The sequence below is a fragment of the Impatiens glandulifera genome, chromosome 7 (genome assembly GCF_907164915.1).
Source record: "Impatiens glandulifera chromosome 7, dImpGla2.1, whole genome shotgun sequence".
Lineage (NCBI taxonomy): Eukaryota > Viridiplantae > Streptophyta > Magnoliopsida > Ericales > Balsaminaceae > Impatiens > Impatiens glandulifera.
This window is the reverse complement of record NC_061868.1, coordinates 12,789,185-12,856,251: the sequence shown is the minus strand read 5'-3', so window position 1 is coordinate 12,856,251 and position 67,067 is coordinate 12,789,185. Positions and strand designations below refer to the sequence as shown.

The 67,067-nt window shown below is 30.4% G+C and overlaps 1 protein-coding gene and 11 non-coding genes across 12 annotated transcripts; 6 read left to right on the top strand and 6 right to left on the bottom strand.

The window, feature by feature from the left end:
* Positions 1-12,506: 12,506 nt before the first annotated feature.
* LOC124910946 lies at positions 12,507-12,599 on the bottom strand. The gene has a single exon (XR_007096546.1). It is a non-coding gene; the product is annotated as a small nucleolar RNA SNORD96 family (small nucleolar RNA).
* Positions 12,600-29,171: 16,572 nt separating this feature from the next.
* On the bottom strand, positions 29,172-29,257 carry LOC124910879. The gene has a single exon (XR_007096496.1). It is a non-coding gene; the product is annotated as a small nucleolar RNA Z102/R77 (small nucleolar RNA).
* Positions 29,258-29,392: 135 nt separating this feature from the next.
* Positions 29,393-29,477, bottom strand: LOC124910883. Its single transcript, XR_007096499.1, has one exon. It is a non-coding gene; the product is annotated as a small nucleolar RNA Z102/R77 (small nucleolar RNA).
* A 160-nt stretch (positions 29,478-29,637) lies between these two features.
* Positions 29,638-29,722, bottom strand: LOC124910886. The gene has a single exon (XR_007096502.1). It is a non-coding gene; the product is annotated as a small nucleolar RNA Z102/R77 (small nucleolar RNA).
* Positions 29,723-29,778: 56 nt separating this feature from the next.
* On the bottom strand, positions 29,779-29,872 carry LOC124910942. The gene has a single exon (XR_007096543.1). It is a non-coding gene; the product is annotated as a small nucleolar RNA SNORD96 family (small nucleolar RNA).
* A 297-nt stretch (positions 29,873-30,169) lies between these two features.
* Positions 30,170-30,262, bottom strand: LOC124910948. The gene has a single exon (XR_007096548.1). It is a non-coding gene; the product is annotated as a small nucleolar RNA SNORD96 family (small nucleolar RNA).
* A 16,789-nt stretch (positions 30,263-47,051) lies between these two features.
* LOC124909530 lies at positions 47,052-47,516 on the top strand. Its single transcript, XM_047450200.1, has one exon. It carries the CDS (start codon positions 47,052-47,054, stop codon positions 47,514-47,516), a length of 465 nt encoding a protein of 154 aa, XP_047306156.1.
* A 4,244-nt stretch (positions 47,517-51,760) lies between these two features.
* On the top strand, positions 51,761-51,853 carry LOC124910947. The gene has a single exon (XR_007096547.1). It is a non-coding gene; the product is annotated as a small nucleolar RNA SNORD96 family (small nucleolar RNA).
* A 299-nt stretch (positions 51,854-52,152) lies between these two features.
* LOC124910941 lies at positions 52,153-52,246 on the top strand. The gene has a single exon (XR_007096542.1). It is a non-coding gene; the product is annotated as a small nucleolar RNA SNORD96 family (small nucleolar RNA).
* A 56-nt stretch (positions 52,247-52,302) lies between these two features.
* On the top strand, positions 52,303-52,387 carry LOC124910885. The gene has a single exon (XR_007096501.1). It is a non-coding gene; the product is annotated as a small nucleolar RNA Z102/R77 (small nucleolar RNA).
* Positions 52,388-52,547: 160 nt separating this feature from the next.
* LOC124910882 lies at positions 52,548-52,632 on the top strand. The gene has a single exon (XR_007096498.1). It is a non-coding gene; the product is annotated as a small nucleolar RNA Z102/R77 (small nucleolar RNA).
* A 135-nt stretch (positions 52,633-52,767) lies between these two features.
* LOC124910878 lies at positions 52,768-52,853 on the top strand. The gene has a single exon (XR_007096495.1). It is a non-coding gene; the product is annotated as a small nucleolar RNA Z102/R77 (small nucleolar RNA).
* The last annotated feature ends 14,214 nt before the right edge of the window (positions 52,854-67,067 follow it).

Here is a 67,067-nt window from a genome sequence, read left to right as displayed (position 1 = left end):
GATCAATCGGAAGTGGTAAAGATGTTCCAAACCTTAGAATATTCTGGGTTAAGGAAGTATATGGGCGGACCGTTCATCTTCTACGAAGACGAAGTTCGCGAGTTCTTCAAAACGACAGTTATGGTGGATGATTCCATCGTAGCAATCGTTAACAGAACGAAGATTTCATTCGACGAAGCAGTCTATGCGGAGTTCTTTGAACTTCCGATGGAGGGTCATATATTCGATTTGATTCTCTCTTCAGAAATCATGGAGGAGATGAAGACAACTTTCTCTGTAGACGGTTCAAAGATTCATGTGAATGGATACAAGAAGGTATTCAAACCGCAATTCATTCTTCTAAACGATGTGGTGGCAAAGGCGTTACAAGGGAAGGCTGGTTCCTTCCATCGCTATAGTCAAGACCGATTTGACTATATGTGTGCCATTTCGAAAGGGATCCAGGTAAACTGGGCTCATACCCTTTTTCAGAATCTGTGTTATTCTATCAGCTAGACGAACAAGGAGAGTATAACGTATGCGGCTCAACTGAGTCATCTATTAAAGCATTTGGGGGTTCCTATTGGTGAACCGACGTAGATCAACTCTCCAAGAGTATTTACTGCTCTTACGGTGGCTAGCACGCTGATGAGGTTGAAGAACAACCTTGAATCTGCATTTGGTGCTTCTAGTTACCAGACCGGTGGAAAGCCTTCCACTCGATCAAAGCCCTCTGCTTATGTTCTGTCAATAGGGGCAAAGAGAACCAAAACAGTGAATGAATCGGAGGCCAGTTCCTCCAGTATGAAAAGTCCAAATCAGAAGGACTCTGAATCTGTTGATTCAAGATTGAAGCAAGGTCAAGGCGTACTTGCTGCAACTCCTATGTCATCCTTATCCACTCCCCCAACCTATTTGAGGAAACCTTCGAGGTCATGTGCCTCAAAGGAAAAGAAGACAAAGGCGCCCCGCGCGTCTAAATCCGCTAAGGTAAAGTCTTCCAAATCTTTGGCTGATGTGCCAAAATTTAATGTTCCCGTAGTGGAACAAGCTGAGTCTATATTCTCTCCTTTGAGAGAATCTGCTGAAGGGCCTGCTGTTGAGTCAGCCGATCCAAATAAAGAAACTGTTGACAGGGCTGAGTCTCCTGTTATTCAATCTGATCGTGTAGTCGCCGGTGCTACAGAGTCGTCGCAACCAGAACCAGGTGTTGTTCTTACCCTTGTAGCTGGTGAACCAAATTCTCCTGCTCCTAAAGATTCCCTGGTGGTCGGGAAAATTGTTTGTAGAGAGCTTCCTGCTGAGGTCTATATGAAACCACAATCTGCCTTCAAACTGTTGCGGTCCAGAAAAGGGACAAGTGGAATTATAATTGGTGAACCAAGACCCGCTCCAAAACCCGTAGAGGTTGTTGAAAAAGGAAAATCCATTGCATTTCACGCTCCTGAGAAGGTATCTGAGGCAACAAGCATCGTTGACCTTATTATGGATCAATTTAAAGCTCTTGCTGCTGAGAAACTGGAAATTTACGAGTCCTGGTCCATGGAGAGGATGTCCTCCAAGTACAATGACTCTCTGTCTAACGCTGCCATAGCAAAAGAATGGAAGAAGAGGGTGGCAAACGAAAAGAAAGTCTTAAAATGGGCAAGAACTTCAGATGGTGGTGAAGCTCTGAAGAAAAGGGAACTAGTGGAAGCTTGCATTCTTGGAAAAGCTCTCTTTCCAATTTTTGAAGCCAGGACAACTAACTTCAACCCCGATGTAAAAGGAACTGATGTTGAAGCAAAGGTATTGAAGAAGTTGAATGATATCCTGGAAAGCTATGTCTCTGCTGCTTTTAGACACATTCATGGCGCCGATTGCTCTGGCGCAGAAACTCTCAACGAAGAAGAAGCAATGGATATTCAAGACGCTGATAATGATAATGACGAGCTAGATGCTGCTCTCCTGATCGAATTCGGGAATCTTTCTACCGAAGAGAGACGCATTCTAGATCAACCGATTCAAGAACGTCCAAATGAAGCAGAAGCAAATATGAATGTTCAAGATCCTAAACAAGCTCTTGAGATAAATGTAGAAGAAGTCATTATAGAAGACGTGACTGAGGAGGTTTTGAAAGCTCCTATTGAAGAAGAAGTGATTTTAACCCCTGTTGCGACAGAGGTTGTTCAAGAAAAATTGGTCGAGGACACTCAGCCAGAAACTACAAGAACTGAGGGGTAACCCTCAAAAGAGAAAGACAATGAAGAATATAGTTCCTCATCTGAGGAGGAACAAGAACATCAACCAACTTTCGTGAAGCCCCGTTTATTTCCCGATGGCGTTGTGGGAAGTGTTCACGAAAACCTCAACAATCTCATTCATTACACTGGAAATCTGTAGGAAAGATTTGAGAGGGAAGAAAGAGAAATTGAAGAAGAAGAACCAGAAAAAGCTGCTAAGAATGCTGAAATGAACCAGCCGGAGCAATCCTTGCAGGTTCATACAAACTTTGAGCCTATTCAAAGCATGGCAGTAGAATCTGAAGAAGTCTCGTCCCATGAGGAATCATCTGCCGGAGGAAACAAAGTACTAAGATCTATGAGGTCTATGATTTCTTCTATTCAGAAAACCACGTGTCAGACAATGAATTCAAGGGAAGAAGAAAGGGAGAACTTTCACAATATTTTCAAAGTCCTCACTGAACTGGATAAAACTTTGAAGAAGAACACATATGAGACCCATATCGCGAATGTAAACTTTTCAAAGTTTGAAAAGGATCTCTTCAACCGTCAAAGTGAATTGTTTGATATTGAAAGGCAAATCCACGATGAACGCCACAAGGAAACCTTTGAAGAATTTAGTATGGTGAAGAATCAGATGGTGGAAATCCAGGGTTGTATGAGAAGGAATGATAATGAACGACAGGAATTTACTGACTCCATTGCTAGGAAGTTTCAAGCAAAGGAGGATGCAATAGCCAGTGTTGAAGGTGCTCAACCTCGACTAGTTCAAGGTGAGTCAAGCAGAAGGAATGATGGTGTGTCAACCGGGACAAGATCTAGGCGAGCCCCATCCTCTGATGACAATCCTAGGCCAACCAAAAGAGGTGGTGGTCGAAGCGGTGCTGAGCGTGGAGGTCGAAGTGGTGGTGGCCGGAGTAGGCTATCCAATGTCGATCAAGGTGGACGTGCCAGTGGTGGTGAACGTGGTGAAAGATCAAATGCAGGCGGTCGTGGTGGTCGCGGCTATTCTTCTTTCTTCAACATGCTTCCAAGGCAAGAGATGAGTCCAACCGATCCTCGAGTTAAAAGGGAAGAACAATGATTTCACTTTTACTCTATTTAACTTTATTGAACATGGTTTCTTGATGGTTTTTCGAATTTTGGTTTTTGGATGAATGATGTAAGTGAACAAGGTTTTTGTCTATTTGTATGATGAATGCATATTTTGATATATGTGTGCAGGTCTGCAATTTCTTCATCAAAAGGGAGAAATTGTTAGGTCAAATTATTTTGACTAAGGGTTGAAATAATTTAACCACTGATATTTTGATGATGAAATAACTTATGAGTTTTGATACAGGAGTATTGAGACAACATGTTATGAGAATTGGATCTAATGGGGTCATTAGACCGATTTTGACTTTCATTGCATAGAATTAGAGGTAAGTCTAATAGAATTAGACGTACAGTCTAACTCATCGGAGTTAGACGTGTAGTCTAATAGACGTGTAAAGAATTAGACGGATGGTCTAATGAATACACGGAATTAGACGCAAGTCTAATAGAATTAAACGTACAGTATAACTCATCGGAGTTAGACGTGTAAAGAATTAGACGGATGGTCTAATGAATACACGGAATTAGACGCAAGTCTAATAGAATTAGACGTACAGTCTAACTCATCGGAGTTAGACGTGTAGTCTAATAGACGTGTAAAGAATTAGACAGATGGTCTAATGAATACACGGAATTAGACGTAAGTCTAATAGAATTAGACGTACAGTCTAACTCATCGGAGTTAGACGTGTAGTCTAATATATGAATAATTAGACGTGTGGTCTAATTAATGAAAGTTAGACGTGCGTCTAACTCCTTCAGACAAGTTTGAGGTAGAACCGGAATTAGACGCGTAGTCTAACTCAGTGGAGTTAGACGTACCATCTAATAGTTATTGTAATTAGACGCGAGTCTAATTCTATTAGACCAGGCGGTCTAATAGACGTTTTTCTATTAGAAGGAGATGACCTATTTCATTAGACTGATTTTCACAATCCGTCTAACTGAAATACGTCTAATGCTCAGTTTAAGTAGTACGCTTGAATCTAGCATTTCTCCTACCCACGTGCTATAGTTGCACCCTACTTCTGCTCCACTTTCAAGTGAAGATTAGTATAGCAGCTATATGCATCCAATCAAGGAATGCCACGTAAGAGAATTTCCCTCAAATTACTTGTTTTGCAGGTATATCCCTGATGGAATATTCGGCGCACTACCAGTTCTATACTACCACGATCCTTGTGCTCAGAACCTGTTGTGTACAATGGAGGCTTTCCAATGGAAGAGTGTCACGTATCATCCTTGAAGATTCGACCGTTAGCTCCTACTCTGTATTTAACCAATCATAAGGACAACGGACAAAGCATCGGTTTTCAAGCCTTAACAAGTCTAACGAACAAGCAATCTGATTTTCAAAGAGAGAAACCCTTCAATCATCTTGCTTACTGAATTCAAACTGTGAAGCTTCTTTCCGATTGTACTGTGTGTGAATCGAGAGAGAGAGCTAGAATCAAAGCACATTTAGCTGAGTGATATTCTTCATCTTGTAATTGAACAGAAAGTGTTTTGTTCAATAGTGAGCTAAGTGTGTGTGAACTGTATTTGATTCTAATCATCTTATAGTGAATCCTTCTGGTGGTTGGAAGAAGGGGTGACGTAGGAGAGTTTCTCCGAACATCCATAAACAAACTGCTGTGTTCTTCTTTTCTGTCATCTTTTCATATTTCATCTTGTGCTTCAAACCCAAGTAAACAATTCCGCCTTGAATCCGTTTCAAGTGTTTACACAAGTTTGCGTAGAATAGAAAGCGAATTAAATCCCTAACAGGATTTCTTTCAAACTGTTTTTCATAAGCCTTCATCCTTAGCCAGACCCCCGTATCTATCGATAAAGCCGATCCTATCAGAGCATCTCGGTCGAGGCTCGGGATCTTCGGTTTGGATGCCGAAGTACCTCGGTCTAGGTGCTAAAGACTCTCAGTCCTTGCCTAAGATTATCGGTCTAGGTGTATAAACCTATCGGTCCTAGGTTAGCCATGTGCTTTGTTTCTTGGTCAAGGTGTATAAACCTCTCAATCCTAGGTTAGCTCTAGGCTAAGTCCAATGGTCTCAAATTTAGAAACTCTCGGTCCCAAGTTTAGGATGCTTAGTCCCAAAGTTAGATGTCGGTCCTAGGTCAAACTTCTCGGTCCTAGATGAGAATCCTCGGTCGGATCTCTCGGTCCTATCTAAAGAACATTGATCGGACCTCTTGATCCTAGCACAATAACATCGGTCCTAGGTTAAGAATATCAGTCCTAGGTGTCGGTCCTAGGTACGAATTTCTCGGTAGGTTTCAGTCCGGACCGAGGATCCCCGGCCCTAGGCTAACAAGCCTCAGTCTTCAAGATCACAAATGTTCAGTTTTATAAATTCATTTTGTTTAGCTTGGATTTTTTTATCCAAAGATTTCGGTAGATTCACAAACTCTCAAGAACATGTTGAACATCATCTCAAGGTATGAATGAACCTGAATGATTATCATTTTGTTCAAAACAGTTTGTGATCAAAAATTGGGTTTTTGATTTTAAAGTTGTTTTCAAGTTTAAAGAACAATCCAATAGCTTCCTTATACTACATGCACTTGATTGGTACCAAAACAAGAACACCGGCTCATTGTTTGGGCCAATTCAATAAATCAAAATTTTAGTCTATTTTGAAATTTTTTATTTTGATCAAACATGATTGGGATGGATCAAACATGATCCAAACAATTTCTCAACATCATTACAATCATTTTGGGATGCTTTCTAGGCTGTAATTCAACATAATTAGCCCAAAAATAAAAAACACGATTTTTGAATTTTAAAAATTCAAATTTAGGTTTTTGTTATTTAGATCGATTGATTGGTTCTATCTTATCCAAATAGTTTTTAAATGATCCTATAATCGATTTTTGTTCATAAAACACCGTAAACAACAAGAATACAAGCTAATGCAATTTGAAATATAAAAATTTAAAATTCAAACTATGAATATGAATTAGAAGGTGATTTGAACCTTACCAGGGATTGAAGAACAATCCTTGATCCTTAGGGATGCTTTTGGGATGCTCAGATCCAAACTTTAAGGCCTTAAATAGAAAATTCGAAAAATCCGAAAGCTTCAAGCTTTAATGACGAATTGTTGATTTTCTTTAATTTGAAGGAGGATAGTTGATTCCTTTTTTGGAATGACTCATGGGGTCTATTTATAGCTGCCCTAAGTCGATGGAGGCTTCAAGTAGCCTAAATTAGCCAAAAGACATTAATGACGTTTTGGTTGTTCTTGAGTCAACTTGTCGAATATGGATGAATCATCCCTATTTTGATAGGGAGAAATGATCAATGTGGTAGGGTGATCATTTCAAGTTTTAAATCAGCCCAAATGGTTGACTATGAAGGAAGTTTCAAAAAGGAGAAATCAAATACGAGTCTTTGATGCTTATTCCTCTAGTGATACGTTGGAGACAAAGGTGACACATGAAACGATGTTATTTCTTGCGCTTTAGCGCATTCAGTTGGCGTTACATCAAGCGTCATTACGTTTGGGCGGTCCGTTAGCGTCTTGGCTAACGGGGTGTTACCCGATCCGGTGCGATGCACGCGCGCTTCTCCTCGACTACAACGGGCTACGCGGAGCACTATTATGCTTTGGATACAATTCCAGCGTCTATCCAATGGACACGGTTCTTGTAGCAGACAATTTTCTCATTTTCGGCCACACTAGATTGGATTTGTTTAATTTTAAAACCTAAAGGGTTTGTTTGAAATTAATTTTTCTTTCAGCCTATTGGCTTTATTTTTAATCTTTTTAAATATACACAATATTAAAATAAATATGACAAATATTTTACCAATTTATTTTATTTATTTTTGTTTATTTTTAGGGTTAAATAAATAATTTTAGGGATGAAATGACTACCTCATTTTATCATAAATTATATTTTTTAATTCTTGATTTCTTTCTAAAATGAGTTTAAGATAAGCGAGTACAACATTTATCTCAAATAAATTATTTTTATTATTTTGACCATGTTTCTTAATTAATTAGGCTCTAATTATCACAATGATTAGTTTAATTAACTGATTTTTGGTCATGAGTTAATTATTTTTATTTTATTTAATCAAAAATAAATCAAAATAATTATTTTAATTTTATAAATTGGTGTGTAGATTTTTAGTGCTTATAACCTTCTTACAACTTGGTGTGTGAAATTGACATTCTTCCATATTATATTTTAATTAATTTAAAAATAATAATAGACCAGATGAAATAAGATGCATACTTTATTTAGCTTACATATATTAAGCATCATTATATATATATATATATATATAATGATGCTTAATTTTTAAAGTGTCTGAATTGTCTGGTCGAGAGTTGTGGTTAATTTGAATATATATGTGAGAGTAAATGGATACTTGTGTCAGATTGTAGGTTCATCCGCCCATAAACTTAAAACGGTTAAAAATAAAATAAAAAATGGTATATGTATGTTTCTAACTTGCAACCAAACAAAACAAGTACAACCCTTAACCAACTAGGCTAATAACACTTTATATTTTAAATTCAAAACCAAATTTGATGAACGCGGGACATTTTAACAATATAAGTTAAACTTTTTAACTAACTAATCTATATATATATATATATACTGATGCTTAATTTTTAAAGTGTTCGGATTGTCGGGTCGAGAGTTGTGGTTAATTTGGATATATATGTGAGAATAAATGGATACTTGGGTCAGATTGTGGACTGACCTGCCCATAAACTTAAAATGGTAAAAAATAAAATAAAAAATGTTATAGGTATATAAAAAAATGTTATAGGTATATATAAGTACAACCCTTTTAACCAAGTTTGATTAAGATGTGGTTTGTCGAGGGATAATAGGTCGGTATCAATTGAAAGTGGTTAAAAAATATGAATCAAATGTTTGATTGACCAAAGTGAAAGTATAAGGTAACGAGATGAGAGGTTAATTCGGAAACAATATGTGATGAGATATGTGAGAAGATAAATTATTTTACCGAAGTGAATAAAATGTGTAATGAGAGTGTTTATTTTTTATTTTAATATATTGTTCGTGATTTATTAAGAATTTTAAACATTGAATACATATTATTTTTATTTTTAATTTTATTTTTATCGGTATGTATCGCACGTAAATCTTTCTAATTAATAATAATAATAATAATAATAATAGTAATAATCAAGGTTTTAAAATACGCGGTCCGACCGGCGGTCCAACCGGTCCGACCGCGAAACAGTTTGGTGAGCGGTCCGGGTTTTACCTTCAAAACGGTCACCTTTTGAACCGGTCAAAATCCGGTCCGACCGGCCGGCTTAACCTGAAAAACAAACCGGTTTTTTCCGGTTGGAAAGGTAAATTATATAAATTTTATATAATTATTATTATAATATTATTATAATAATATTTAATTTTTTTTTTTTGTCTGTACTCAGTACTTCACTAGCTGTGAGCTCTGTGAGCCTATATTTATTAATTATTATTACTTTTTTCTTTTGTTTTTGTTTTTGCTTTTAACTTATTTTTGCTTTAACTTATCAGTTATCACGGTAAACACTAAACAGAGAGAAAGAAAGAAATGACGAAAGAGAAAGGTTGAAGACAAAGGTTGAAGACGAAGGAGAAATGTTGAAGACGAAGGAGAAAGACAATTATCTACTTTAGATCTTCGGTTGTTCTTCAGATCTACCTTTGTTTGTCAAATTTTCGGTTGTTCTTCAGATCTACAGTAAGTATGAATTCTTGTAGTATTTCCGATAATATGTTGGTTTATCATTGATGAGCAGCAAACAATGAATATGCAATTAGGATTCATTGTTTAATTAGGGTTTAGAAGAGAATGAGCAGCAAATAATGAATATGCAATTAGGATTCATTCTTCAATTAGGGCTTTTTAATTTAGGTATTGTAATTAGGGTTCTTCAATGTGATATGTGGGTTTATTATTGGTATTGAATTTGTTGACTGATTGTTGGATGTGGGTAAACTGGTTTTAATTTAGGTATTGTTGATTGATTGTTGGATGTGGGTACACTGGTTTTAATTTAGGTATTGTTGATTGATTGTTGGATGTGGGTAAACTGGTTTTAATTTAGGTATTGTTGATTGATTATTGGAATTATGGTTATTTTATTTGTTAATTGTATTGTAGAGAATTATTGGATATTTGGTATAATATAAATTTAATTGACAATTATTAAGTTCAATTAGTATTTATTTGATTATTTTTATATGTCTAACTAATTTATATATATAATTTATGTATTAATATATTTAAATTTATTTTTTAAAAAAAAGGAAAAAAAAATCTGGTTCAACCAGTGGTTTAACCGGTTGAACCGGTCGAACCGAAGTACAGCACAAAAACCGGGTTGATGAACGAAACGGTTTTCAAAACCTTGGTAATAATAATAAAAATAAAAATAATAATAGTAATAAATTTCAGTATCTACATTGAGGCCATTAAATAAAACAAATAAATTCATTTTACATTCTATTCATTTAATAAGAATTTGTATTGAAAAGATGTTAATACATATTTGATTAAACTGATTAGATTTAATTTTGTGCATAAAAATTAATTAATAATATATTTTTGAATGAAAAAAAAATCACTTTTGACACTATTTTTAAAAAAGATTGTTACAAGTTACAACAACGTTGATTTTTTTAAAAATTTCCCACATAGTTAGAATAGAATAATAACTTTTATTATAAATGTCCTAAAATAAAGAGCCTTAATATATTCAGAAATTTTAAACATATTAAATAATCAATATAATAATAATAATGCTTAATTTGAATTTGCTTGATTTGTCGGGTTGTGGTTAATTTAGATATATATGTGAGATTAAATGGATATTTGTGTCGTATCATGGGTTGACCTGCCCATAAACTTGAAACGGTTAAAAGTAAAATTAAAAATGCTATATGTATGTTTGAAACTTTCAACATAAGAAAACAAATACAACTCTTTAATCAAGTGTGATTGGAAAGTGGTTTATAGGGATAAGTTGCCAGTAACAAATGATAGTCGTTAAAAAAATATAAATCAAATATTTGATTGACCAAAGTGTGAGGTTACATGGTTAAATATCGGTTGAGATTGGTGGTTTGTTTTCTTAGAGATAAGAGACATGTGAAAGTGTGATTGAGATGTTGTTTGTCGAGGAATAAGAGGTTGATAAAAAGTATTGTGAGGTTACGAGATTAGAGGTTGATTGAGATTGGTGATTGGTTTGTTGAGAGATAAGAGGCGTGTGAAAGTGTGATCGTTATTGGTGGTTGGTTTGTAGAGAGATAAGAGGTGTGTGAAAATTTGATTGGGATTGGTGGTTAGTTTATCGATGTATAAAAGGTTATGTAAAAATGTGATTAAGATTGATGGTTGGTTTTCCGAGAAATAAAAGACTTGTAACATTGGTTTGTAGAGAAATAAGAGACTTATGAAAGTGGGATTGGGATGTGGTTTGTTTGTCGAGGGATTAGAGGTCGATTGAAATTGGTGGTTGGTCTATAACAAAAATCGTAAAATCACGAGATTAGAGGTCGATTGGGATTGGTGGTTAGTTTGCCGAGGGATTAGAGACATGTAAGTGTGAAAATGCGAGATTACGAGATGAGAGGTCGATTGAGATGGGTAAAATGTTTACCGATGAATAAGAGGTCGATAATATTAGAATTGGTGGTTAGTTTATCGAGTAATAAAATGTCGATTCAGGTTATTGGTTGGTTTATCGGAAGATAAGAGAGACGTGTGAAAGTGTGATTGAGATTGGTGGTTGCTTTGCCAAGGGATAAGAGGTGTGTGAAAGTGTGATGTCGCTAAATGGAGATGTTCATTGGGAATGGTGGTTAGTTTGGCGATGGATAAGAGATCGGTAACAAAGGATCATAAGGTCATCAGATTAGAGGTCAATTGTCATTGATAGTTGGTTATTGAAGGATTAAAAGCATGTGAAAGTATGAGGTCACAAGATTAGAGGGTCAATTGGATTAGTGACTGGTTTTCCAATGGATAAGAGGCCAATAAGATTGAGAATTATACTTAGTTTACTGAGGGATAAGAGGCCGATAAGAAAGGATTGTAAGACACGAGATTAGAGGTTTATTGTGATTGATGGTTAAAAATATATGTGAATGAAATGTTGATTGACCGAAGTGAGGTTATGATATTATTAATCGATTGTTATTGGTGATTGATTTGTCGATGAATAATAGACGTCAAAAAATGTGAGGTCACGAGATGGAGAAGTCAATTGGGATTTTGGTGGTTAATTTGGCAAGGGATAAGAGATGTGTGAAAGTGTGTGATGTTACAATATTAGTAAAGAAGTTGTCCATTAGGAAAAAGAATATTGGTGGTCAAATGTGTGACTAAGATAATTGATTGACCGATGTATGAAAGTGATGTCACGATATTATAAATCAATTGATTGATGGTTGGTTTTAATGAAGTCGCGATAATGAAATGAGATGATTGAGATAAAAAATAATAGAAATGAGGTAACGAGATTAGTAAAAAATAATAGAAATTACAAAATGAATAACGAGGATTCTTGATGGAGGAAAAATCGAGTCTTCAGCTGTTCAACATTTTGATGGTTTGATGGAGGAAGAAAGTCTTCAAATGTTCAATATTTGATGGAGAAATTCATGGACGATGGAGGAGGAAGAATCGGTCTTCAGCTGTTCAGCATTTGATGGAGAAATTGATGGAGGAAGAATGGATGATGGAGAAAGAATATGAAGAATAGGTGGTCTTCGTATGGAGGAAGAATCAGATGAATAGAAATAGAAGAGAGAGAAAAAGATGGTGAATTGTGAATTGTGAATATGTATATTTGGTTCATTCAATTCTTGGTTGGAAAGAGAAATTGAGAGAAGAAAAAAGGAGAAGGAATATGTGTGATAATTTCAAGATTAAAAAAAAAAATGTGTATAGAAAGAATTTTTTGTTTTCAGTCTAAGCGAGTTAGACTTGTGTCCATCAGCTCATTCTCTTTCATATTCCATTTTCCAAAACAACCGGGCCCTATCATTTCTAATATTTTTAATATACCAAAATATCTATAATTTCAAACCCATCATATACAACACATAGATGATAAGACATCATGATCACCTCATTATAATCTAAAAAAATCCATTGCCCCAATGTTCATCTTCATGTTCTTTGGAATCTATTCATTGTCTAATTTGAACAAGGGAAACATATAGCCTCAGAATTGCAGAATTTATAACATCAAAGCCAAAAGGCCATTCAGTCCCGAAAGATGGTGTTATTTTAACTGATATCCTCATAGGCAAAAATAAGTTATTCAGAATAAGAATGTAATTCTCATGGAAAATCCCAAAAGGTAATGGCAAAACATGCTACTCAAGGCAATAGGATATGAGATCGCGCTCCTTACGAAGAACAGGAAACTCCATCTCCTAAGAGAGAGAATCTCAACCATTCATAAATCGAAAGGAGGTTCAATCTGCGACGAATATGAATGGAATTTACGAACACTAAAGAAATCCGCTCCAATTAAAGCATAGTCGTCAGGATTAAACAACATTTATAAACAACAATTGATATTTTAAAGAAGAAGAGAGAAACCTTGATGCGATTGCAGCAAGAAGTAAGCAGACGCCATTGAAATGCTAAAACCTAAAACCCTAGAGAGATAAATTATATGAATGATTTAAAATGGGGTTCAAATCTGCTATTTTATAGGCTTGCTTGGAAAAAATAATCATCCAAAATCAAATTTAGAAATTGTAACGGAAATAATTTTCACAAATTTAATAAATGCGATAATATTAGTAAACCATCTAATCGTATATATATAAGGTCAATTATGTAATATATATATAATATTTTTGAATATTCTGTTAGGTTTTCATCATCATTTTGATAAAAAAAAATTATGTCTATTAATTCTAGTATAGAATTGATGACTATGAGTGTTTCATTATTTAGTCTGAATCTAATATCCTACTGAATTTGAATTTATCGAATTTGAATTCATCGAATTCGAATAAACCGAATTAGAATTTCATTTTTGGTTTTTAAATCAAATTCTAAACCGAGTCGAATTCAAATACGGTTTTTAGTTTTGTTTTCGAGTTTTGTTTCAACTCGAAAACCAAAATGAAAACCAAATTCAATATTTATTATTTATTTATTTTTTGGAATTAAATGAGAACTAGCATGACACCCCATAATCACGGTCCCCGCTTAAACTCAACTTCTAGATTGAATCAAATTCCGATTATTTATTATATAATTTATTACATATTATTAGATATTAAGTTACTATGGGTCTTCTACTATATCCTAATATTCTTATCTAGCCCAATAAAATTATAATTCCTCATTCCATTTCCTCTCTCTTTAGTCGTCCACATTCCTGGTCTTTCTAGTCGCTCACGTCATCTATAACTCAAAGTTATCTAAAATTCTTCACATATCTAGTTATCTCAATAGTAATATCTTGTTAGTCGTCAACATTATTTTACTCCATTCTTTTAACCGTTGAACATTAAAGATCAGTGGTAAGTCACTAAAAATAGTTTGAGTGGTTTTTTATATAGTTTTAGACTTTTAGTAGATAAGATCTCTAATTCGAATTTGAATTTGGATTGAATTCAAATAATTTGAATTCAAAATTCATTTGGCGTTTTAATTTTAAAAAAATCGAATTTGTTTCGAATTAGAATTCGGTTCAGTTTAAATAGAATTTATTCGAATTCAATTTAGTTTTTAAATTGGTTAAAAAAATTAATTCTAAAAACCCAAATCGAGGAACTCAAACAGCCCAAAAGCTAAACTAATTAACACCCCTAGTGATGACATCAACAACGGTCATCTCCGAGCCCACTTGGTATGCCAATTTTAGTGCATTAGATCATATTACTATTGATCTAGAAAATCTTAAAACTCATTCCCTTATCAATGTAATGCAAAATATAATTATTGGTAATGGTGAGTCTTTATATATCAATTTATAATATTGACAATTCTATGATTAATTTAATTCCAAAACTACTAAATCTACGAAATATTTTGTATTTACCTGATTATTAGAAATAGAAAAATCTTTTGAGCATTGCTCGTTATTACGGCTGATAATAACGTATTCTTTTGAATCTTATTCATCTTATTGTTCGGTAAAGGACAACACTACGAAGATAGAGGTACTTCAGGACAAACTTAAATATAAACTATAATATCTTTCTCAACAATCTACAAATAAACAAACTCATATCTACACCCGATCATTAACAACAATATGATATCATCGTTTGAGATATTCATCAGCTTCTATCATATCATCTCTTATTTCATGTTTTATGTTACCTAAAGATGGAAATAAAAATGTTCAATTTTTGAAGCCTATCAATTATGGAAAGCGCACAAACTCCTTTTTAATGTCTTTACGTTATAAATTCATGCTCCATTTGATTTAATTCACTCTTGTGTATGGGATCCATCTCTGGTTTTCAAACATTAGTTGTCATTACTGTGTACATTTTGTTGATGACTTTAGCCGCTTCATATGGGTTTATCTAATCCAAAAGAAATCTAATGTCTTACTTACCTTTAATTAATTCAAAGTCTTGGTAGAAAATCAATTTAACAAAAAATTAAAATTCTTCAAACTAACTAGGGTAGTAAATACCGCAATTTTAGATCCTTAATCGAGCTCAATGTAATTCAGCATCATCTTTCTTGTCCATAAATAAGAGAACAAAACGATGTTGCGAACATAAAATTCGTTATCTAATTGAGACATGTCAAGTATTAAAAGCTCAATCTTCTATGCCATCTGAATATTGTGATGTTGTTTATCTCATCAACCGACTTCTCACACCCGTTTTGGGTAATTAATCTCCATATCAATGTTTGTATAAATGAACACTTGATAATGAATCTATGAAGGTTTTCAAATGTGCATGGAATCATCTAATGAGAGCATATCATCAACACAAAATTAACGTTAAATTTATTCGGTGCACGTTCATTTGATACATTCCTCATCACAAAGGATATCGATGTCTACATATTTCTACTCATTGTATCTACATTTTACGACATATTACTTTCGATGAAAAAACATTCATTTTTTCAACTCTATCCAACCAAATCACTCCTCTCTGCCACCAATATCATTCATAAATATATCAATCCCCACATACCAAACAACCATGCTATCATCTCTATTTTTTTGTGGGGGTGGGAAAAATAACTTAGTGTCATTTCATTAAAAAACCCAAAAGTGGTAGAATAATTTGAGAGTTAAGATCAAACCTAGACAAGCTTTAGTTTTGATAAAGAAATAAACAACAAAGTGGAATTACAAACAACAAACAAAATTACAACAAACAAAAAATGCCTAAAGCATTTTTAATTTAATTTTGTTGGTGACTATTCCATATGAGATATTCCATCTTTGGATTAAGCTTCAATTTTCTTCATTCTTCTTAATTCCTCTCCAAGTATAAATTAGTGCATTACCGTCTGCAACTACATTTTCCCAGATTTTCTCCATTGATTTGTGCATTGTACTATAAAATCTTGCATTTATTTCTCTCCATGCATTGTAGATCAGTGCTCTATAGAAGCATTTCAGCAAATTTGTATAGAAGTTGTCTCTCTTCCCTTTCATCATTATCATTTCTTTGATGTTATTTCATGTTTTTGGGAAGTTAGAGATGTTCATATTCCTTGAAAAATTAGACCAAAGTATATATATGAATGAGCATTTACCAAAGAAATGGTTTATGCTTTCCTCGGTCCCTACATAGACTAGACAATTAGCATCATGTATATTCATGTATTTTTGAATTCTATCTCCCGTCGTCAGTCTCTTCTTGTAAATCAGCCAAAGGATGAATTGGTATCGAGGGATTATCTTTGTAAACCAGACCACTTTATGTCAGTCGACCACTTAATCCTTTGTTCTAATGCTTTCTCATGCCAAACTAGCAACACATTTTCGATTTCTTTCAATTTCTTAAGATAGATTGTCACTTCTTTCATTGAACTTCAATTACTAATCAAATTCAGAATTTCGTCTCCTTTTAGAATTTGCCTCAGAATTGATTCACATTTTCCTTCATAAACTTCTCAAACTAAGAATCTTAGATAACTTCTTCTGATTCTGCATCCTTGAAATTCATCTTTGAGTATTATGGGATTATTTTCTAGCCAAGGATCATGCTAGAATATTATTCTCTTTCATTTATTATGGTGCACTGCATCATTTTGTAAGCATCATTCCTTGATCTTATAATTTTACTTCAGTGACCATGCAATTTGATCCTTGATTGCACATGTCTAGATACTTGATTCTCCTTTCATAAATCTCGTATCCCCATGAGCCTCTAAAAATAAATTATTACCGAAACGTATATGAGTTATAGCTTCATCCTTCAATACGGGTGAAATTTAAAAGTATGACTTCTCAAGATCTTTTTAAAGATGTAATCAAGAATTTTCATGATCATGAGAAATAGGTAAGGAGATAGAGGATCTTCTTGCCTAACTCCCCTCTCACCCTTAAAGAAGCCTCCATGAATGTCGTTCACGCTTACCACGTAGTGAGGGGTAGAAACATATTGTATAATTCATTCAATGAAAATGATTGGAAACCCTACTTCTAAAATAAATTCATGGATGGAGTCCCATTTGATTGAGTCAAAATATTTTTTAATATTGATTTTGAAAACCACACGCAGAATAAATTCTGTATAAGTAGGATGTTATGAAAAATAGAACGTTTATGAATAAATGTTGATTGCCTTAATCCTACAAGTTTATCAATGACTAATTTAAAACTTTATGAAAGAATTTTGTAAATTAATTTGTATATAACGTTGCAGCATGAAATAGGACAAAAGTCCTATTTTTTTCTCTAGAATTGAAATCTTGGGAATCAAATTCAACACTGTCACATTCCACTACTTCAACATTTTCCGATTATGGTAGAACTCCAAAACAACATCACAAACATCTTTTCCAACAATGTCCTAGTTTTATTTGAAGGAGTTCACATTGAAACCATCAGGTCTAGGACTTTCGTCTCCTTTCATTGAAAATAACACCATTTTCACTTCTTCAGAACTCACTTTTGAGAAGAATCGGAGGAGTGATGTGATAGTTGTAGGATACCAAGTGTTCGACGAAATGACAAAGAGAGGTTCTTACTTTCTCATCTCTTTTAATAAATAAAACTTTTATATAATTTTCAAATGAGAGTGCACCTTCCACCATTTTCTCAACTTTTGATTCTAAAAGCTGTCTAAATAAATTTTATTCTTCCTAATTGCTTAAAGTTTGAGCCAATTTTAAAGTTTTTTATAATTGAATCTAGGGTTAATTATGAGATTATATAAAAATTCACCACTTTACTTCCAACTCTAGGCATTGTTTAATTCGATTATGACATAACAATGGTTGTCACAGATTTGCCTGGTTTACTCGAGGGCGCTCACCAAGGTTTTGGTTTAATCCATGAATTTCTTAGTCACACAGAAAGATGTTTTGTTTTGGTAAAATGAAACTATATATTTATTAATGTCATCATACTGTGCTACTACTTATTTATAACCATTATGAAAACCAGGTACAAGTTATTGATGGTTCATCTGAACAGCCAGAATACGAATATGATTCAGTTCAGCTTGAAATATAATTGTTTATTCCAGAGTTTTCTGAAAAACCATGTTGGGTAGATTATAAATAAATTGATCTTCCAAAAGCATATGAGAAATGGGCATCATTCAAGGAAAATATTAAAGGACGTGACATTATATGTTTTTTGTATTAGTGCTACCATATTGGCTCAAAGAGAAGACAATGTAAATAAAGTTCTTACCCTTTATTTAAAAGAAATCTTAATATCTCTATAATATTTAAAATCTTATATTAATGTTTAGATACAAAATTGTTTCCAAGTATTGTTCTCTTTTAGAGTGGGATGTCTCAATTTTTATTGTATCTCAACTAGGGACATCTTTTTGTATCTATAAATTTATTAGCAGTTTTTCAGAAGTATATTGTACACCCGTTTATGAATGAACCTATAAACATATTTTTGTTTATGATGATGATACAAAGCATAAACTCTTTATTTTTTATGTTAAATTCTCTTTTCATTACTAAACATGAATTGATAATTATATAACTGACAACTTTTCATTTCAGTTACATAAATTCAGAAACATGTTTGGTAGTTTATAACAAAATGGATCATCCAGAAGCACATGAAAAATGGGTATCATTCAAGGAAATTTTGAAGGATGTGGTATTAAATGTTTTTGTATGAGTGTTGTCACGGGAAATGTTACCTTAGAAGTGATATATGCAGCTTATAAACTCATATTGGCTCAAAGAGAAACAATATAAATCAAGGTCTTACCTTTTTTTAAAAGAAATCTTAATGTCTCTAGAATATTTGAAGTATCATATTAATGTTTAGATACAAATTTGTTTTCAAATATTACTCTCTTTTAGAGTGGGAGATTTCTATTTTCATTGTATCTCAGCCAAATACGTATTTTTGTATCCATAAATTTATTAACGTTTTTTTAGAAGTATAATGAAAAAGTGTTTATGAATGAACCTATAAACATATTTTTAGTTGTGATGATGATACAAAACATAAACCCTTTATTTTTTTATGTTGGATTCTCTTTTCATTACTAAACTTGAATTGATAATTGTATAACTGACCACTTTTCATTACAGTTGCATAGATTCAGAAAGAAGATTTTGATATAAGAGAGAAAGGTATTAGGGTTAAATATAGTAACGGGAATAAAGTGACAGTTATAATGTAGTTAATTTTGAAGAGTGTGTAATGAAATGATAATAGTTGTATCAAATTTCAGCACGTATTGGAAGTATGTGGAGTATATAAGTCTCTGTCTAAATTTTGGTGTAAAGGAGGTGACACTGTTTTTGTTGGCGAGGTTAAATTCAGGTTTTTCTTCTTCCAATAATTTTGTATCTTCTTAATGATTGAGTTATGAAAACACATTTTGCAGATGGAGATGACATGGAATGACTCTAATGGACCAGATGGCCTAAATGGAATTAAAATCTTAACTTTCATCTACACAACATGTAAACATAACTGATCACTTTTCATTACAATTATATAGATTTAAGAAGAAGATTTCAGCACATCTTAGAAGCAGGTGGGTATAGAAGTCTTTGTCTAAACTTGGTGTAAACGAGGGTGACACCGTTTTTGTTGAAGATGTTAAATTTAGCTTATTCTAACGATTTAGTATCTCTTAATGATTGTTATGAACACATTTTACAGAACACCACTAAATTTACATTAAAAAAATTCATTCTTTAACATTAAAAAGAACAAAACTTATAAAATTAATAAAGAAATTAAAATAGTGTAAGTTCATGTTTATATTTATATAAGAATATTTATTTCATATAAGTTCGTTTATAAAAAATTTAAATATTGTAAGTTCATATATGTATATATATTTTCTTTTAATATAAATATATATTATTTTATTATTAATTTTATATAAATATTTTCTTTCATTATATATAAACATATTGAATTAAATATCATATAAAAACTTCATTTATATTTTTTCTCGTACAATGTAGGGTATTTTACTAGTTACCTTAATAAGTCTTTCATTCAACAAGCACTTTAGCTTCTTCTAGAGACCTTAGAGCATCCAGTAGGTCTATAATGTACTCACAATTACTTGGAAAATCAATTATAATATCTAAAGAAAAATCTCCATGAGCAAAATTTCCTTTCAATGTTCCAAACGAAACTAACATTTAATATCATTATAATTAAAGGTATATTTAATTCTTCATATTTAATATGAGTGAAGTACTCATTCCCGAACCCGATTTCTATTTTATTACTCGACCCCGAACCCGATGGGTATCACTATTTTTATCCCCATCCTGATTCGTCAGGTACCCGATTCCCAGCGAATATCCCATTATCCGATTAAAAACTTAAAGGATTGTAGAGGTTAAAGAAAAAGAAACATAATTGTAATACATAATAAAATTAGTAATATCGAAAGAATATAAAACAACAAAAACATTACTTACTTGTATATACTTATGTTGTAGATCTTGAAAAAGATAACAAAAAAAATTGTTGAAATAACAATTTAAAAATTGAATATGAAGAGTTTAAAAAGAGAAATATATTTTTGTTATTAAACAAAACTTGAAAATGATGTGGGAAATAATTATTTTGAGAGTATAAACAAAATAATGTTGGAGTGGAGTGAGGATAAGAACATAATATTTATGATGATGTATTTGAAACGTCACATTAAATTTTAATTAAAAAACATCTTTTTTAATATACAGTCGGGTATCAGGTTTGAGTTTCGCATACTCCCCATCCCCGATCGGGTACCTTTTCCCATACCCCATGCCCGATCCCGACCTTATACCCGATTTAAAATACTCGAACCGACTATAGGATACCCACATGTATCGGGCATATGAGTACCCATTGCCATCTCTAGCGGTAAGGGTAAAAATCATTAAATGAGATGTGTAATTGTGGGGATAAGAGACCAATAATAAAGTAGATATTGATGGTTAAAAAAAATATGAATAAAATTTTGATTAACCAAAATGTGAAAATGTGTGAGCTCACGATACTAGCGGTCGATAGAGATTGGTGGTTGGTTTGTCGAGTGTGATAAGAGTAATGTGAAAAATGTGAGGTTATAATATGTGATGTCAATTGAATATGTTGATTGATTTGAAGAGAGATAATAAGTGTGTAAAAGTGTGCGAGGTCACGATATGAGATTTGGATTTTGTGATTGGTGGTTGGTTTATCGAAATAGTGGTAAAAAAGGTCGTGGTAATGGATAAGAGGTCGTTAATTGTGTAAAGCACGTATAACATTTCTTTAGATAAGAGCAAAATGTATGACACAACTTTTAGTAAAATCTCTGAATCGGTAACTAACTAGATAAATGATATTGACTTGATTTTTACTTTAAAAAAATCTACATTTTTTTAAATGTTTTTCAAATTTATAATTTTCTTTAAACTTTAGATATTTAATTAATTTAAAATATATGTTAACACTAAATTTTATATCAAATTTAATTTTACAAACTGAAATTAATTTTAAATTAATTGAATTTAAATAATTTTTTTTTATAAATTATTTATAGATAAATAATATTTTTGTTTATATTCTTGACGTGAAAATAAATAATGCACGAGATCATTAGTATTTTTAAAAATATTAAATAAATAATGATAGGAGAATGAAAAAATTGGAATTCATTAGTATTTTTAAGAACATTAAATAAATTAAATAAGTAATTATAGGAGAAAGAAAGAGTTAGAAAGCACTATAAAACTATAAAATAATAATATTATTAAGTTATTTGATATTTTATCTTTTTTTCAAGAAACAATAAAACAAGTGTACTACTATTTTCTCAATTTTTTATTATTAAATAATTTGATTTCTATATTAAAAAAATTATCACCTTTTATTTTATTATTATTATTAAACAATAAATTGAATTATGTATTTTTTTGAAACTTATAATTAATAATCATTTTAAATATATATTTATATATATATATACAAAATTTGTACACTAATATTTGTTTTGAAAAAGTAAGGATAGAAGAAAGGAAAGTTAGGTAACTATACAATTTTAAAATAGCGGTATTATTATATTATTTGATATTTTATCTTTTATCACACAATAAAATAATTGTACATTTTTTTTAATTTTTTATTATTAAATAATTTGAAATTCTATATTAAAAAAATAATCATATTTATTTTTCACTTTTTATTTTAAAATATTTAATTATGTATTTTAAAAAATTATAGATTATTAATTATTTTAAATATATATTTATAATTATTTACAAAATTTGTACGCTAATATGTTTAAAAATATTAAATAAGTAATAGAAGATGAAAAAGTTAGGTAACATATCCAACTTTATAATGATGTATTATTAAATTATTTTATATTTTATATTTTTACGTGTCAATAAAATAAGGTATTTTCTTTTTAGTTTTTTATTATTAAATAATTAGATTTTCTGTATTAATAATATAATTATTTTTTTTATATAGATAATGATTGGAAGAAGTTATGTTGGAATAAAAACTATAAAATAATAATTATTAGATTATTTGATATTTTTTTATTTTAGAGCGCAATAAAATAAATGTACTTTTATCAATTTCTTATTATTAAATAATTTAATGTTTTATATTTAAAAAAATCATCACTTTTTTTATTAATTTTTTATTATTAAATAATAAATTTAATTATGTATTTTTTAAAATAATAAATTATTAATCATTTTAGATATATATTTATAATTCTTGACAAAAATTTATACACTATTATTTGTTAGAAATAGCTTCTCCCTCCTTTGACGCCATCACCCAACCTCACTCCCACTCATCCTAAAATTACTCATTTATCTCTACCACATTTATATATTCATTTTTTTTTTTTTTTTTACTTTACCTATTTAAAAATTTAAATTAACTTTACTTATTTAATTTCATTAATTTAATTATTATATTTTTCTTATTCATTAAATTTAATTTATTAATTATTTTCTAATATATTTTTTTAAATAAGTAAGTTAATTTAAATAAAAAAAATAAGTAAAGTAAATCAAAATAAAATAAATAAATATATAAAGGTGTTAGGGGTAAATGAGTAATTTTGAGGGTGGGGCCGAGGTATGGGTGTCAGAGGGGGTGGGAAAAGCATCTCCCTATTTGTAAACTAGTATGTAAATCGTATTTGCACGAGTAATGATGTAAAAATCAAAAAAAAAATTACATTAAAAATGTGACTTTATAATTTAATTCAATATTTTTTTATCTAATTATTAAAAAATTATGACAAAACTTACACTTATTCACTAATTTTATTTAAAATAGTTTTGTTATTTTTTTAAACCTATCTAAAATCATATAAATTGAAAACATTTATTACATGAAAATAAAAGTAGTTTCGATAAAAACAAATCTTCAAACATTGAATTTTAGATCAAATTACAAATATAAAGTCCTGGGTCTAATATTACTTATTATTATATACTTATTTAAAAAAAAATAAGAATATTAAAACAATCATGTAACCTTTAGGCATAAACTCTTAGGTTTTTATCACCAAGGTTTGTGTTACTCAAGCCGACATTCCTTCCATGGACGAAACTTTAGGTTTTCTCACCAATGTTTGTGTTACTGAAACCAAAATTATCATTTCCGCTTCATCTACTAATATTTGTGTACTCACATATAATAATTATTTATTTTAGAGGAATTCGAATCTTGGTCTTTAGTATTAAATGTTAACACTTTAACCGCTAGACCATTTATGATTTTGAAATAATTTTACAATTTTGTGTATATATATATATATATATTGTTTGTTAGATGTTGAATAATTGTATAAATTATCTATTGGGGATAATATTACTTATTATTATATATTTATTTGAAAAAAATAAAAATATTAAAAAAATCAACTAATCAATTCATTTAATTTTTATATTTATAATGCTTTTAATTATTTAATAACCAAATTCGAGCATTCTTAAACATGATCTTAAACCCTAAATCACCCTCCTAGACAAACCCTTAGGCTTTCTCTCCAATGTTTATTTCTCTAAGTCGGCATTCCCTCCATGGACGAACCCTTAGGTTTTTATCACCAATATTTGCATTACTCAAGTCAACATTTCCTCTATAAACGAACCTTAGATTTTTTTCACCAATGTTTGCATTACTAAAGCCAACATTCTCACTTCCATTTCATCTACCAAGGTTTGCGCACTCACATATAATAATTACTTCTTTTGTAGGGATTTGAACCATATTACCAATATGAAATGTTAACACTTTAACCGCTAGACCACTTATGATTGTTTAAAAAATTTTATAATTTTGTGTATGTATATATATATTTTGTAAGTTATATTTTGAATAATTATATAAATTATCTACTGGGGTCTAATATTACTTATTACTAGAAGTTTAATGTGATATGCACACGGATAAAAATCTAAATAAAATAAATTTAATAAAATAATAATAATAATAATATGTATTCAATGTTTAATTTTTTTTAATAAATCACTAATAATATATTAAAATAAAAAATATAACACTCTAATTCCATATTTTATTCACTTCGGTAAAACAACTTATCTTCTCACATATTTTTTTCCAAATGAACATTCATCTCGTGACTCTACACTTTCACTTTGGTCAATCAAATATTTGATTCATATTTTTTAATATTTAACACCGTGACCTCACACTAGTCAATCAAATATTTGATTCATATTTTTTTAACCATTTTCAATTGATATTGGTCTATTATCCATCGACAAATCAAATTTCAATCACACTTGGTTAAAGTGTTTCACTTGTTTTGTTAGGTTGTAAGTTCGAAACATACATATAACATTTTTAATTTTATTTTTAACATTTTTAAGTTTATGGGTGGGTCAACCCACAATCCGACCCAAATATTTATTTACTCTCATATATATATCAAAATTAACCACAACTCTTAACCTGACAATCCGGACACTTTAAAAAATAAGTTTCATTATATATATATAAATTATTTAGTGAAAAAGTTGAACTTTTATAAGTTAGATTTTGAATAATTATATAAATTATCCACTGGCGGTAATATTACTTATTATTATATACTTATTTGAAAAAAATAAAAATATTTAAAATTCATCTAACAGATTCATTTAAATTTTTTTATATCTATAATGATTTTGGTTATTTAATAATCAAATTCCATGGTGTGTTCTTAATCATTCTTGGGCATGATCCTAGGCCCTAAATCACCCTCCGTGGATAAACTCTAAGACTTTCTCTCCAATGTTTGCTTTACTCTAAACTGACATTTCCTCTATGGACGGACCTTTAGATTTTATCACCAATGATTGCATTACTCAAGCCAACATTTCCTCCATAAACGAACCCTTAGATTTTTTTCACCAATGTTTGCGTTACTCAAGTCAATATTCTCATTTCTGTTTCAAACTACCATGGTTCGCATACTCACATATAGTAGTTACTTCTTTTGTAAGGATTCAAACCATAGTCTCCAATATAAAATGTTAACATTTTAACCGTTAGACCACTTGTGATTGTTGAAATAATTTTATAATTTTGTGTATGTATATATATTTTGTAAGTTAGATTTTGAATAATTATATAAATTATTTACTAGGGTCTAATATTATTTATTATTGGGAAGATTCTTGTGCGATGCACACAGATAAAATATAAATATAATAATTTAATAAAAAAATAACAATAATATGTATTCAATGTTTAAAATTCTTAATAAATCATGAATAATATATTAATATAAAGAATAGAACACTCTCATTCCACATTTTATTCATTTCGGTAAAACAACTTATCTTCTCACATATTTCATTACATATTTTTTTCCGAATGAACCTCTCATCTCGTGACCTTACACTTTCACTTTGATCAATCAAATATTTGATTCATGTTTTTAAATATTTAATATCGTGACCTCAAACTTTGGTAAATAAAATATTTGATTCATATTTTTAACCACTTTCAATTGATACCGCCCTATTATCCCTCGACAAGGCACATCCCAATCACACTTGGTTAAAAAGTTGTATTTGTTTTGCTAGGTTGAAAGTTCGAAACATACATATATCATTTTTAATTTTAATTTTAACTGTTTTAAGTTTATGGGTGAGTCAACTCTCAATCCGAACCAAATATCCATTTACTCTCACATATATATATCCAAATTAATCAAAGCTCTCGACCCGACAATCTGGATACTTTGAAAATTAAGCATCATTATATATATATATAGAGAGAGAAAGAGAGATTAGTTAGTTAAAAAGTTGAACATATATTGTTAAAATGTCCCGAGTTCATCTAATTTGGTTTTGAATTTTAAATTTAAAGTGTTATTACCCTAACTTGTTAAAGGCTGTACTTGTTTTGTTAGGTTATAAGTTCGAAACCTACATATAAAATTTTTAATTTTATTTTTAACCATTTTTTGTTTATGGTTGGGTCAACTCACAATTCGACCCAAGTATCCATTTACTCTCACATATATATTCAAATTAACTACAACTATCGATCTGAAAATTTGGACACTTTGAAAATTAAGCATCATTATATATATATATATATATATATATATATATATATATATATATATTGTTAGTTAGTTAAAAAGATTATCTTATATTGTTAAAATGTCTCGCGCTTATCTAATTTGATGTTGAATTTAAAATATAAAGTGTTAATAGTCTAGTTGGTTAAAGGGTTGTATTTGTTTTTGTTAGGTTGTAAGTTCGAAATATACATATAATATTTTTAATTTTATTTTTAACCGTTTTAAATTTATGGGCGGGTCAACCCACAATCCAACAACGATATATATTTCCTCTCACATATATATCCAAATTAACCACAACTCTCGACCTAAAAATCTAAACATTTTAAAAATTAAGCATAATTATATATATAGATAGATAAGTAATAATAAAAGAGAAGGTTAAGTGGCTCTATCCAAGTATAAAATAATGGTATTATTAGATTATTTGATATTCTAAATAAAATAACATAACTTTTTTCTAAAAATAATGATATTAACTTTTGATCGCGCAATAATAAAATTATGATACTCTCTTCTCAATTTTTTATTATTAAATGATTTGATTTCTATATTAAAAAAAGATTTTTTTTTTTATTATTAAATAATAAATTGAATTATGTATTTCTTTTAAATTATAAATAATAATCTTTGTAAATATATATTTATAAATATTTATAAAATTTATACACTAATATTTTTAAATAAGTAATGACAAATGATGAAAAGTTAGTAGAGTTATAAAGTTATAAAATTATAATATAAGGGTGTTATTAGATTATATAAAACAATGTTAATCTTTTCAGTTTTTTATTATTAAATAATTTGATTTTCTTTATGAAAAAATAATTGTTTTTTTCATTAATTTTTATTATTAAATAATAAATTTATTTATGTATTTTTTAAAATAATAAATTATTAATCATTGTAAATATAAATTTATAATTATCTAACAAAATTATACACTAAAATTTTTAAATGATAAGAAAGAGAAAGTTAAGTGACTATCAAATTATAAAATAATAGTATTATTAGATTATTTGATATTCTAATTTTTATAATGTAATAAATGATTTGATATTCTATATTAAAAAGTAATTACTATTTTTTTCTTTGAATTTTTTTAATTAAACAATAAATTTAATTATGTATTTTAAACACTATAAATTATTAATCATTTTAAAAATATATTTATAAATATTTATCAAATTTGTACACTAATATGTTTAAAATATTAAATAAGTAAGGATAAAAGAAAGAGAAAGTTAGATAACACTATAAAATAATTAAATAATGGATTTTAATCACTGGAAATTCTTGACCCGTAACTTGATAATACGGGGAATCCGGGATAACTCGGGATAACTCGAGATTCAATGATTTCATTTGTATGTCAGATATCTTTTAAAATAAAACTGGCTCGAGGTTTAAATGATTTTATTTGTATGTAGAGTATCTTTTAAAATAAAATATTATTTTTAAAATATTTTGATAATACCCGGCATTTTAAAATTAATTATAAAAATAATTAATTTTATTTAAATTTAATAATATGTGGATTTACTATGATTTTTTATAAAAATTCATTTTAAATTAATTAAACATAATTAATTTAAGAAAATATTATTTATTTGAATATATATTCGCCAATTGATTTTAGAAAAATTAATAAAAATAAAAATGTGTATGTGTACAAATGTATTTGATGAAGTGAAAGTAAAGTTTTTGAGAGAATAGAGGCCGATTGTGATTTGTGAATAAATATGGAATGAGATTATTTTTGATTTGTCGAATTGAAAATATGTTAAGAGATAGAGGTCGATTAGAAAATAAATTGATATTAGTGGTTAAAATATACAAGAATATTGGTTGTTTGACCGAAATAAAAGTTAAAACACAAGATAAGATATCGATTTGAATTGGTAGATAAATGTGGAATGAGTTAGGCAGTCTAAGTATTTTAAGGTCAGGTTACAAGATAAGATGAGAGGTATTTTAAGGTCAGGTTACAAGATAAGATGAGGTCAATTGAGTATTGATAGACTAAAATAAGGATAAAAAAATTTGGTAATGTATGAGATTTTTAATTTAACCAAAGTTAAAGTTAGTGTTTGATTGGTAATGACTAAAATCTCTTCTTTTGACTGTTATTTTGATGAGCCTTCTAGATTCCTGATTATTACTTTAATAAGTCTTTCATTCACAAGCAATTTAGCTTCTTCTAGAGTTAGCTTCTTCTAGAGAAGAGACTTTAGAGGCAAGTAGTAGTCCATAATGTTCTCACAATTACTGGCAAATCAATTATAGTATCTAAAGAAAAAGCTTCTTGAGTAAAATTTCATGACATTGTTCCAAACGAAATTATTAATATCATTATAATTAAAGGTATATTTAATTCTTCATATTTAAGATGAGTAAAATATAAGTCCACAATCAGAGTATCTTCTCTCTATCACAAAAAAGAGAGGATTTAAAGATAACAGTGGACTACATACAAACAATTTAGCACAAATATTGAGCTCCAGTCTTAAAATTGAATACAGAAAGAAGCCTTCGATATGTGCATCTAGCTACTACTACATTTGACAGATTACAAATTAAATTCGTGAAACGTTTCACACAAAGAAAAATTATGAAACAGTGATAGTATTAAATGAAGATACCAATAATATGGATGAAAGAGAATGATCAGATAGAGCTAATACAATAGACACCATCATCCCGGTGATCAAACCAATAGGGAAATTAACCAAATCATCACATCATCCCCTTAACTCCATATTTCATAAAAGAATATCAAGTATCTACCAAGTAAATGAAAGCAAGATTATAGAAAAAATGTGTTCTTTTGTATGAGATCTTAAAACATTATCAGATTTCTTGAGAAGAAGATATTGAATGGAGAACGATCAGATAGAGCTAATACGTGATTTGCCATCATGTCGGCAATCAAACCAATAGGGAAACCTATTAATCATCAATTCATTCTCACTTATCCAATTCACAGGGAAACAAATATCATGGAAAATCTGAATGAATAAATTCTACCATCTCTCTGAGAACACAAGATTAGGAATTTCACAGTAAACATAAACCCTAACATTACGTTCGGAAAAACAATTCAATGTAGATGAAGACAATGACTAAAGAATGATCAGATAGAGCTAATACGTGATTTGCCATCATACCGACAATCAAACCAATAGGGAAACCTATTAATCATCACCTCATTCTCAATTAACAACATCACATAGAGAGAAAGAGTATGGAAATTCTGAATCAATAGATTTAGTCTCAGAATTGCAGAATTTATAACATCAAGGCCAGAAGGCCAATCAGTCCCGAAAGATGGTGTTATTTTTAACTGATATCCTCATAGACTCAGATCCAATAGTTTGAAATGAATTCAATACTCAAAATGAAATGTTATTCTCATGGCAAATCCCAAAAGGTAATGGCAGAATCTGCTACTCAAGGCAATAGGATATGAGATCGCACTCCGACTGAAGAACGGGAAATTCTCTCTCGTAAAAGAAAGACTCTCGACCATCCATACATCAGATCAGAGGCTCAATCTACGACGATTATATTTGGAATATACGAACACTATCAAATCCGCTCCAAATATATATAATCGTCGATACAAAACAAATGAATTCAATCAATGATCGATTGTAAATAAGCCTCAGAATTGCAGAATTAATAACATCAAGGCCAAAAGGCCATTCAGTCCCGAAAGATGGTGTTATTTTAACTGATATCCTCATAGGCAAAAATCAAGTTATTCAGAATAAGAATGTAATTCTCATGGCAAATCCCAAAAGGTAATAGCAGAACCTGCTACTCAAGGCAATAGGATATGAGATCGCGCTCCTTACGAAGAACAGGAAACTCCATCTCCTAAGAGAGAGAATCTCAACCATTCATGAATCGAAAGGAGGCTCAATCTGCGACGATTATGTATGGAATTTACGAACACCAAAGAAATCCGCTCCAATTAAATCATAGTCGTCAGAATTAAACAACACTCATGAGCAACAAATTGATAGTTTAAAGAAGAAGAAGTGAAACCGTGATGCCGATTGCAGGAAGTAGTAAGCGGCCTCCATTGAAACGTTAAAACCCTAGAGAGAGAGAAACAATATGAATGATTTGAAATGAGGCCTTGGCAATACTTCTTATAGGCTTGCTAATCACTTTACATCCCGTTGATGCAAACAGCGAGGTTGTATCACTTTGCTATTTAGGTTATTCATGTTAACGAAACTAGTAAGTATATAATTTTAACGTAAGAAATAATTATCCAAAATCAAAATTTGAAGATGGTAACGGAAATAATCGTCTTGAATTCAATACATATACCTTTTGTCGTCGATGATAAAATTTGTATGTTACATACCTAGGCATGGCAAATTTCCTATTTTCTAGAGACCCGAACTAAACCAGACAAAAAGTTGCCCCGAAAAATCGGTCCATATTTAACCCGAACTTGACCAATTCCGATGATAGGTACCGAACCAAACCCGATTTTTAGATTAATCTATCTAGTTTTTCTTATTCAATTAATAATTTAATATTGATTTTTACCTTTTATAATATTCATTTTACCCCTTTTTAAAATAAGATAAATAAAAATTAATTTTAAACAATTTTATACACAAATTTAAAGAAAACTAATAAATGTTACATCTATCTCTATTGGTTCTAGTCAACTAGAATTCATAATTTAGTACATAATACATAAACTAGTTACTTAACATTTATAAAATCTATTTTTTTATATAATGTTTTTAGAAAAGTCCAGCAATAACATAAAAGATATATATGTTTCTACTATTTTGGCACAAAATTACATACCTATCTAATATAGTAATATAGCATACAATTTAAGTCCCTTTTTTTTCACACTAATAGATCCAAAATCAATTTTAGCGAACAAAATACTAGATCTAACCCAAACAAAATACTATATCAAATTCAAAATACTATATCTAACCCAAACAAAATAATAGATCTCCAAAATTTATCAAATTCAAAATACTAGATTTAACCCAAGCAAAATAGTATATCAAATTCAAAATATATTTTTCCAAAAATATATCCAATTCTTGAAATCTTCATTCTACAATACTCTCCTCAACGTCATCTATATCTGTAAAAATTCAAAAATAATTAGCTAAAAACATTTACAAATTATGATTGCAAATGATAAAACTATACTTAAATCTTTATCGCAATCTAAGTCCAAATCTATATATATGTGTCCATGAACGATATTTCATTTGGAGGTTCACATACACGTTATTAACAAAAAAAAATAATAATAAGAAAAGAGAATAAGAACTTTATTGTTTTTTAAAAATATTATTAACAATACCTGATAACCAACCTTTTGCAACATAAGAGCCTCCACCATCTCCACATTAAGCCTACTCCAATGAGGACCAACAATTCTACCATTTGTACTAAACGCATACTCTAAAGCAAGTATTGACACTGGAATCGCCAACAAATCTCTTGTAATTGCTCGTAACGTGGGATATTTAAAGTTACCATTCCAATAAGCGAGAACATCCATATCCATGGTTGTTGGGAGCAATTTTTCCTCCAAATACATATCTAGCTCAGATTTTATTTGTGTGCTCATATATTCGTTGCTCTCACAAAAGCTAGTAAAGTCTGCAGGATAGATATTACTCATTAACCGGAGAATATTTGTGTCACTCGTGGTTAGTGGGGCATTGGAAATATCATTTGTGTATTCCTTCAACAAATGATAAAACTTTTGACGCACTTCATCTAACTTTGTTTTCCATTCACTTGGGTAGAAACGTGTAAAATAATATTGAACCAACTTCAATTTACTCATCGGATCCAGAATACAAGCAACAACCATCAAGATATGTGTATCTAACCAATATTTATCAAACTTTGACATCATTAAAATTGTCATATCTTGAATCTTTTCAATGGGAGACTTTATCAAAGTAGCGAAAGTTAGTTTAATCTCACATATTTTAACAAAACATATATTCGATGTAGGATATTTTGTTGAAGAAAACAGCTCAGTTGCATTGAAAAACAGTTTAAGTCTTTTACATACTTCTTGGGAAAGATCTCATTCATTATCGTTTGGCTCGTGTTTGTATTGTCTATCCAGAAGAGAGCATCGACAAAAAACCAACTTATATTGCAAAGCAGTTCTTAGCATGAAAAAATTTGAATTCCATCGAGTTGGACAATCAAAAGACAATTTATTACCACATTATAAATATATTTGACATATATAATTTATTAAAATATTATTGTTTTATATTTTATGGAGTTAATTTAACTTATAAAACAACTTCAATATTGGGTTATATCGCTCATAAGTTAAATAAGAATAAACCAGGTTATAGATTTGATATTGGTTGAAGAGTATGAAATTGATGTTGATAGCAATTCTAAGAAAGTATTTTCAAGTGAAATATATCGTTTCAAACATTATTTAACTTGTACACACAAAGATGTTGAGCCTTGTATTAGTGCTCTTGATTATGTGAAATTAAAGATTATAAATATTTTATCGAAAAAGAATGAGGCAAAACAAAGAAAAAGATAAAAAGATATTTATGAGAATGAAAATGATGAAGGAGATGATATGAAAATTGTTTCAAAACAATTTGACAAATGTGCGAGACAACCTTTTATAAAGAGATCAAGCGTATAAAAAACTAGTGAGTCAAATGATCTCTCGTTTTCTCTATACTAGTTCCATTCTTTTCAATGTTTTGAAAAAATCATTATTTTGAAAAAGCACTTGAAATGGTTGCTAGACATGGTCCATGATTTAAACCACCTAATTATCATGAAATACAAGTGAAATATCTAAATAAAGAGGTGGAACTAACACATGAGTTTCTAAGAGATTTTAAGATAAAATGGAGAAAAATAGGTTGCTCAATTATGTCAGATAGTTGGATTGATAAGAAAAGACGTTTCATATGCATTTTTTTGGTTAACAGTCCTAAAGGAACGAACTTTTTAACTTTCATTGACATTTCCGACATTTCTAAGACAGCGAATAAGATATTTCAAATGTTAGATGCAATTGTAGAAAAAGTTGGAGAAGAAAATGTTGTTCAAATAGTTAGTGACAATGTTGCTAATTACAAATTAGTTGGTGAATTGTTAATGAAAAAAAGAAAATGGTTATATTGGACTCATTGTGTTGCTCATTGTATTGATCTCATGTTAGAAGATTTTGAGAGAAAAAAATACATGTCCATACCTTGACAATTGAGAGTGCTAAAAGCATAACAAGGTGTTAGGATCTAGGTCGCCGCTGGTGGACCGGGGGTTGGACCGGTTAGCGGTTTTTACTCGTAGGGTGGTGGTTAATCCGGTTAGAGATTAACACCGGGGTTTCAATACTTCACAACCTGTCACAAACCCTTGAACTAGGTTCAAGCGCGGAAGAGGTTTGCTTTCAAGTTGAAGCGGTACACGTGTATGATAGGCGGAGTCGGTTTCGGATGATGGAGATTTGAAGAATGGTGGGTCGGTTTCGGTTATCTGGATATTCGGTATGGTCAGTATGGAGTTGGTTTGGAGCGGTATGGTTAAGTTAGTCGGTTATGTAATGAAGCCAACAGAAAGTAAATAACACAACAGATTTTATGGATGTTCGGAGATAAAACTCCTACGTCACCCCTTCCTCTCGAAGCCGCGAGAAGGATATTCACTAAGGAATACAAATACAATCCGATCGAGACTTATTTCCTGCTCGATAACACTCTTAAAATTCACACCGAAATTGTAACACACACTTAGAATTTAGCACTTAGGCTTTCTTAGAATACCACACTGTTATCACTTGTAGTAAATGCTTTCAACGCTTCACTTGTCTCACTGAATGTCTCTTGATATCACACATTTACTCTTCTGCAACTGCCTCCTTTTATAGGTGAAATATGCCAACGGTCATATTTCGAAGCCTTGAATCTGATTGGCTGATCAGAGATGCAGTGATTCAGTGTCTCAGATCTGCGGTCTTCTCCTCAGACCTGACGATCAATCTCAGACCTGGCATCCTGTTTCAGACCTGCCGGTCTGTAAAGCGAACCTGCTGGATTTGTCTTTTACTCAATGTAGGCACTGTCTGCTTGGACAGTTGTCTGTACTTTGAAGATTTCCTTTCTGGCTTATCCCGAAGTAGAAGGATCCGGTAGTACTGTTTTCTGCAGCCTACAGTCTTTCCTCAGACTTGCATGGATATGGAAGTATTCAGTCTGTTCCTTTGGTATCATTCTCAACAGATACCCAAAGTGTCTTCTTGTACTAGTCGGCCTCTTGACTTGGCCTAGGTTGGCCACTTGACTTGGCCGAATGTCTTCTGATAGTAAAGTAACCGGACTTCTTCCGGTTATGATTGCCTTGTGGATTGATCGGCTGTATGATGATTCCGGTTTTGAGCTTTGGTCGATCCTTCCTCTGTGCGGTCACGTACCGAATACTCTTGATCGGTTTGGTAGCTTAACCGGTTCGATTTCTTCAGTTGGTTCTCTTCTGTTTATCCGGTCTGGTTCCTTGTTCCTGCATAGGAAGTTTGTTTAAGTTAGGTTTATTTGAACCGGTATGAATTTATCTAACACAAGGTATATATACTCGAGAACTCTACTTATATCTATGCTACGATATTTACTAATGGAAGAAACCTGATTAGACCAATAAGACAAGATTTTTTACTAGTGAGTCAAATTATCTCTCGTTTTCTCTATACTAGTTCCATTCTTTTCAATGTTTTGAAAAAATCATTATTTTGAAAAAGTACTTGAAATGGTTGCTAGACATGGTCCATGATTTAAACCACCTAATTATCATGAAATACAAGTGAAATATCTAAATAAAGAGGTGGAACTAACACATGAGTTTCTAAGAGATTTTAAGATAAAATGGAGAAAAATAGGTTTCTCAATTATGTCAGATAGTTGGATTGATAAGAAAAGACGTTTCATATGCAATTTTTTGGTTAACAGTCCTAAAGGAACGAACTTTTTAACTTTCATTGACATTTCCGACATTTCTAAGACAGCGAATAAGATATTTCAAATGTTAGATGCAATTGTAGAAAAAGTTGGAGAAGAAAATGTTGTTCAAATAGTTAGTGACAATATTACTAATTACAAATTAGTTGGTGAATTGTTAATGAAAAAAAGAAAATGGTTATATTGGACTCATTGTGTTGCTCATTGTATTGATCTCATGTTAGAAGATTTTGAGAGAAAAAAAATACATGTCCATACCTTGACAATTGAGAGTGCTAAAAGCATAACAAGGTATATATACTCAAGAACTCTACTTTTATCTATGCTACGATATTTACTAATGGAAGAAACCTGATTAGACCAACAAGACAAGATTTTTCACTGCATATTTCACGTTAGAGAGTTTTATTAACTTAAAACTTCCACTGATAACTATGTTTAGTTTAAGAAATTGAAGATCAAGTTCATTCACGAGTACGGTTGATGGAAAGAAAATTGAGGCAATGGTTATTGGTAGTCGATTATGGTCAAATATAATTATATGTCTTAAAGTTGCGAGACCTCTAATTAAAGTACTTAGAATGGTGGATTCATATGTTAAGCCTACCATGGATTTTATTTATGAAGAAATGGATAAAGCTAAAGAAAAGATTAGAGTCAACTTGAACAATATAAAGAGAAAATAAGTAACATTTGTAATTTTAATTATATAAAATATTCATTTATCTATGTATTCATGATATAATGTTTTTCTTCATTTTAGTCATGAACTTATTTGGAAGATCATTGATGAACGATGGACAATTCAACTCCATAAACCCTTACATGTTGTTTATTATCTAAATCCTCAATATTATTATAGTTGTGATTTTAAATCCAATTTTCATATTAAAAGGAGTTTATATAGTTGTATTGAAAGGATGATAACCGATAAAAATATGATAAGTAAATTAGATAACCAACTTAAATCATTAAAAAGATGCAAAAAGAGTATTATTTTTGTTCTAAATTTGCAAAAATTGTTGGGTTATTTGTTTAGGCTCCCAACTATGTAATAAAATCCTAACCCGTTTAAGATGTCCAGAAGCCCTGAAGTTTAGAAGCCCAGAAGTCTAGAAGCTCAAGTGTCCTTTTGTATTAAATAGGAGCATGGTTGTCTTACTGAAAAAAGACTCTTGAGTTGTCCTCGTTCTACTATAAAAGCTGGAGAAAGTTGTCTTATCAAATCACATATGAAAGTCATCTAGCATACACTTATAGAGAGATAGTGAGATCTCTTCTTTGTTTATCTTTTATCTTCATTTGTTTCGTGTTTAATATTTGATTATAGTGAAGCTTCTTTTAGACAAAAGTTCTGTAATTTTTACTCTTTGATTTGAGGAGGATTTTCACGTTAAATTATTGGTGTTCTTGTTTCATTTATATTTCTTTTTATGTTTGTTGTTTCTCGCTCCTAAAGATCCAATCAAGTGGGGAATAGTTTATTATCACGAGTGTGGTGATTATTCCGTTGTATTCCCAACATAGTGGTATTAGAGTTTGATTCTAAGCGCTTTTATTTTTTATTGTTTTATGGAGATTAATACAAATAAAATGATTTTGTTGAATGGTTCAAACTATCATATCTAGAGAGTAAAATAAAAGATCTTCTATTTGTGAAGTTTTTGCATTTACCTATTTTTGGTAGTGAGAAACTCATCCCAAATCTGATGAGGAATGGTCTTTTGAACATGAACAGGTATGTGGTTTCATTTGTCAATTTTTTAAAGAGAATGTTTATAACCACATACAACATGAGACAAATGCACCTACTTTGTGGGGGTAAGCTTCAGAATTTGTATGCTTCAAATATAGGAAGTAACAAATTAATTTTGCTCCAAAAGATTATTCATTTGAGATATAGTGATAGTGCTTCTATGGCTGATCATTTGAATGAGTTTCAGGGTGTTCTTGATCAGATATCAACAATGGGTATAAACTTCGAAGTCGATGTTCAAGGGCTTTGGTTATTGACTACTTTACCTGATTCATTGGAGACTTTTAAAGTTTATCTTTGTAACTCTGTTTCTAATAGTTTAGTAACATTGGAGATGGCCAAAAGTGGTATCTTAAATGTAGAATTGAGACGAAAATCTCAAGCCATCATAGTCAAATGTGTTTGTTGCTGAAAACAAGGGAAGAAATGATAGTAGAGGTGAGGAAGATAAGTCGAAATATAAGAGTCAGAACAAATCTAAGTCAAAAATACAAGCCAACTGAATGTTTCCATTGTGGAAAAAGTGGACACATGAAGAAGAATTGTTATAAGCTCAAAAATGAAGCGAATAGATCTAAGCAAAAGAAATATGATTGAAGATCGCATCTCAGCAACTACTTATGATTTCTTCATTGTTCACGACGAGAATACAATTAACCTTGTATGAAATGAGTCAACTTGGGTGTTTGACACAAGAACTGCCATACATGTTACGCCAAAGAAAGATTACTTTAAATCTTATACTTCTGGTAATTTTGGAGTATTGAAGATGGGTAATAATGCCGTAAATGAGCTTATTGGTATTGGCGATGTTTTCCTAGAATCTAACAATAGGTCGAAGTTGCTACTTAAAGATGTTCGACATGCTCCAGACATGAGGTTGAATTTGATTTCAACTGGAAAACTTGATGATGATGATGATGGTTTCTTAATCTCTTTTGGTTATGGAAAATGGAAACTTTCGAAAGGTAACCACATTGTAGCTTGAGGAGATAAGTTTTCAAATTTATAATTAATGCAATCTTTAATAAGTAAAGATGATGTGAATGTTGTATGAAGTAAAGAAGCTTCAAAGTTATGGCACCGAAGACTTGGTCACATTAGTGAAAAGGGGTTGAATTTGTTAGTTAAGCAAAATGCTATTCCGGGTTTGAGTGAGACATATTTGGAGAATTGTTCTCATTGTCTTGTGGGAAAGCAAACTCGAGTATCGTTCAATCATAATCCTCCCTCAAGAAAGTCAGATCTCTTAGATTTGTTGCATTCAGACGTTTGTGGACCTTTAAAGGTACGAACTAATAATGGTGCTCTTTACTTTGTAACGTTTATTGATGATCATTCCAAGAAGCTTTGGGTATATGTTTTGAAAACAAAAGGTGAAGTTTTAAATAAGTTCAAGGAATTCCATACTCTTGTTGAAAGAGAGACTGTAAAGAAGATCAAGTGCATTCATAGTGATAATGGTGGTGAGTATTGTGGTCCATTTGATGCTTACTACAAACAATATGGGATCAGACACCAAAAGACACCTCCAAAGACTCCTGAGTTGAATGGCCTTGCAGAAAAGATGAGCAAGACAATTGTTGAGAGGATTAGATGCTTGCTTTTAGAAACAAAGTTATCCCCGACATTTTGGGGGTGAAGCATTACACACGGTGGTACATGTTATTAATTTGAGTCTTATAGTTGCTTTGGACGGTGAAGTTCCAAATAAGGTATGAACAAATAAACATGTTTCTTATGATCACATACGAGTATTTGGATGCATGTTCTTTGTTCAAATTCCAAAGGATGAAAGATCAAAATTAGATGTGAAAAGTTGTGAGTGCATCTTCTTGGGTTATGGCCAAGATGAGTTCGGCTATAGAAAGTATAATCCAATTGCAAAGAAGCTTGTCAAAAGTCGCGACGTTATCTTCTTTGAAGATGAGACTACATAGGGAATTGATAAAGCTAAAGACGATGAGTTGAAGGGAAAAGGTGAGTCAATAAATTTAGATAAAGCTCATTTATCTGAATCACCTATTTCAACTGAAAATCTGGTGCAAGAGGATGATGTTGAGGGTGAACATGATGTTCACATGGAGAATGATACTAGCGAGCAAGGTAAATTACCTACAATTCCACTTAGACGATCTACGAGAGATCAACACCCTTCAACTAGATATTCTCCTAATGAATATACGTTGGTGACAGATGGGGGAGCCAAATTCATATGAAGAGGCTAAAGATAGCGAAAAATGGGTTGATGCTATGAAAGATGAGATGAAATATTTACATGAAAATCATACATTTGAGTTGGTAGAATTACCAAAAAGAAAGAAATCTTTGAAAAATAGGTGAGTGTATAGACAGAAGCAAGATGAGCATACTTCAACTCCACGACACAAAGCTTGTTTGGTTGTCAAAGGGTTTAGTTAAAGGAAGGGTATTGATTTTGATGAAATATTTTCTCCTGTTGTTAAAATGACTTCAATTAGAGTTGTCTTGAGTTTGGCAGCTAGTCTCGATTTAGAAGTTGAACAAATGGATGTGAAAATGACTTTTCTTCACGGTAAATTATAAGAAGAGATTTACATGAATCAGCTTGATGGGTAAAAAAAATTATGTTTGCATATTGAAGAAAAACTTGTATGGCTTGAAACAAGCTCATCGACAATGGTACAAGAAGTTTGAGTTGTTCATGAAGGAACACAACTATAAGAAGACTACTTTCGACCATTGTGTGTTTATACAAAAATTATCTCTTAATGACTTTATTATTCTCTTACTTTATGTTCATGACATGCTTATTGTTGGTCAAAGTGTTGTGACAATTAATAGGTTGAAACAAGACTTAGGAGTGTCCTTTGCGATGAAGGATCTTGGACTAGCGAATCAGATTCTTGGTATTAGAATCAGTCGTGATAGAAAGACAAATAAATTATGGATTGTCTCAAGAACGATATATTGAAAAAGTGTTGTAGAGATTCAATGTGGAGAAGGCCAATAGTGTTTTCACACCTCTTGCAGCACATTTTAAATTGAGCTCTGAACTTTGTCCTTCAAACGATGTCGAGAAAGAAGATATGAAGAATATTCCTTATGGTTCTACTGTTGGAAGTCTTATGTATGACATGGTTAGCACAATACCAGATACTGCTCATGTCGTTTACACTATGAGTAGGTTCCTTTCCAATCCAGGAAAAGAACATTGGGAAATGGATATTGAGATATCTTCGATGCACATCAAGTTTGAGACTTTGCCTTGGAAATGAGAGTCCGAATTTAGTTAGTTATACCGACTCTAATATGGCAGGTGATGTTGATTCGAGAAACTCTACTTCTAGTTATTTGATCAACTTTGCAGGGGAGTTGTTGCTTGGCAATCTAGACTTAAAAAATGTGTTACGTCGTCAATCGTTGAAGTTGAACTTATTGCAGCAACCGAAGCTTATAAAGACTTAATTTGGGTTAAGAAATTATTATCTGAACTTGGTTTTGTGCAGGATAAATACGTGCTATTTTGTGCTTGTTGGGAAAAACCCTGACAGGAACACAAAAGAAAAAAAAAACAAACTGAAAGAACACTAACAAAATTTGATAACGGAGTTCGGCCAAAATGTTGCCTACGTCTCCGAGTACTAAGGCTATCAATTAATAAGGAAGAAGAGATACAAATATTTGGTGCAATAAACCAAAGAGGGGAGATTTTCTTTTATACACTAAGAAACTTCTCCAACTCTCATCATCTTCCGATGTGGGATTTATTCTAATTGTGAATATAGTTTCTTTTATATACTAAGAAACTTCTTTCACTCCCATCATCTTCCGATGTGGGATTCTAATTGTTCCAAAAACAACAAATCTTCACATTGGCACAATATCAAAATACTAATCTTCAATATTAAAAAATAAACCTTCGGTGCTTCCAATTGGAGCTCTTCAGCGCCGACTCAAATGCGGAAGATGTTTACCAAATCTAAACAATTAAATTTGGTTTTCCCCATGTCTTTCATCTCGAACTCTTTACCCAATTGAGCTTTCAATTTGTCAACTTCATATTCGCTCTTTGATGCTATCAACATATCATCAACGTACAAGAGTAGATAGATGTAAGACTCATCTTGCAATTTTCTCAAATACACACATGAACTGAATCTGTTTCTTGTGTACTTGTGCTTCATCATAAACTTGTCAAGTCGCTTGTACCATTGTCTCGACGATTGCTTCAACCTGTACAATGATCTGTTCAACTTACAAACCCAATTTTCTTTATCAGCAACATTGAATCCATCTGGTTGATAAATGTAGATTTCCTCGTTCAAATGATCGTGTATGTATGCGGTCTTCACATCTGGTTGAGCTAGCTCCAAATTCATCTGCGCTACCAAGGGCAACAAAATTCTAATGGAAGAGTGTTTAACAACAGGAGAAAGTACCTCATTATAATCACCTCCTTCCTTCTGAGCGTAGTCTTTAGCTACCAATTTTGCCTTGTAGCGAACATCAAATATTTCGGGAAATCCTTCTTTCTTAGCAAAGATCCATTTACAACCAATAGCATTCTTCCCTTTTCGTAGATTCGTCAACTTGCATGTCTTATTCTTCTGAATAGATTGCATCTCATCTTCCATAACACCTCTCTTTTTTCCATTTTCAGTACTTCGACTGACATTTGAAAAAGTGGATGGAACACCATCTACGACTAGAAGTGCATAGGCCGCCATGTCAACAAACCGACCTGGTTTTTGAATAACTTGTCTTGGCTTATTCACATCAATTGATTCACGTTGTTCTGAAGGTTCTTGGGTCGGAATCTCTTCCTTATTTAACTCTTCGTCTGTCGTTGGAGAGTCACTTATAGTTGGACTTATCTTTATCTGCTCAAACTCTACCTGTTGCGGAGTACATTAATCTTGTTTGGTGTTACCTTATTCAACATTAAATAATCATCAAAAGTAACATCTCTACTGATAATGGTTTTCTTTGCATCCAAACACCAGAGGCGATATTCTTTAACTCTTGTAGTAAATCCCATAAAAAGAGATTTCTTTCCTCATGGATCCAAATTTGATTCAACTCCATGATAATATATTGTAGAACCAAAAATATGCAAAGAATCATAATCAGTTGCAGGTTTTCCAGACCATACCTCTAATGGAGTCTTGCCACCAAGTGCAGATGATGGTAGGCGATTTACCAAATGTTGAGCGTATGACACAGCTTCTGCCCAAAATTTTCTGTCTAACCCAACATTAGACAACATACATCGAACTTTCTCCACCAATGTCATGTTCATACATTCGATACTCCATTCTGCTGTGGTGTTTTTCTGATTGTGAAGTGTCTTGGCATAACTTCTGGAATTGGTCATTCTTGTATTCTCCACCGTTATCAGTCCGAAGAATTTTGATCTTTCTTCCTGTCTCGTCTTCAACTTGAGTTTTCCATTTAAGAAAAATCCCAAACACTTCACCTTTATTCTTCATAGTAAACACCCATACTCTTCTGGAAAAATCATCAATAAAAGTAAGAAAATAATGTCTACCTCCAAGAGAAGGAGTCTTGGTAGGTCCCTAGACATCTGAGTGCACATAATCCAAAATACCCTTGGTGTTATGGATAGCAGTGCCAAATTTTACTCGCCTTTGTTTTTCCATAATAAAATGTTCACAAAAATCTAACTTACAAACTTTTGTACCTTTCAATAATCCTTGCTTGACAAGAGTTTGCAATGATTTCTCACCAGCATGCTCCAATCGCATATGCTATAACTTTGTTGCCTCTAACTCCTTACTGCTCCCGGAAGTTGATACATCTATTGTCCCATTAACTGTACTACCTTGATAATAATACAAATTATTATTTTTCATAATAGCTTTCAACATCACTAGCGCTCCAGAGATTACCTTAAGAATTCCCTTTTCCAATTTCACCTGTAGGCCTTTTGACTCCAAGGCCCCCAAAGAAATGAGATACTTTTTCATATTCGGTATGTACCGAACCTCTCTGATAATTCTGGTGGATCCGTCCTCATTTCTCATTTTGATTGAACATATCCCCTTTATTTTACATGTATTAGCATCTCCCATGTAAACAACTCCACCATCCAGCTCCTTAAAGTCAAAGAACCACTTTCGAACTGGTGTCATATGATAAGTGCAGGTTGAGTCCAATATCCACGCATCAGAATGTGATGTTGTGTGTGACATCGATAAAGAGTATTCTGAATCTGCATCACCTTTGTTTTCTGCAACATTCGCATCTTCAGAATCTTTCTCTTTCTTCTTCAACTTTGGGCAGTTAATCTTCCAATGTCCTTTCTCACGACAGAAAGCACATTCATCTTTGGAAACTCTACTTTCAGATCTTCTTCCTTTCCCTTTTGATTTGCTCTACTGACGGTCCCTGACCATCAATGCTTCATCTGTTGTACCTACTTTGCTTTTCCTTTTATCTTGCTTTCTCAATTCATGATTATATAAATCAGAACTTACATTATCAAGAGAAACATTTCTCTTCCCATGAAGTAACGTTGTTTCTAAGTGTTCAAATTCATCAGGAAGGGACGATAGCAACATCAACGCAAGATCTTCATCCTCAAACTTAACGTCAAGGTTTAACAGATCTACTACTAATTCATTAAACTTAGTAATATGTTCATTCATAGTAGTACCTGATTGATAATCAAACCGGAACAGACGCTTCTTCATAAGGAGCTTATTCTGACCACTCTTCTTCAGAAGTTTATCCTCCAATATTTGCCACAGTTTCTGTGCAGAAGTTTCATTCTTCACGGCATACTTCTGCTCTCTAGACAGGCACGATCGAATTGTTTCGCACGCCAACCGATTCATGATACTCCATTCTTTTTCTTCTATATCATCTGGCTTTCCGACCTCAATAGCAACATCTAGACCCTGCTGAAAAAGACAATCTAGAACCTCACATTGCCACATGTCTAAATGCCTAGTTCCATCAAAGATTTCCACCGCAAACTTCAAATTCGACATCGGTGTCCTCGTCCAAGATGACGAAGGAGTTGACACCCCTTTTGAAGACTTCACCATGCCAAGGACGAACCTTCGACTCTGATACCACTTGTTGGGAAAAACCCTGACAGAAACAAAAAAGAAGAAAACAAACTGATCAAAGAACACTAACATAATTTGATAACGGAGTTCGGCCAAAATGTTGCCTACGTCTCCGAGCACTAAGGCTATCAATTAATAAGGAAGAAGAGATACAAATATTGGGTGCAATAAACCAAAGAGGGGAGAGTTTCTTTTATACACTAAGAAACTTCCCCAACTCCCATCATCTTTCGATGTGGGATTTATTCTAATTGTGAATATAGTTTCTTTTATATACTAAGAAACTTCTTTCACTCCCATCATCTTCCGATGTGGGATTCTAATTGTGCCAAAAACAACAATTTTGTGATAGTCAAAGTGCGATTTGCCTTGCGAAAAACTCAATATTTCACTCTAAGTCGAAGCACATTGATGTGAGGTATCATTGGATACGTGATGTTCTAGATAAAAATTTACTAGTTTTAGAGAAAGTGTATACATATGATAATGGCACAAATATGTTGACCAAAGCACTACCAAAAGACAAGTTCGAGTTTTGTTGTTCAACCGCGGGTTTGACAACACCCCTTCCAGAGTTGTGATGGGGATTTGTTGGGTTATTTGTTTAGGCTCCCAACTATGTAAGAAAATCCCAACCCGTTTAAGAAGTATAGAAGCCAGAAGCCAGAAGTCTTGAAGTTTAGAAGCCCATATGTTTAGAGCCCAGAAGCCCAAGAGTCCTTTTGTATTAAATAAGGGCATGGTTTTCTTATTGGAAAAAGACTATTGAGTTGTCCTCGTTCTGCTATAAAAGCTAGAGAAAATTGCCTTATAAAATCACATATAAAAGTCATCTAGCATACACTTGTAGAGAGATAGTGAGATCTCTTCTTTGTTTAACTCTTATCTTCATTTGTTTCTTGTTTAACATTTGATTATAATGAAGCTTCTTTTCGACAAAAGTCCCGTGATTTTTACTCCTTAGTTTGAGGAGGATTTCCATGTTAAATTCTTGGTGTTCTTGTTTCATTTATATTTCTTTTTATGTTTGTTGTTTCTCGCTCCTAAAGATCCAATCAAGTGGGAATAATTTATTATCACGAGTGTGGTGATTATTCCGCTGTATTTCCTACAAAATGACAATAAACACAAAGTCTCCAATTGAATGGTGAGATTCTTATGGTGATAAATGTCCAAAACTACAAATGTTTGTTATTCGAATACTTAGTCTTATTTGCAATTCATCTGGATGTGAACGGAATTGGAGTGCATTTGAAATGATATATTTTTGTTTTTACATATATTTAAATATTTTTAGTTTACCTAATTATTCAAAGTTTAAAATTAGAACATTAATATTCTTCTTTGCCTACATGTTTATACAAAGCGTAGAAATAATCTATATAAAAAAATGAATGACTTGGTATTTTTCATGTACAACATCAAGTTAAATGACAAACAAGTATTAAGAAAATACGTTGAAGATGTTTATTCTGATGATGAGTGGATAACTAAAGAAAATGATACGTATAATTCATCGTCATCTCAAACACGTTTGTTTATATAGAGTACTGAATGTAGAGAAAACGAAAAAGAAATATGTGAGGAAGATGATGAAAAAAAGAGTAGAGAAGAGATGATGACGATGAATTTGATGATGGTAATGATGTTATGGATGATTTAGACAATTTTGATGTTAGAAATGAGACAAATGTCGTTGATGATTTAAATTCTTGATTTAAAAGTTGGTTATGAACAAGCATTTTGAATAATTTTTATTTATAAAGTTTAAAATATTTTGAATGAATTATTATTTAATAGTTAAATATTATTTATAAGTAAACTCTCTTAAGAATTTACGATAATTTAACGATTTTAAGTAAATTTTCGATTTTCATAATCTTGTTCTCAACCTTATTACTTTCAAGATTTTCCTCTCCACAACTATTATAGTTGTGACTAATGTTGATTTATTATTGTTTATTTAGTTCATAATTAGTAGTTTAGTTAGACTTAGTTTTATTTTTAATTAATTGTTTATTTTAAGGATTAGACTTTTTCAAGTTAGTTAGTTTACTTTTCAAGTAATGGTTTAGTGGCTTAATATTTTCTTGATTTATAGGTTAGTTGATAATGTTATGTGTCTATTAAAGGCTTGAACTATAATAATATCAGCAAGTCTTTTCGTTGGTTTAAAGTAGTTTTTTTATCATTTGGTATCAGAGCCTATTTTTCACCATCACCGAGAGAGAAGAAGAATTTCGAGCTGCGGTTCGATTGAAGAAGAGATTACACTAACTTGTGTCTACGTTGAGAAACAGGTCGTGATCTTGAGAAATGGGAGATGAAAAGGGAGAGTCAAGTTTAACGAGGTTACCCACATTCGACGGGCAATACTACGACCATTGGAATGAGCTGATGGAGAATTTGTTGAAGGCGAAGGGATTGTGGGGGCTAATCGAACGAGGGGTTGAGGAGCCAAAAGAAGGGACAACACTCAACCATACGCAACAGACGCAACTCGACGAACTAAGAATGAAGGATTGTAGAGTAAAACATATCTTGTTCTTAGTCATTTCCAGGGAAATCAAAGAGCAGATTTTGGACAGAAATACATCCAAAATTATTTGGGAATCCTTGAAGACAAAGTACGGGGGTAATGAGAAGGTCAAGAAAGAAATCGATGCTGAATACCCTGTGGAGGGACTTTGAGCTTTTAGAAATGAAGAACACTAAGTCGATTAAAGAATACTTTGCTAGGGTGACGGCCATGACAAACAAAATAAAAAGTAATGGGGAGGTTACTCCAGACTCCAAGGTTGTTGAAAAAATATTGAGAACTCTTACCGAAAGGTTCACGTATGTAGTAATATCGATTGAAGAAGTCCGAGACACAACTACAATGAGTATTGATGAGCTGCAAAGCTCATTGGCTGTACATGAACAAAAATTCAAGAAAATGAATGTGGAAGAAGATCATGCTTTGAGGGTTGAACAAACTAAATATGGTAGAGGAGGAGGTCGTATGGGGTCAAGAGGAAGAGGTCGAGGTAGAGGAAGAAGTTTGGATAAAGCCACTATTGAATGCTATAAATGTCACAAATTAGGGCACTTTCGTTTTGAATGTCCAAGTTGGGACAAGGCAAACTATGCAGAGGCACAGAAGAGGAAGAAGAAATGTTGTTGATGACACTTACTGAATCAGAAAGCTCTAAAGGGAATATGGAATGGATAATTGACTCTGGATGTTCAAACCATATGAGTGGCAATAAAGCTTTGTTCTCTCAACTTGATCAAAGCATTAGACACACTGTTAAGTTGGGAAATGGAGTAAGTTTGGCTGTAGTTGGGAAAGGAAATACAAGGTTAACTATGGGAAGAGGTAAACAAACTATTTCTAGTGTGTATTATATTCCTGAACTACAGTGTAACCTACTTTGTATGGGACAACTCCAAGAGAATGGAATAACTATATTGGTTGAAAATGGGGAATGTAGACTATACCATCCCGAAAATGGTTTGTTCTTTGTCGCAAAAATGGCAAAAAACAGAATCTTCAAACTTACAACCAAGCCAATTTTTGGAGAAGGAGAGAATGCAAATTCATTGGAGACCTGCCATCAAACTGTGACTGAAGAAACTACCCATTTATGGCATTGCAGATTTGGACACACCAATTATAAAATCCTCCAAATCATGCAAACTAAGGGTATGGTTGAGGGTCTGTCTATTGTGCAGATTCCAGAGAAGAAGTGTTTCCACTACTGTGTGGGAAAACAACCCAGAAACAAAATACCGAGGAAGAGTACTTGGAGAACATCCAGAAGATTGGAACTTGTTCACTCTGATATTTGTGGACCAATAGCACCAACCTCAAACAACGGCAAAAGGTATATTCTTACTTTTATTGACGATTTTTGTAGAAAAGTTTGGGTATATTTTTTTAGTAGAAAAATCAGAAGCTCTAGATAAATTTAAAGTATTTCTAGCTCTAGTTGAAAAAGAAAGTGGTGCGGTGGTGTCAAGTCTTCGTACGGATAGAGGTGGTGAGTTCATCTCAAAAGAATTTAATATTTTTTGTGAAATGAGAGGTATCAAACGACAATTGACAACTTCTTACACTCCCCAACAAAATGGGATTGCTGAAAGAAGAAATCGGACAATTATGAACTCAGTTAGATGTGTTATGTCAGAAAGAATGGTGCCAAAAGGTTTATGGCCAGAGGCTGTCAATTGGTGTGTACATGTGTTAAATAGAAGTTACACTACAACTCTTGAGAATAAAACCCCCGAAGGAGCTTGGAATAATAATATACCATCTGTCAAGCATTTTAGGGTATTTGGTTGTGTAGCCTATGTACACATACCAAATCAAAGAAGAGTTAAGTTGGATGATAAGAGTCTGAATTGTGTCTAGATTGGTTTTAGCAAAGAATCAAAGGGTTATCGACTATATGATCCTAAGTCAAAAAGGGTGATAGTTAGTCGAGATGTTGTTTTTGAGGAAAAAGAATGATAGAAATGGGATGAAGATGAATATAAAGATGGAGTAGAACATGAATGGAAGGATTATGTGCCTGAATATGACTCTGAAAATGAGGAAGTGGAAGAAGCTATTCAAACTGGAAATGAAATTATACATGCTGATGTTTCTGTTGTTAACACTCTCAGTAGCTCCAGTAAAGACTCAAGCTCTAATGAAGATTCAAGTGACTCAACTGACTCAAGTCTTACTTCATCTGAAAGAAATAGAAGAGTTATACGTGTTGATGTTCCTGCTGTTAACACTCCTCGTAGATCCAGTCAAAATTCAAGCTCTAATGAAGATTCAAGTGACTCAACTAACCCAAGTCTTACTCCACCCGAAAGAAATAGAAGAGAAAACAGAAGGACTCCCACATGGCTTCAAGACTATGTCAGTGGGGGCGATATTTCGGTTGATGAAGATGATGTAGCCATGTATATAAAGTTGGACCCTTTAACCTATGAAGAAGCTACCAAAATCTTGAAGTGGCGTATGGCTATGAAGGAGGAAATTCAATCAATAGAAAAAAATCAGACATGGAAACTTATGGAGCTACCAAAGAATGCTAAAAGCATTGGTGTTAAATGGATTTTTAAAACAAAGCTGAATGAGCTCGGTGAGATTGATAAATACAAAGCAAGGCTAGTGGTAAAAGGATACTCTCAGAAACATGGAATTGATTAAAATGAAGTTTCGCACCTGTGGCAAGATGGGACACTACAAGACTGTTGATTGCAAAATCAGCCCAACAAGGATGGAACATGTATAAGATAAATGTGAAGAGCGCTTTTCTTCATGGAAAATTAATTGAAGAAGTTTTTGTTGATCAACCACCAGGCTTTACAAAAATAGGTGAAGAACAGAAAGTGTACAAGCTGCTGAAAGCATTGTATGGCCTTAAACAAACACCAAGGGCATGGTATAATCGAATAGATGGTTACTTTACTCGACAAGGCTTTAAGAGGTGTCCATTGGAGCCTACCCTATTTATTAAAAATGAATCAGAAGGAAGATTGGTGATTATAAGTCTCTATGTTGACGATATGATAATTACTGGGAATGATGAAGAGTTGATTAGAGTTTTTAAGGAATCTATGAAAAAAGAGTTTGAAATGACAGATTTGGGAAGAATGAAGTTCTTTCTTGGTATTGAGATAGTTCAAAGTGATGAAGGTATATCTATTAATCAACAAAAATATGCAAGAGAAATTCTAGCAAGATTTGGGATGATGGATTGTAATTCTGTTAGAAATCCCATTGTTCCCGGGGCCAAGGTTGAAAAGAATGAAGATGGAGTTAAAGTGGATTCTACTAGCTACAAGAAGATGATTGGAAGCTTGAGATACCTCACTGTGACAAGACCAGATATCATGTTTGTAGTTGGTTTGGTGAGTCGATATATGGAATCACCTACTGAACTACATCTGAATTTGGTTAAGAGAATAATCAGATACATCAAAGGGACAACAGGTATGGGCATTCTTTATAGAAGAGGAAAATTAAAAGAATTGATTGGATATACAAACAATGACTATGCTGGAGATGTGGATGACAGAAGAAGTACATCGGGCTATGTTTTTATGATGAGAAAAGGAGCAGTAGCTTGGTCTTCCAAAAAACAACCTATTGTAACTCTATCCACTACTGAAGCTGAATTTGTTGCTGCAGCTTCATGTGTTTGTCAAGCTGTTTGGATGAGAGGAATCTTAGAAACACTTCATCACTTTCAAAAGAAGAGTAAAATCATATTTTGTGATAATGTGTCCACTATTAGTTTGTCTAAAAATGCAGTGCTACATGGGAGAAGCAAACATATTCATATACATTATCATTTTATTAGAGAGTTGTCTAGTAAACGTACTGTGGAACTCGTACATTGCAGGACAAGTGAGCAGGTTGCAGATGTTATGACAAAGACCTTGAAACTTGATACATTTGAAGAACTCATGAAGTTTATGGGAGTCATTGATGTTAAACTAGTGCTCATGCAATCTAGTTTAGGGGAAGAATTGTTGATTTATTATTTGTTTATTTAATTCATAATTAGTAGTTTAGTTAGACTTAGTTTTATTTTTAATTAATTGCTTATTTTAAGGATTAGATTTTTTCGTTAGTTTACTTTTCAAGTAATGGTTTAGTGGCTTAATATTTTCCTGATTTATAGGTTAGTTGATAATGTTATGTGCCTATTAAAGGCTTGAACTATAATAATATCACAACAAGTCTTTTCTTTGGTTTAAAGTAGTTTTTTTATCAACTCCAATTTAAAAAAAGAATTTTGGACGATTATTTTTTACGTTAAAATTAAAAATTATGAGAAATGATTAGGTAACATAATCTTATTAGTTAAAAAATCAAATAATTCCTGTCTTTTCTCTCTTTCCTCTCACTTTTCCTCTATTAATATATACTAATTTCGTTAACATGAATAACCTAAATAGTGATACAACCGCGCTGTTTGCATCAACGGGATGTAAAGTGATTAGCAAGCCTATAAGAAGTATTGCCAAGGCCTCATTTCAAATCATTCATATTATTTCTCTCTCTCTCTCTAGGGTTTTAACGTTTCAATGGAGGCCGCTTACTACTTCCTGCAATCGGCATCACGGTTTCACTTCTTCTTCTTTAAACTATCAATTTGTTGCTCATGAGTGTTGTTTAATTCTGACGACTATGATTTAATTGGAGCGGATTTCTTTGGTGTTCGTAAATTCCATACATAATCGTCGCAGATTGAGCCTCCTTTCGATTCATGAATGGTTGAGATTCTCTCTCTTAGGAGATGAAGTTTCCTGTTCTTCGTAAGGAGCGCGATCTCATATCCTATTGCCTTGAGTAGCAGGTTCTGCCATTACCTTTTGGGATTTGCCATGAGAATTACATTCTTATTCTGAATAACTTGATTTTTGCCTATGAGGATATCAGTTAAAATAACACCATCTTTCGGGACTGAATGGCCTTTTGGCCTTGATGTTATTAATTCTGCAATTCTGAGGCTTATGTACAATCGATGATTGAATTCATTTGTTTTGTATCGACGATTATATATATATATATTTGGAGCGGATTTGATAGTGTTCGTATATTCCAAATATAATCGTCGTAGATTGAGCCTCTGATCTGATGTATGGATGGTTGAGAGTCTTTCTCTTACGAGAGAGAATTTCCTGTTCTTCAGTCGGAGTGCGATCTCATATCCTATTGCCTTGAGTAGCGGATTCTGCCATTACCTTTTGGGATTTGCCATGAGAATAACATTTCATTTTGAGTATTGAATTCATTTCAAACTATTGGATCTGAGTCTATGAGGATATCAGTTAAAAATAACACCATCTTTCGGGACTGATTGGCCTTCTGGCCTTGATGTTATAAATTCTGCAATTCTGAGACTAAATCTATTGATTCAGAATTTCCATACTCTTTCTCTCTATGTGATGTTGTTAATTGAGAATGAGGTGATGATTAATAGGTTTCCCTATTGGTTTGATTGTCGGTATGATGGCAAATCACGTATTAGCTCTATCTGATCATTCTTTAGTCATTGTCTTCATCTACATTGAATTGTTTTTCCGAACGTAATGTTAGGGTTTATGTTTACTGTGAAATTCCTAATCTTGTGTTCTCAGAGAGATGGTAGAATTTATTCATTCAGATTTTCCATGATATTTGTTTCCCTGTGAATTGGATAAGTGAGAATGAATTGATGATTAATAGGTTTCCCTATTGGTTTGATTGCCGACATGATGGCAAATCACGTATTAGCTCTATCTGATCGTTCTCCATTCAATATCTTCTTCTCAAGAAATCTGATAATGTTTTAAGATCTCATACAAAAGAACACATTTTTTCTATAATCTTGCTTTCATTTACTTGGTAGATACTTGATATTCTTTTATGAAATATGGAGTTAAGGGGATGATGTGATGATTTGGTTAATTTCCCTATTGGTTTGATCACCGGGATGATGGTGTCTATTGTATTAGCTCTATCTGATCATTCTCTTTCATCCATATTATTGGTATCTTCATTTAATACTATCACTGTTTCATAATTTTTCTTTGTGTGAAACGTTTCACGAATTTAATTTGTAATCTGTCAAATGTAGTAGTAGCTAGATGCACATATCGAAGGCTTCTTTCTGTATTCAATTTTAAGACTGGAGCTCAATATTTGTGCTAAATTGTTTGTAGTCCACTGTTATCTGTAAATCCTCTTTTTTGTAATAGAGAGAAGATACTCTGATTGTGGACTTATATTTTACTCATCTTAAATATTAAGAATTAAATATACCTTTAATTATAATGATATTAATAATTTCGTTTGGAACAATGTCATGAAATTTTACTCAAGAAGCTTTTTCTTTAGATACTATAATTGATTTGCCAGTAATTGTGAGAACATTATGGACTACTACTTGCCTCTAAAGTCTCTTCTCTAGAAGAACTTAATTGCTTGTGAATGAAAGACTTATTAAAGTAATAATCAGGAATCTAGAAGGCTCATCAAAATAACAGTCAAAAGAAGAGATTTTAGTCATTACCAATCAAACACTAACTTTCATTTACAATTTTTTTTATACTTATTTTAGTCTATCAATACTCAATTGACCTCTCATCTTGTTTTGTAACCTGACCTTAAAATACTTAGACTGTCTAACTCATTCCACATTTATCTATCAATTCAAATTGACATCTTATCTCGTGTTTTAACTTTTATTTCGGTCAAACAACCAATCTTCTTGTATATTTTAACCACTAATATCAATTTATTTCCTAATCGACCTCTATCTCTTAACATACTTTCAATTCGATAAATCAAAAATAATCTCATTCCATATTTATTCACCAATCACAATCGGCCTCTATTCTCTCAAAAACTTTACTTTCACTTCATCAAATATATTTGTACACATACACATTTTTATTGATTTTTCTAAAATCAATTAGTGAATATATATTCAAATAAATAATATTTTTTTAAATTAATTATGTTTAATTAATTTAAAATGAATTTTATAAAAAATCATATAAATCCACATATTATTAAATTTAAATAAAATTAATTATTTTTATAATTAATTTTAAAATGTTCAGTATTATCAAAATATTTTTAAAATAATATTTTATTTTAAAAGATACTTGACATACCAATAAAATCATTTAAACCTCGAACCAGTTTTATTTTAAAAGACAAATGAAATCATTGAATCTCGAGTCATCCTGGATTCCCCGTATTATCAAGTTACGGGTCAAGAATTTCCAGTGATTAAAATCCATTATTTAATTGTTTTATAGTGTTATCTAACTTTCTCTTTCTTTTATCCTTACTTATTTAATATTTTAAACATATTAGTGTACAAATTTGATAAATATTTATAAATATATTTTTAAAATGATTAATAATTTATAGTGTTTAAAATACATAATTATATTTATTATTTAATTAAAAAAATTCAAAGAAAAAAATAGTAATTACTTTTTAATATATCAAATCATTTATTACATTATAAAAATTAGAATATCAAATAATCTAATAATACTGTTATTTTATAATTTTATAATTTGATAGTCATTTAACTTTCTCTTTCTTATCATTTAAAAATTTTAGTGTATAATTTTGTTAGATAATTATAAATTTATATTTACAATGATTAATAATTTATTATTTAAAAAAATACATAAATAAATTTATTATTTAATAATAAAAATTAATGAAAAAAACAATTATTTTTTTCATAAAGAAAATCAAATTATTTAATAATAAAAAACTGAAAAGATTAACATTGTTTTATATAATCTAATAACACCCTTATATTATAATTTTATAACTCTACTAACTTTTCATCATTTGTCATTAATTATTTAAAAATATTAGTGTATAAATTTTATAAATATTTATAAATATATATTTACAAAGATTATTATTTATAATTTAAAAGAAATACATAATTCAATTTATTATTTAATAATAAAAAAAGAAAAAAAATCTTTTTTTCATATAGAAATCAAATCATTTAATAATAAAAAAATTGAGAAGAGAGTATCATAATTTTATTATTGCGCGATCAAAAGTTAATATCATTATTTTTAGAAAAGAGTTATGTTATTTTATTTAGAATATCAAATAATTTAATAATACCATTATTTTATAGTTGGATAGAGCCACTTAACCTTCTCTCTTTTATTATTACTTATCTATATATATATAATTATGCTTAATTTTTAAAATGTTTGGATTTTCAGGTCGAGAGTTGTGGTTAATTTGGATATATATGTGAGAGTAAATATATATCGTTATCGAATTGTGGGTTGACCCGCCCATAAACTTAAAACGGTTAAAAATAAAATTAAAAATATTATATGTACATTTCGAACTTACAACCTAACAAAAACAAGTACAACCCTTTAACCAACTAGAGTATTAACACTTTATATTTTAAATTCAACATCAAATTAGATAAGCGCGAGACATTTTAACAATATAAGATAATATTTTTAACTAACTAACAATATATATATATATATATATATATATAATGATGCTTAATTTTCAAAATGTCCGAATTTTCAGATCGAGAGTTGTAGTTAATTTGAATATATATGTGAGAGTAAATGGATACTTGGGTCGGATTGTGAGTTGACCCACCCATAAACAAAAAATGGTTAAAAATAAAATTAAAAATTTTATATGTAGGTTTCGAACTTGTAACCTAACAAAACAAGTACAGCCTTTAACAAGTTAGGGTAATAACACTTTAAATTTAAAATTCAAAACCAAATTAGATGAACTCGGGACATTTTAACTCTCTCTATATATATAATGATGCTTAACTTTTAAAGTATCCAGATTGTCGGGTCGAGAGCTTTGATTAATTTGGATATATATATGTGAGAGTAAATGGATATTTGGTTCGGATTGAGAGTTGACTCACCCATAAACTTAAAACAGTTAAAATTAAAATTAAAAATGATATATGTATGTTTCGAACTTTCAACCTAGCAAAACAAATACAACTCTTTAACCAAGTGTGATTGAGATGTGCCTTGTTGAGGGATAATAGGGCGGTATCAATTGAAAGTGGTTAAAAATCTGAATCAAATATTTTATTTACCAAAGTTTGAGGTCACGATATTAAATATTTAAAAACATGAATCAAATATTTGATTGATCAAAGTGAAAGTGTAAGGTCACGAGATGAGAGGTTCATTCGGAAAAAATATGTAATGAGATATGTGAAAAGATAAATTGTTTTACCGAAATAAATAAAATGTGGAATGAGAGTGTTCTATTCTTTATATTAATATATTATTCATGATTTATTAAGAATTTTAAACATTGAATACATATTATTATTATTTTTTTATTAAATTATTATATTTATATTTTATCTGTGTGCATCACACAAGAATCTTCCCAATAATAAATAATATTAGACCCTAGTAAATAATTTATATAATTATTCAAAATCTAACTTACAAAATATATATACATACACAAAATTATAAAATTATTTCAACAATCATAAGTGGTATAACGGTTAAAATGTTAACATTTTATATTGGAGACTATGGTTTGAATCCTTACAAAAGAAGTAACTACTATATGTGAGTATGCGAACCATGGTAGTTTGAAACAGAAATGAGAATATTGACTTGAGTAACGCAAACATTGGTGAAAAAAATCTAAGGGTTCATTTATGGAGGAAATGTTGGCTTGAGTAATGCAATCATTGGTGATAAAATCTAAAGGTCCGTCCATAGAGGAAATGTCGGTTTAGAGTAAAGCAAACATTGGAGAGAAAGCCTTAGAGTTTATCCACGGAGGGTGATTTAGGGCCTAGGATCATGCCCAAGAATGATTAAGAACACACCATGGAATTTGATTATTAAATAACCAAAATCATTATAGATATAAAAAAATTTAAATGAATCTGTTAGATGAATTTTAAATATTTTAATTTTTTTCAAATAAGTATATAATAATAAGTAATATTACCGCCAGTGGATAATTTATATAATTATTCAAAATCTAACTTATAAAAGTTCAACTTTTTCACTAAATAATTTATATATATAATGAAACTTAATTTTTAAAGTGTCCGGATTGTCAGGTTAAGAGTTGTGGTTAATTTTGATATATATATATATGGGAGTAAATAAATATTTGGGTCGGATTGTGGGTTGACCCACCCATAAACTTAAAAATGTTTAAAATAAAATTAAAAATGTTATATGTATGTTTCGAACTTACAACCTAACAAAACAAGTGAAACACTTTAACCAAGTGTGATTAAAATTTGATTTGTCGATGGATAATAGACCAATATCAATTGAAAATGGTTAAAAAAATATGAATCAAATATTTGATTGACTAGTGTGAGGTCACGGTGTTAAATATTAAAAAATATGAATCAAATATTTGATTGACCAAAGTGAAAGTGTAGAGTCACGAGATGAAGGTTCATTTGGAAAAAAATATGTGAGAAAATAAGTTGTTTTACCGAAGTGAATAAAATATGGAATTAGAGTGTTATATTTTTTATTTTAATATATTATTAGTGATTTATTAAAAAAATTAAACATTGAATACATATTATTATTATTATTATTTTATTAAATTTATTTTATTTATATTTTTATCCGTGTGCATCGCACATTAAACTTCTAGTAATAAGTAATATTAGACCCCAGTAGATAATTTATATAATTATTCAAAATCTAACTTACAAAATATATATACATACACAAAATTATAAATTTTTTTAAACAATCATAAGTGGTATAACGGTTAAAGTGTTAACATTTCATATTGGTAACTAGGGTTCAAATCTCTACAAAAGAAGTAATTATTATATGTGAGTGCGCGAACCTTGGTAGATGAAATGGAAGTGAGAATGTTGGCTTTAGTAATGCAAACATTGGTGAAAAAAATCTAAGGTTCGTTTATAGAGGAAATGTTGACTTGAGTAATGCAAACATTGGTATTAAAAACCTAAGGGTTCGTCCACGAAGGGAATGCCGGCTTAGAGAAACAAACATTGGAGAGAAAGCCTAATGGTTTGTCTAGGAGGGTGATTTAGGGTTTAAGATCATGTTTAAGAATGCTCGAATTTGGTTATTAAATAATTAAAAGCATTATAAATATAAAACTTAAATGAATTGATTAATTGATTTTTTTAATATTTTTATTTTTTTCAAATAAATATATAATAATAAGTAATATTATCCCAATAGATAATTTATACAATTATTCAACATCTAACAAACAATATATATATATATATATATATATATAAAATTGTAAAATTATTTCAAAATCATAAATGGTCTAGCGGTTAAAGTGTTAACATTTAATACTAAAGACCAAGATTCGAATTCGTCTAAAATAAATAATTATATGTGAGTACACAAATATTAGTAGATGAAGCGGAAATGATAATGTTGGTTTCAGTAACACAAACATTGGTGAGAAAACCTAAAGTTTCGTCCATGGAGAGAATGTCGGCTTGAGTAACACAAACCTTGGTGATAAAAACCTAAGAGTTTATGCCTAAAGGTTGCATGATTGTTTTAATATTCTTATTTTTTTTTAAATAAGTATATAATAATAAGTAATATTAGACCCAGGACTTTATATTTGTAATTTGATCTAAAATTCAATGTTTGAAGATTTGTTTTTATCGAAACTACTTTTATTTTCATGTAATAAATGTTTTCAATTTATATGATTTTAGGTAGGTTTAAAAAAATAACAAAACTATTTTAAATAAAATTAGTGAATAAGTGTAAGTTTTGTCATAATTTTTTAATAATTAGATAAAAAAATATTGAATTAAATTATAAAGTCACATTTTTAATGTAATTTTTTTTTTGATTTTTACATCATTACTCGTGCAAATACGGTCTACATACTAGTTTAAAAATAGGGAGATGCTTTTCCCACCCCTCAAACACCCCTACCTCGGCCCCACTCCCAAAATTACTCATTTACCCCTAACACCTTTATATATTTATTTATTTTATTTTGATTTACTTTACTTATTTTTTTTATTTAAATTAACTTACTTATTTAAAAAAATATATTAGAAAATAATTAATAAATTAAATTTAATGAATAAGAAAAATATAATAATTAAATTAAATAATAAAATTAAATAAGTAAAATTAATTTAAATTTTTAAATAAGTAAAGTAAATAAAATAAAAAAATGAATATATAAATGTGGTAAAGATAAATGAGTAATTTTAGAATGAGTGGGAGTGAGGTTGGGGTGATGCGTCAAAGGAGGGAGAAGCTATTTCTTACAAATAATAGTCTATAAATTTTTGTCAAGAATTATAAATAATTATCTAAAATGATTTATAATTTATTATTTTAAAAAATACATAATTAAATTTATTATTTAATAATAAAAAATTAATAAAAAAAGTGATGATTTTTTTAAATATAGAATATTAAATTATTTAATAATAAGAAATTGATAAAAGTACATTTATTTTATTGCGCTCTAAAATAAAAAATATCAAATAATCTAATAATTATTATTTTATAGTTTTTATTCCAACATAACTTCTTCCAATCATTATCTATATAAAAAAAATAATTATATTATTAATACAGAAAATCTAATTATTTAATAATAAAAAACTAAAAAGAAAATACTTTATTTTATTGACACGTAAAAATATAAAATATCAAATAATTTAATAATACATCGTTATAAAGTTTTATAGGTTACCTAACTTTTTCATCTTCTATTACTTATTTAATATTTTTAAACATATTAGCGTACAAATTTTGTAAATAATTATAAATATATATTTAAAATAATTAATAATCTATAATTTTTTAAAACATAATTAAATATTTTAGAATAAAAAGTGAAAAATAAATATGATTATTTTTTTAATATAGAATATCAAATTATTTAATAATAAAAAATTAAAAAAAATGTACAATTATTTTATTTTGTGATAAAAGATAAAATATCAAATAATATAATAATACCGCTATTTTAAAATTGTATAGTTACCTAACTTTCCCTTCTCTATTGTTACTTTTTAAAACAAATATTAGTGTGCAAATTTTGTATATATATATAAATATATATTTAAAATGATTATTAATTATAAGTTTAAAAAAAAATACATAATTCAATTTATTGTTTAATAATAATAATAAAATAAAAGGTGATAATTTTTTTAATATAGAAATCAAATTATTTAATAATAAAAAATTGAGAAAAGTACACTTGTTTTATTGTTTCGTGAAAAAGATAAAATATCAAATAACTTAATAATATTATTATTTTATAGTTTTATAGTGCTTTCTAACTTTTTCTTTCTCCTATAATTATAACTTATTTAATGTTCTTAAAAATACTAATGAATTCCGATTTTTTCATTCTCCTATCATTATGGCAAGAATATAAACAAAAATATTATTTATCTATAAATAGTTTATAAAAAAAAATTATTCAAATTCAATTAATTTATAATTAATTTCAGTTTGTAAAATTAAGTTTGATATAAAATTTAGTGTTAACATATATTTTAAATTAATTAAATATCTAAAGTTTAAAGAAAATTAAAAGTTTGAAAAACATTTAAAAAAATGTAGATTTTTTTAAAGTAAAAATCAAGTCATTATCATTTATCTAGTTAGTTACCGATTCAGAAATTTTACTAAAAGTTGTGTCATACATTTTGCTCTTATTTAAAGAAATGTTACACGTGCTTTACACAATTAACGACCTCTTATTCATTACGACGACCTTTTTTACCACTATTTCGACAAACCAACCACCAATCACAAAATCCACATCTCATATCGTGACCTCGCACACTTTTACACACTTATTATCTCTCGTCAAATCAATCAACATATTCAATTGACATCACATATTATAACCTCACATTTTTCACATTACTCTTATCACACTCGACAAACCAACCACCAATCTCTATCGACCGCTAGTATCGTGAGCTCACACATTTTCACATTTTGGTTAATCAAAATTTTATTCATATTATTTTTAACCATCAATATCTACTTTATTATTGGTCTCTTATCCCCACAATTACACATCTCATTTAATGATTTTTACCCTTACCGCTAAAGATGACAATGGGTACTCATATGCCTGATACATGTGGGTATCCTATAGTCGGTTCGAGTATTTTAAATCGGGTATAAGGTCGGGATCGGGCATGGGGTATGGGAGAAGGTACCCGATCGGGGATGGGGAGTATGCGAAACTCAAACCTGATACCCGACTGTATATTAAAAAAGATGTTTTTTAATTAAAATTTAATGTGACGTTTCAGATACGTCATCATAAATATTATGTTCTTATCCTCACTCCACTCCAACATTATTTTGTTTATACTCTCAAAATAATTATTTCCCACATCATTTTCAAGTTTTGTTTAATAACAAAAATATATTTCTCTTTATAAACTCTTCATATTCAATTTTTAAATTGTTATTTCAACAATTTTTTTTGTTATCTTTTTCAAGATCTACAACATAAGTATATACAAGTAAGTAATGTTTTTGTTGTTTTATATTCTTTCGATATTACTAATTTTATTATGTATTACAATTATGTTTTTTTTCTTTAACCTCTACAATCCTTTAAGTTTTTAATCGGGTAATGGGATATCCGCTGGGAATCGGGTACCTGACGAATTAGGATGGGGATAAAAATAGTGATACCCATCAGGTTCGGGGTCGAGTAATAAAATAGAAATCGGGTTCGGGAATGAGTACTTCACTCATATTAAATATGAAGAATTAAATATACCTTTAATTATAATGATATTAAATTAGTTTCGTTTGGAACATTTAAAGGAAATTTTGCTCATGGAGATTTTTCTTTAGATATTATAATTGATTTTCCAAGTAATTGTGAGTACATTATAGACCTACTAGATGCTCTAAAGTCTCTAGAAGAAGCTAAAGTGCTTGAATGAAAGACTTATTAAGGTAATAATCAGGAATCTCGCTGTCAAAAGAAGAGATTTGAGTCATTTTATCACAAACCACTTAAATCTTGTTTCAAGAAGGAAAAATAGTAATTACTTTAACATTCAATTTAGTAAATATTAGTTAGGGATGAGTAAATGGGTAAACCCAACCCGTATTACCCAATCCATATTCAACACAAATTAAATTTACCAACCCATAACTCAACCCATATTATTTACTAATATGGGTTGGGTATGGGTTGGGTTGGGTAACACAAATTATCATTTTTTTATTTTTTATTTAAGATGTATTTGACTCATTTAACACATTTTAATCAATTTAATACGTTTTGACATTTTAACACGTTTTCCACATTACTTCACGTTTTGGCACGTTTAACATGTTTTTTTTTTACGTTTTTGACACGTTTAATACGTTTTTGACACGTTTAACACGTTTTGACACGTTTAACATATTTTTGACATGTTTAACACATTTTTGGTACATTTAACACATTTTTGACACGTTTAACACGTTTTTCATATTTTTGGTATGTTTAACACGATCAACACGTTTTGACATGTGTTTCACAATGATGACACATTTAACATATTTTGACATGTTTTTCATGTTTTAGCACGTTTAACACGTTTAACATGTTTTCACGTTTTTCACATTCTTGACACGTTTAACATGTTTTTCACATTTTAAACACATTTTCACACGTTTTCCATATTTTTCACGTTTTTGACACGTGTATCATGTTTTTGACACGTTTAACACGTTTTTTTTATGTTTTGACACGTTTAATACATTTTTCACACGTTTAACACGTTTAACACGTTTTTGACACGTTTAACACATTTTTGACGCGTTTATAATATTTTTGACACGTTTAACACGTTTTTGGCACGTTTAACACATTATTGACACGTTTAACACATTTTTTTTATGTTTTTGATATGTTTAACACGATTAACACGTTTTGACACATTTTTTACAATGATGACACATTTAACATATTTTGACATGTTTTTCACGTTTTTAGCACATTTAACACGTTTTGACACGTTTAACATATTTTTCACGTTTTCACATTCTTGATACGTTTAACACGTTTTTCACATTTTTAACACATTTTCACGTTTTCCCATTTTTGGCACGTTTAACACATTTCAATATGTTTTCCACATTTGTAGCACGTTTAACATGTTTTGACACGTTTAACATGTTTTACACGTTTTTCACATTCTTGACACGTTTAAGACATTTTTAACATTTTTAACACATTTTCACAAGTTTTTCACGTTTTGGCACGTTTAACACGTTTTGACATGTTTAACACGTTTTTGACATATTTAACATATTTTTCACATTTTAGACACATTTTTACACATTTAAACATGCCAAAAACGTGAAAACATGTTAAATATGCCAAAAATGTGAAAACGTGTTAAACATGTCAAAAACGTGTTAAACGTGCCAAAAACGTGTTAAAACTTGTCAAAACGTGTTGACATGCAAAAACCATGTGAAACATGTTAAATGTTTAATGTGCAAACATGTGTTAAACGTGTTAAAATGTCAAAAACGTGTTAAACGTGCCCAAAACATATTAAACGTGCAAAAAACGTGAAAAACGTGCAAAAATGTATTAAATGTACCAAAACATGTTAAATGTGCTAAAAATATATTAAATGAGCCAAAAACGTGTTAAACATGTCAAAAACGTGTTAAATGTGCCAAAATGGGGAAAACGTGTTAACATGTGAAAAACATATCAAATATGTCAAAAACGTGTTAATAATGCCAAAAACGTGAAAAAACATGTTAAACGTGTTAGATGTGTGAAAAACATGTTAAACATATGAAAAACGTGTTAATGTGTTAAATGTGTTAAAATGTCAAAAATGTGTTAAACGTGCCAAAAACGTGAAAATCGTGTTAACGAGCCAAAAACGTGAAAACCGTGTTAAACTTATCAAAAAGATGTTAACGTGTTAAATATGTCAAAAACGTGTTAAATGTGCCAAAACGTGAAAAACGTGTTAAATTTGTCAAAAACGTGTTAAACGTATTAAACATGTCAAAAACATGTTAAACATGATAAAAACATAAAAAAAAACGTGTTATTAGTCTGAAAATGTGTTAAACATGTCAAAAACGTGTTAAACGTGCCAAAAACGTGTTAAACGTGCCAAAAACATGTTAAACGTGCCAAAATGTGAGAACGTGCCGAAAACGTGAAAACGTGTTAAACATGTGAAAAACGTGTTATAAGTGTGAAAATGTGTTAAAAATATTAAAAATGTGTGAAAAACGTGTTAAACGTATTCGACTTAAAGTTGGAAGATGATTAGTTTATATTGGATTAATAATAGAAATTTAAATTAAATTTATATAATTTGGGTAATTTGGGTAACCCTAACCCAACCCAAATTAAATCCAACCCATACTCAACCCAACCCAACCCAACCCAAATTAACCAACCCGAATTAATATTTTGGGTTTGGGTTAGGGTTGGGTTTGGGTAAACCCAAATTATGCTCACCCCTAATATTAGTAAGAAAAATAATGGGGGAGAGAATGATATCACGCAATTTGATAGTTACAAAATAAAATATTTTTTTTCACACTTTCTATTTTTTTTCCAACCAATTAGGTGGTAACACGTCATTTCCTATACCAATTTCCCTCACTCTATTTCTTATATGATAAAATAGAAATTTAATAAAAAAATGATAATAATATGTATTCAATATTTATTTATTTTTTTAAAATCACAAATAATATACTAAAATAAAAATAGAACACTCTCATTTCAAATTTTATTTACTTCGGTAAAACAATTCATTTTCTCATATATTTATCTTATCACACATTTTTTTAATAAACCTCTCATCTTATGACTTTACACTTTCACTTTGGTCAAATAAAAAATCTCACACATTACCAATCTCTTTTTTACCCTCATTTTAGTCCATCAATTCTCAATTGACCTCTCATCTCGTGACCTTAAAGCACTCAGACTGATCAACCATCTCATTTCACATTTATCTACCAATTCAAATCGACATCTTATCTCGTGATCTTAACTTTTACTTCGGTCAAACAACTAATCTTCTCAGATATTTTAACCACCAATATCAATTTATTTCTCAATCGACCTCTATCTCTTTACCATACTTTCACTTCGACAAATCAAAAATCATCTCATTCCATATTTATCCACCAATCACAATTGACCTCTATTCTCTCAAAGACCTTACTTTTACTTCATCAAATACGTTTGTACACGCACACATTTTTATTGATTTTTCTAAAATTAATTGACGACTCTGTTTACAAATAAATAATATTTCTTAAATTAATTATGTTTAATAAATTTAAAACGTATTTCATAAAAAATTAAATCGTCATTTGATTATAGAAAATCCACATATTATTAAAATTTATATAAAATTAATTTTAAAATGTGGGATATTTTCAAAATTTTTTAAAAATAATATTTTATTTTAAAAGATATCTGACATACAAATGAAACCATTGAACCGCGAACCACCCCAAGTTCTCCGTAATTCTATGTGTCCACCAAACACATACAAGTTCCCCGTAATTCTATGCAGTGGCGGACCTACAAGGGGGGCCTTGGGGGGCCCGGGCCTCCCCCAACCAGGGTAAAACTTTTAAGATATTATATATATATGTTTATTAAAAAAGGTTTTGTCCCTGCCTCTAACATTTCTTTTTCTAATATTTATAATAAATTAACCCTTCTTTTTATAAAAATTAATAAAAAAAACTAATTCATAATTATAGTATTCTAATTTCAAATATAATATTATTATTTATTTTAAAACTATATTTATATTATAGTTTATTTATATATATATATATATTTTATTAATTTTAATATAATTAATAATACAAATTACTCATAAATATAAGGGTAAAATAATCATTTATATAAATATAAGGGTAAAATATTATTTTATATTTTTTAATTTTAAATTATTTTTAAATTATTTCAACAAATAAATGTATTTGTTAGATTTTATTTAGGGGTTGTGACACATATTTATTTTTAATCATTTATTTTATATTTATTTTATGTAGGATATAGAATAATGAAAATGTTCTATAAACGAATTTGTACTTCTACATCAATTAATGAGCCTACTAATGAGTCTAATGTTACTGATCAAATATACATGGTTAGAATATAGCATATCAAAATATGCATCATTTTGTTTTTGGTGTTATCTTTTCAAACCTTTAAATAGAGAAAACGTATATGATACATTTATAGGAGATGAGTACAAAAATTGGAAAAGAGCATTAGAAAGATTCAATCGTCATATGAGAACTTCAAATAGTTGTCATAATGAAGCTAGAATTCAATTTGAATCATTTTAAGATCAAAGACATAACGTGAGAAATGTTTTACGTACACATGGTCGTGATATAGAAATAAATTATCACACATGTTTAACGACAATATTTGATGTAACACGCTTTCTATTGAGGCAAGGATTACCTTTTCGAGGACATGATGAGTCAAGTAGTTCATCAAATAAAAAAAATTCTTGAATTGATTGATTGGTATAGGCAACGTAATGAAGATATTTGTCTTCTTTTGTACCGACTCAGGGACAAGAATAATTTAGTAATTGTGCTTATTAGTAATTTTATGTAATTATCGAGTAAAATTTTAATTAAAAAATGCATTTATTTGATAGCCAAAAAATGCACGTTATTATGTATTTGGCCCCCCCGAGAAAATATTTCTGGGTCCGCCACTGATTCTATGTGTCCACCAAACACATGCTAAACTACGGGCCAAGAATTTTCCATAGTTTAAAAACCATTATTTAATTGTTTTATAATGTTACATAACTTTCTATTTCTTCTATCCTTACTTGTACAAATTTAGTAAATATTTATAAATATATTTTTTAAATGATTAATAATTTAAAGTTTTAAAAATACATAATCAAATTTATTATTTAATAAAAAATAATTAGAAAAAATAGTAATTATTTTTTTTAATATAGAATATCAAATCATTTATTATATTATAAAAATTAGAATATCAAAAAAATAATCTAATAATACCATCCTTTTATAATTTTATAGAGTCACTTAACTTACTCTTACTTATTATTTAAAAATTTTAGTGTACACTTTTTTTTAGATAATTATAAATATATATTTACAATGATTAATAACTTATAATTTTAAAAAA

Bases quoted from the DNA above. Each gene is read 5' to 3' on its own strand.
- LOC124909530 (XM_047450200.1), top strand. From the start codon at position 47,052: ATGAAGAACACTAAGTCGATTAAAGAATACTTTGCTAGGGTGACGGCC.